The sequence below is a fragment of the Protopterus annectens genome, chromosome 4.part1, assembly GCF_019279795.1.
Source record: "Protopterus annectens isolate FY-2018-M chromosome 4.part1, PAN1.0, whole genome shotgun sequence".
NCBI classification, from domain to species: domain Eukaryota; kingdom Metazoa; phylum Chordata; order Ceratodontiformes; family Protopteridae; genus Protopterus; species Protopterus annectens.
Window position 1 is genome coordinate 29,178,591 of NC_056734.1, and position 72,089 is coordinate 29,250,679.

Here is a 72,089-nt window from a genome sequence, read left to right on the forward strand (position 1 = left end):
AAATGCTCAAGCTAGGCAGCTATGCAGAAAAACTTAGCAAATAAACAGAGAAAAAATACTTAAAATCTCAAAAGTGGCTCCCTTCTTCTCTCAGCGTTTTTTCCTCTTGGAGGGTGCTTCACCAACAGCCAACAAGCCTGAAAAGACGCTCAAACCACGAGGCAACTAGGTTTTAAGAGAGGAAGATGAAGGAGTTATGGAAATGAGGCCAATAAAACTACAGTTTCAAGTCAGTAACCACCTCTCCGGGGGGCAGGGAAGCTGCTCAATGTTAGTCACTCCCACTGATAAACACAGAGACCCTCCTTCAGCCCAAGCAAAAATGGCCTCACAGAAACTTTCAAACAGTTCAGGAACAGCAAGCCTGTAACTGAACTTTTTTAACTCTCAGAAAAGTGGGAAAAAAGCAAGATTTTTTTTTTGTTTTTTGTTTTTTACAGAGATAGCAGAGGTTCACAAGTAATATCAAGTTATAACAGTGCAGTAAATGACCCCACACAAGAGTGCTAGGTCAAGGACAGAAAATATGCAAGTTTTAAGAAAAAAACGATTTAAAATTAAGTGCAAACAGGAAATTCAGCAAACAGCTTTTATCCTGCGAAATATTTGTGAACATAGCAAATGTCCTGCGACTTTAGGACAAACATTCCCTACAGTTTATGTCATAGTTGCATGACACACTTATTCTGTATCTGACCCACCTACATGTTACAGGACACGGAATACGTACCTGCGACCATTACTAGACTATAAGCTTTTTATCTATGCAAAACATTGTCGTTCTGGTTTTCATCCTGGCTGGGTGTATGTCATCCTACTGACATCTGGCGTATGTCCCACATTGACCATTTGAACTGTGGCAACCCTACCGTACGTACATCTTGCCTAGCAATAGTGTTGGGTGATTGTGTACATGACTGCCTGTTCCACTCCTAGCAGTGGTCATTTTACCCTTCAGAGCAGGCGCTATTTGTTCAGGGGTGACTAATGCTGGTGTCATCTGTTCTGTACATCATTGACTGTAATCTGCACAGTGGTCGGTGACACTTAGCCCTGTTTCACGCATATCCATATAGTTGTATTTAAACATCGCTTACCAGCTGTGGGCAACGCTTATTCCCGCTAACTTGTGCTACACATATTCTGATGACCTGCATCCAGACTGCATTACCCGTGCCATCGGGATTATGTTACATCCCTTGCAGGACGTGGGACCGGGAACATGCATGACAGTCATTGCATGTACCACTTGGACATCTGGGGGTTGTACACAAATTATGTCAATTTGTATGTGCAGTACACTACAGCAGTTACTCCACACTACACTCACATGGATGACTCCGTTAGTTTACAACTTGATGGGTCCAGTTAATGGTATGTCCATGTGATGTTTACTGGCTGTACTCCAGCACTGGGTATGTATATCACAATTAAGTACACCCGATAATTTGCTACACCTTCATACGACCATGGATGCAGCATGCCGGGGTGACTACTGCCTGTCATGGGTACATCCCCTGCCTTGACACTACATCCATGATTACATTTTGTGGAGCCCCTCAGTAACTTGGTGGGTAATCCGTGATGACTGTGTGTAGGACAGTGCTTCCACACATGTGCTCCCGCGATTGCCTCTGCTCCAGTATGTGACAGTTGCTTACTTGATGCTGTGGCGACGGGTGTCACTGTTTGCCCCATTTGGTGGTGTTTTACCTCTGACAATTGGGCGTGTACCTACCGATGTACCTGGGAACCTATACACACAGCACCGACAGATGCTGATGGGCGCATCTACTGTTCAGGTGTTGACAGTTCCGTGTTCCCATGGCTGTTGTGTGTACAATGCTTGAGGGCTGCCTACATAGGATTCCACAGTGGGCCACCTATACATCACAATTTACAGGTAGTCGTGTTTGTGTGCCATCCATGTTACTGTGTGCAGGTGGGGAGGGGTGTCAATCCGTGGGAGCCTACACTGTCAAGGTATGTGCTATACGTTCCCACTTTGCCAAGGCGTAGGCATATTGGGCACGCCTCCGTCTGCCTCCTGGGGCTGGCACAGTGTGTCCATGGTCTGGATCCCTCTGTGCCTGTGTTGGCCTTGGCTCTTGCGGTGGGCCGTGAGGCCCTCCCCTATTATGACCCTGCTGCAGCTGTTTCCGCAGGATCATATTATGTAGCATGGCACATACTATGAAGATGTGGGCACACATGCCTGGAGAGTACTGCAAGGCTCCACCAGATGTGTCCAAGCACTGGAACTATGATTTCAGCATCCCGAACACACGCTCTATGATGATTCTGGTTTGTGCATGTGCCTCATTATGGCATTCTTGCATTGGTGTGTGTGCATTTCTGATGGGGGTCATCATCCATGGCTCCAGTGCATAGCCAGCATCCCCCACAAGGTGACTTTGTGGGATGTCCCCCCTGACAAATACCTGATACAGCTGTGAGGCATGCCAGATATGGGAGACGTGGTAGCTTCCAGGGCTGTCAGCACACACATCCATGATAATTCCCTGGGCATTGCACATGACCTGCCAGTTGATGGAGTGGAATCCCTTGCGGTTTATGTAGCGCCTACCATACTCACCGGGTGGTGACTTAATTTGTATGTGCATGCAGTCTATCACACCCAGTACCTCCGGGTAATTTGCCACATGGTGGAAGTGACGCATATTGCTGGCCAACTCCTCCTGAGTTCAGGGGAAGTGTATATTCTCATTGGCATGTGGTAACATGGCATCCAGGAAATGGTGTAGTACCCTGGATGCCGATGCCTGTGAGATCCCCATTATATCTCCAGTTGGCCTTTGAAAGGTACCTGTGGCTAATATTCGCAAGCTTACACATACCTTCGTGTCCACTGGGATGGATTCCCCTCTGTTGTTTCTGGTTCTCAGGCGTGTCTGGCACAGCTCTACTATTTGCTGTAAGATGTCCCTATCCACCCTGTAACGCTCTACGATCTCGAGATCATGTAGCCCCTGGTAGGTTACTCTTGGTCTGAACACTCTTTTCCTCCTCCAAGGCCTACAGCGGTTGTTGGCATCATCCTCCACAACATCGTCAGTCTGTAACACATGCTGATGAATCACAGCTATGGCAGCTCCCAACATGTACATTTTAAAAGTTCCCCGTCTGTTTACACCTATGGTGCGGTGTTTGGGAATACACAGGTGTGTGTTGGGTGCTTTCACACTTTATACTGTTCTGCTGTGAACACTGATGATGTCATAGGGTGTGTATGTACGATCGTGGCTACAGGGTATCTTCTGTGTTTTATTTACGAAACCGCTATTGTGCTGCCTTTGGTGTTGCATTACATTTGGATGCTGTGAATTACCTCCTGCCCTTCCATTTGCATTTGTGCACGTTACACCTACCATTTGCTAAAAGAAAGTTCAACAACTCCAATGCTGAAAAGAACAGGAACTTCCCAAAGAAACTCGTGCACGAAAGGATGTAAATTCTTTTCTTTTATTCCACAATCCTATAGCAGTTAAGCGCTTTCAACTGGAACCCAGTCTTCTTCAGAACAGTCAACAAGCACCATAACTTCCTTTTTATACATAAACCAATCCAATCATTTTAAAAATTGCGCCAAAACACTTAAAGGTATAGTGCACATTCAGCAGCAATGACCATAAAAAATCAAAATTTATAATCTTCCTAGATATTTGAATAAACCCATATCTAGTGTATACAATAATTATACTGTCAGACTGTATAAAATATTTATAAAACATTTACATATTTAAAATTATTTTTACACATGTATGTGAAACTATATATAGTATATAAAAAAACTAAAAGCTCTATTTCATATTCATACTACTATCAATATTGAAAGACTTGAGACTTTTTAATGAATCAATGCTATAATAACTCAATGATTCAATGATTTATACTAGGAGAGGACCAAAAAAGGTTTAATACTGATGGACTCGTTTAGTCCTGGGAGTCTAGTGGCGTCTAATAAAATCTGCCATCTGCTTTCCAAGGCAGCTAGTTTCATCTTCCAGTTTCCCCCAAATATTGAATAACTAATGGTATCTATAATAGCAAACTGAAAAGTGTGCTCTTTACCATATTCATGGATATGTTTAGACAATGCATTCTTCATGTCCTTCCTCTGAATGCGGTAAAGGTGTTCATATATACGCTTTTTGAAAACTCTTTCAGTCTTGCCTATGTAATACATAGGACAAGTACAACATGTAGCAATATATATCACCCTACTTGTGTTACAATTTCCAGTTCTAGTTCTAATACATGTGGAGTTGAAGTTTTAAGTCTAATGTATCTGGATTCATTAATAAACTTACACTGTTTACATCTGCATTTTGTTGTACCTTTGTACATATCCTTTGTGGCATTATCATAATTGGCCTTCTCTAATAATCTTTTAAATTAATGCCTGTCTTATATACAAATTCAGGAGAATTTCCCACATTACGCTCCAAATTGAACTAACAAGTATATTCCAATGTTGTCGTAATATGTCCTTAATAAAACATATGTGGAGTATAAGTCAATATACATGCTCGACTAGAATAACTGGATGGCAGCCCTTCATGTTTTCATTAACTATATATTTACCTAATAAAGGGGTACTTACCCCATTCTTTACCCACATATTCAATTGTATCCATCAGCATGTGATCCGGATATCCACGGTTACTAAATAATGTCCTAATGATATCAAGTTCCGTTCTCATCACAGCTTCTGTCGAAGACATCCTCGCTGCACGGATACACTGTCCCTTTACGATGTTTTTAAAAATGTGTGGAGGATGGTTACTTGTGAAATGTAGGTAATCATTGGAAAAAGTTGGTTTTGAATATTCTAGAAGTGAATGTATGTTGATCGAGACCAACCAAGACATCCAAATAAGCAATGTCCACAGTACTAGTTTGATGAGTAAATTTTAAAAATGTAGAGGATAAATTGATGAAAGACATAAATTCTTGTAATTCCTCTATAGAGGCCTTCCACAAAATAAAAATGTCATCCAAAAATCTGGCATAGAATGAGATGTGAGTATAAAAATGACTCTTAAATAACACTTCCTCTTCCCATTCCAACATCACCATGTTGGCAAAGATAGGGGCACACGACGCACCCATAGCAACACCTTTTGTTTGCTTGAAATATTCCCCTTGGAACACAATATAATTGTGATCTAACACCAGTCCCATCATGTCACACAACAACACTACCTTATCCCAACTAACCCCTGCATGTTTCCTGAGGCTATTTGAGAAATGTTCGATTCTAGTTCTCTGGGTATACTGAGAAAAGATCGACCACATCGATGGTGACTAAGATGAGGTCTGGTCTCCAATATTCATGTTGTAATTTGCCCAAAAACTCCTAATCTTTCATGATGTGTGGGATATTACCATAAATGTGTTTTAGTTGATGATCAATCCATTTCCCTATGTTATAAGTCTTGGAATGGGAGCCGGAAATGATGGGTCTGAAGGGTGGTTGCTCCAAGGATTTATGAAGTTTGGGTATGCCAACAATGGTTGCCAAAATGGGGTGGTCATTCTTCAAAAACATGTAAGTGTCATTTGTAATCCTGTTATCTATTAAATATTCTTCTATGGCCAGATCTATACGATGGTGTCCGATGTTAATCTGATTTAAGGAGACATTTTCATAAGTGTCTGCCTGATTTAAGATGTCATAAATACAAGACTTGTATGCTTCAACATAAAAAAGTACTAACCCACCACCCTTGTCGGGTTTCATGATGCACTTTATTCTGCATCACTTGGTTAAGACATTCCTTTACAGATTGAGTAAGATTTTGTGGTGGACCGTGGTACAACAAATTCCTATGTCTAATGTCCCTGTGTAGTCTATAAATATCTTGACTAACCAATTTCTCAAAATTTGTTATACTGGGATGAGATACAGGAACATAGGAACTCTTTTTGCGCAACTGTATGTTTTCCGTACCAACTGCCTGGTCCGTTGAGCCATCAAAAATCACAGCCAATATATATATATATATATATGTGTGTGTGTGTGTGTGTGTGTGTGTGTGTGTGTGTGTGTGTGTGTGTGTGTGTGTGTATTTATTTATTTATTTATTTATTTATTTATTTATTACAGTTTGATGACTGGGAAAGTCCACTGGGCTTTGAAAGGCCCATTTTCAGTGAAGTCCTGCGGATATAAGCTCCATGACACAGTTACAGTAACAAAACAAATTACAATTCAAAAATGTCAAAATATTATAAATAGCAAGTTAGAGCCATCATTTACAGGAGAATTTGTTCAAAACAATAGACATATAGTACATGTTACAGTGCAACTTAGTGAATTTAGCTGTTCAAAACAACAGACATACAGTACATATTACATTACAACTTAGTGAATTTAGCATAAGTCAATAGTAGTATAGGTCTAGTGGTAGTGAAAATTTGTTCTGTAGACAGAGTGAACATAGTATAGTCTATGCAGCGAATATGTTAGTGGAATAGAGGATGCAAGAGAAGAGTGGTGTGTTAAGTGTGAATCATCAATTAAAAAGTGGGAACTCATGTGGGTGAAGAGCAGGGGCAAATCCACTTGCAGGATAGATGTGAGTGAAGGAGGGATTTGAAGTTGATGGGATTTGCAGTACTTCGAAGGGAGGGTGGGAGGAAGTTCCAAAGTCTGGCTATGGAGTAAGATAACTGGAGGTGGCCAGAGGGCTTAGAGGGTTTGTGAATTTGTAATAGCTTTTGGTTTTCTGACCGTAGTGAGTGATTTGGAATATAGGGGGATAAGGTGGAGGAGAGAGCTGGACAGCTAGAAGGTTTGAAGATGAGTTTATGAGCTTTGGAGAGTTTTAGCAGGTTTAGGTAGTTTGGTAACTCAAGCCATTGCAGAGATTGACGAGAGAGGCAGTGATTGGATGAATATTTGGAATTGGTGGCAAATTTGCTGATTTTATTGTAGCAGGATTCTAACTTGGATTGTAAACTGAGTTGGAGATTGTTTAGCAGGGGGGCACCATATGTGACAGAGGGGAGAAGGTAGGTGGAGGCTAATGTCTTTCTGGTAGCTGGAGTAAGGAAGTGATTCTGTCAATACAAGAGACCTAATTTCTGATGAGTTTTTTAATAGCGGTATTGATATGGATGTCATATTTTAGACGATTGTCGTTGATAACACCAAGGAACTTTGTGTGATATATGATTTCAGTGGGGGTGTTTTTTTGGGTTAGTATAGTGAAGGCGGAATTATCAATGGTGGAAGTTCTGAAAGGAGTAAATATCATTAGTTTGGTTTTGGTCGTGTTTAGGGCAAGGTGGCTGTTCTGCATCCAAGTTTCAGTTTTTGCAAAGGCTACTTGAGTTTTTAATAGTAAGTCAGAGGGGGTGTCAGCAGTACAGATGATAGTGGAGTCATCTGCATACTGAATTACAGAGGAATTTGGAATGGAGAGATGAAAGTTGTTAATGAAAATGTTGAAAAGAAGGGGTCCTAGTATAGATCCTTGGGGTACACCGGTGGGGGTATGTAGGAAGGATGATATAGAGGATTTCCATTTCACAGCTTGGACTCTTTCAGAGAAGTAATTAGAAAACCAAAACAGTGCTGAGGGAGAAAGCTTGAGAGAGGAAAGTTGTGATAAGAGTATGGGATGAGAGACAGTGTTGAAGGCTTTGGATAGGTCTAGAAATAAGGAAGATACTAGTTTGCCATTGTCACGGGTCTGGTTGATGGATTCAAGGAAGGATAGAAGAGCTGTAGTGGTACTATGGCAAGGGCGGAAACCATGTTGGGTGGGGATGAGGAGGTTATTATGGGTGAGGTGTGACATTAGTTGGGTATGAATATATTTTTTTTTGTATTTTGGAGAGGGGAGAGAGTATAGCAATTGGCCTAAAATTGTTGGTTTCATAGTTTTTACCACCCCTGTGGAGTGGAATGATGAATGCCTGTTTCCAGATAGATGGGACGTGGGATTCTTGGATGGACCAGTTTATTAAAATGGAGATAGATATGGCTGTGCTGTTTGCTGCAAGTGTGATGAAATAAGGGGGTAAGTAGTCAGGTGCAGAAGAGCAAGGTTTTAGTTTGGATAGGAGTTTATTATGATGCTTGTTGGAACAGGGTTGAGTTTGAAGGAGGGTGGATTTTGTATGCTGTCAGAAGGACGTGATGAGGGTGGGGCGATAGAGCAAGGAGGAAGATTGGGGAAGGATGAGGTTAATGTAAATATGCAGTCCACAAATAAGGGGTTGAATAAAGTGGTGGTATCAAGTTCAGAGAGATTTGGGTTAGGGCAGGGGTTGTGTTTGTTTCCGGGATAGAGGATAGAGGCGATAGTATTCCAGAATTGTTTAGGGTTGGAGGGGTGTGCAGATTGGAGTTTGGTGTACTAGGATTTACGGTCTCTAGTTATTAATTTTTTTACAGAATTTTGGAGCTGTTGTATTCTACTAGGGTGGTGGGTATTTTGTTGATGTGGAACTGCTTCCACTTTTTATCCCTTAGTATCATGACTTGTTTAGTTTCTTTGGATAACCAAGGAGATATTTTAGATTTGACTCATTTGGTTCTAAGAAGAGCATGGTAGTTGAGTAGATTTCGAAAGGCTTCATTGAAGTAGGTGATAGTATTGTTGAGGGGCAGTATTTCTAAGGGGTTCCAGTTGATTAGGCTTAAGCAGTCATTAAATATTTGAGGGTTGAACTTAGAAAGGTTGCAGGTTTGGATGCAATGGTGTTGCTTAAGGAGTAGAGATGATTGCCGATCTGTGAAGGCAGGTAGGTGGTCACTGATAGGGTCAGGGAGGGTGCCAGAGGATGCTATTAGATTGGGGTGGGATACTAGTATCCAGTCAAGGGTTGTGCCTGATGATCCATTTTTGTTAGGCCTAGTGGGGGCATTAATTAAAATGAAAGAGATTGATTGCATGGGATGGAGGTTGAGAGGTGATGTTAGCCCAGTTAATGTTTACATTACCTAGGATATAGGTTTCTTTTTTGAAGGTGGAAGAGAACCAGGAGAGGATATCTTTAAGTATTGGAATGTTATTTTGGCCTGGGTGAATGTAGATGGCGGCTACGCATATTGTTTTGTGATTATTAATCTTTAGAGATGCTATGGTTAATTCTGGTTTAGAGAAAGTAGGGATAGGGTTGATGTAAGGAGTTACTGTGTAGGTGGAGAAGTAAACTAAGGCTACACCACCTCCTTTCTTAATGGGTCTATCATTGCATATTATTTGGTATCCAGGTGGAAGTATTTCACTATCAGTTATATGCGGTTTTAGCCAGGTTTCTGTAATAGCGACAATATCTGGGTGATTATGTAAGAGCCAGGCATGTAAAGTAGGGACTTTTTTGTGAAGGCTTTGCACAGTGATTGTTGTGAAGCAAATTGATTTAGAAGAGAGGGGGTGTGTGGGGGTGGAAATATGGTTGGAAGGAGAGTTGATGGGGCCTGGGTTAGGATGGATATCACCTGATACAGAGAGTGGATGTAAGATGTAGTAATTGTATTAAGAGGTTGATAGTAGATTGGGGCTGCCTGTAGGGATCTTGGGCTGATTTGTTTGGGTGTAATTGGTAGGGAAATGTGGGTGTTGGTATGATAGGAAATATTCTGGGTTTGTAGAGATGGGTGGTGTGATAGGCATAGAGTTCTGGAGTTATTGAGGAGTAAGATGATTGGGATTTGAGATGGAAATTGATTGTATAGTGTGTTAGTGTGATATAATGGGGGTGAGGAAGTTGTGTCAGATAGGAGAGGGTTATTAAGAATGTTAGTAATATTAAAGTCAGAATAAGAGATGTGGGAGGGGACATAGTGCAGGTGGGTAGGAGTTAGTAATTTAGAGTGATGGCGAGGATGATTTATGATTGGGAGAAGGATGGAAATGGGAGGGGATAGGGATGGTTAAATGTAGAGATGGTGAGGGTGGGTGGAAATAGGGGGCAGGGAAGGGAGAAGAGTGAGCCTGTAGGGTGAACGAAGCGGGTTCAGACCCACAACAGAGGTGAGTGCCAGGAAGAATAAAAAGTAGCAGTGAGTACAAGTAAGGGCAGGACACTTGTGGAACATCTGTGCTGTCTGGTATACTGCAATGTGAGTAAGTGGATAGGCAAGAACTAAAAGGATAACACCAAGGGTCGACTACTTTACTTTTATTTAATAAGGGGAATTGCTAGATCTGGGAAAGGCTACTGAATCAGTAGTGAGCAGCAAGGTACCATTAGGAAAGCTTAGATGGAGAAGATCATGTGGAGCTTTGCTGTCACTTAGTGGAGAAGATGGGGTTCTACAGCTAGATCAGGAGAAAAAGGGGGTATCCCTGCGAGTGTGCACGCTATCGGGGCTCAAGTATACATAGACTGGGCTGCTGCAATTATATAAATGATGTAGCACATGAAGGAGTTTGAAAGAACCCTCAGGCTTACATGCACTTTTAGGTAGACAACACACTTCCCCCTGTGATGTGGGCCACTGGGTTGCTGTTTCACTCTAGGTCAGATATTGTCCTGGGTAGAGGGATGTTTAGATGAGATAGACTATAAAAGAGCAGAAGGAATAGTTAGCATTAGTGACTAATAGTGGAGGTAGCAGGTAACAGTACGGGGAATACAGGAGGAGAGTGCGAGTGAATGTAGGTGAAGGAGAAGGTGAGCAGTAGTTGGGGTGGAAGGGCTAGAGAGTGGAGATAAACTTAAAGAATAAGGTGACTGTGTGTGTGTGTGTGTGTGTGTGTGAGTGTGTGTGTGTGTGTGTATATATATATATATATATATATATATATATATATATCGAGATATCTAGATAATATATATATATATATATATATATATATATATATATATATATATATATAGATAGATAGATAGATATAGATACACACATATATAGATTGATAAATACAGATATACATAGATTATTTCAAGAGGTGATAATGTAACCAAGTAACAATATGGTGTAGTATTACTTCATGATTTTAAAAGCTTGAGGGTTGCTTGAACTTATTTTTGGAAGATGAAAAACATGCCATATAAGAGTAAGATGGAATAAGCTATATATAAACATCTATTAATTGACATAAATACTAATGTAGTCACACTATATCTTGAATTATTCAGTTAATTTATGCATTCATTTCCAAAAAATATGAAATATACTTGCTAAAAAAGGCAGGGAAGAAGAAGAGGCAAGAAGCAAAAAACATAACAGAAACATCAAAAGGATATAAATTAAAAAAGGTATATGCTCATGTATATTTATTGTTATATTGTTCAATGAGTTATGCAAAAAATACAAAATTGAATCCAAGATTTGTGTTTTATAAGATAATTGATTACAGAATTAATACATGCAGTTAAATATCCAAAAGGGTAGCAAAATTTGTAGGAACTTAGCAAATTAGTAATAGATAATAGATAATAGAAAAAGGTTAAAAAGTATTCTCGACAGTAAATTACAAGTTTTATTCAGATTAGGGATGCTAAAAGAATAGTCTTATTAAAATAGATTGTTACAAAATTAAATTGATAAAGATTTAGAAGAAATTTACTAAATAGTTTGAATTATTTACACTGATTATAATTAATTAATTTAAGTAACAGTAACTAATGTGCAGGAATGGTACTGAGAGTGGATTAGAAGTCCAGATAATCTGTCAATTGGCTTAGATAGGTTAGCAACTTTGCATTTATAGACTGTAGGATTGTAAATATGTTTGCTTGTATATTGCAATGTTACTATTAAAGTTTTGTAAAGGCATTGATTTAAAATATGAAGGGAAGGATTTATCATTAGTAGCAAAAAAGGGATAATTGCTTTTTAATTAATATGCTATGTTTTTCATTAATAAGATACATAATACTATGAACAATCTTCAATTTGTTCAAGGCATAAAAATATTGAAATTAAAAAATGAATAATTTAAAGTTAATAACTAATCTTATACATCAGTTAGTGGCAGTAAAGAAGGGTGTTATCAAAGTATTTAAAATTAAACAAAAAGCAATGTTATATATATATATATTTTATATATATATATATATATATACACACACACACACACACACACACACACACACACACACACACACACACACACACACACAAAACACATTTTATAAAAAAGGATACACACTTGCAAAGTAGCCTAAATAGCCCAGGCAAGTAAGTCCTTGTTTTATGTTATTAAAAATAAATAAATAAATAAATAAATAAAGGAGAAAAGAGGAATAGCTATCTTATGGAAAAATCAGAAGATATGCCAAATATTTTTGATACATGCATTAATTTATTAATCTTAAAAGAATGTTTACAGTCATAGTCTTTATAACAATAGAGTATATACTCTGGCTATTTTTATTGGATTCCTGTGTAATTATGGTTAGAAATGATCTGGAAATTTTGCAAGGTAAATTGAAAGGCAGTATTATTATGGCAGGGGAGTTTCAGATGAAAAAGACAGTCATGAGAACAAATATTAGAATCCCTGCTTTGGCCAATGTTTTAAACAAATTGGGAATTAATAATAATCTAAAAGATTTAGCTTTATCTGTGGAGAAAATTCTCTATTCTTTACTTATTAATCATACAGACATGATGCTCTAACTCATATTGACATCATCTCTATATCTCTAGATATTAGCAATAAACTAGACATCTTTGTAACTATATCATGCCCACTTTCAATATATATATATATATATATATATATATATATATATATATATATATATATATATATATATATATATATATATATATATATATTTAATAATCAAATCTAGAAATGTTCATTTGGCAGGTAAGATTCCAGTCTATATCATGAAGTTAAAATAATTTAGAAAACACCATTTGGAGTAAATTGATGATTTTCTTCTGTATAATGATAATAAAAATAATAAAGCAACTTTATGGAATATTTTAAAAATTCACATTCGAAAAAAGATGAGAAATGGTCTTATAATAAAATTAAAGAATGGGATAAATAATTAGCTAATATTACAAAATGAATTACTTAAACCTATGTTAGATCAGAAAAAATAAAAAATATAATAAAGAAACAATAACGTTATTAACTTCACAATACCAAATATTTTATATCATAAAGCTGCAATAGATTTAGTATTATTAATGATGCACATAGTCAGATTGTATAATGTTCTTCAAATCTGGTGCAATATGCCAATATCAGCAGAAGATTGCCAGTAACCAAGTAATAGTTAAATATGCCACAGTGAACTTAGAATATCTTGGCACATAACAGAGTATCTCAGTATTAATGGCACACTTTATATCAGTCACATTTAGTCCATGCATCATGAAAAATCACTGTCAAGGTGTGATGTGTAGTCACAATGTTAAGGAAAGAATCTTACTACCTAATTAGCCTGACATTTATAAATACATATCTACAACAGAATCTCTCCCATTAAGCTTTCAGACAACTGTGGAATAGCTATGTAAGTCAATTTTTATTAAAATATGCTAGCTATCACTTATAGATTTGAATGGAATCCATAAAGTTTCTAATAAAAAAAATAATAAATGCAAAGGGCAATCACAGTCACCTCACTACTGATAACATTGTCTAACCCTGGGTGGGAGACATGTAACACAGGTAATGCACACAACCAATGAAACAGGGTAATAGAAAAGCAGACAATGGTTGTGGGTGAAAAAGAGGGACACATAAGAGATATGTTGGAAATGGAAAATCTGAAGGTCATTCAGAGGGGATGAACAATTTTGTTTTGGGTGTTAATAGACACTTATTTATATATATTTTTTTCTAAGAATAGAAGGAAATGAAAAGAGGAGAAGAAGACCATCGCAGCGGGTATAAACATATAATAAATATCACAACATATGATAGACAAAGGTTGGAAGTAAAAGTAAGGACATGTAAGTTACACAGATGGACTGGCAAGCAAGGTGGGGATGCATACCACCATGGTGAAATGCATAAATACACACACACACACATATACATATATATATATATATATATATATATATATATATATATATATATAGTTACACTTAACTGACTGCTGTTTAAGTTGTGACATCCATTTCAAGACCTATCTTCAGAAAACAGGGCTTGCTGATAAACAATATTTAAAATATATTTTTAATTAAATTAGACTTCTAAGCACAGGTATTGTTTGTGTAATGCATTTAACGTACTGATGCATCATGGGTATTCCTACATTATAAACAATATACAAGGTAATATCAGTGGTACAACCCTGTAACAAGGATCAGTTTTATTTACATATATGGATCATGGCTTAGGTTTTACAAAAAGGAAAATGTGCTTTGCATTTAGGAAAATACATTGCAAGCACGAATGCATGTCAGAACAGTGGTCACAACTGAATACCCCAAATGAAATTTTTTATTCCTGACAGAGTAGAACACTGTCATGTAACACGTAGCTGCTGTTAACAGACAACTACATTGCACTGTACTTCATGAACACTGTAATGTATTTTATAGGGAGGACATAAAGTATGCGCAGATATTAACTGACAAAGTACATTTCATATACATTGTACATATATATATATACATTGGTATGTACCTCACGAGACATCTGCAACAGCTGGAAAGTCCATAGAAATACCTCACTAAAAGAATCACAGGCCTAAAGCAGATGCCATATGCTGACTGTCTAAAAAAACTCCAGCTATACTCTGTGGCATATCATCTACTCAGAGGCGATCTCTGCTTAACATACAAGACCATGTCAAGCCATGAGCTGTTGGACATGCTCTACTTAAAGAAATCCCAATCCCTCAGAGCCACATGCTCCAGGGATCTAAACCTTGTCATCACAATGAACAAAACATGCTGGAGGGATAGGTTCCTGACCCAGAGACTCCCCATACTCTGGAATAGACTGCCCATACATGTCAAGCAGAGTGCCTCATTGGCCCTCTTCAAAAGGAACCTTGATGATTGGATGGGAGATAGGAAATTCACCCCGGGGATCATGTCAGTCACCCTGCTAGACAGGGGCCCAGAGAAGTAAATATTGTGGGAAGAAATATCCAGGGAATTGGGAATTGTTATGGCTAGGCTTGCATAAGCCCTAGGGCCGATAGCCTAGTACCAACCTATGAACCTATGAACCTATAAATCAAATTCATACATGATACCACTACATTTCCCTGTTTTGCATCCCAGCTGTATGTCTGACCATCTGACTCCCTTCAGACATAAGGATGAAAAGTTTATTGAAATTAATAAAAAAAAATTGCACAGTTATATGTGAAATTCATTTTGCAAATGTTAATATATCCCACAAGACTTTTGGCAGAAATATGCCAGTCTGTTCCAAGCTTTACACATAATGCTATAGTAAAACAGGTGCTATTGGCAGAAAATTATGGATTACAGAAATTCTCATAGAAATCCAGTGAAGAATGGAGTTATTCATAAGCATGTGCAAAATAACCATCAATATCAATAAGTACATATGCAGAGCAGTACTTTCAACAATGTGTGAAAAACACAATGATAAGAATATAATGAAAGCTTTCCTCTATATGGAAATGAACCCCCACCTTGCCAAGATGTACACATGCTGGCCTCTTTATTTACAGGCTGAGTTAACAGCCAACACACATTTTTTTTTTCTGAACAAATTAGTATTGCACGTGTATTCATATTCTCGTAGATAATGGATGAATATGGAAACATCAGATACTTAAATGCTATAAGCTATCATTATCCACACAAATACCTACTATCGTTAAATATTACAACTGAAAAGATATATGTAGCCAGTCAAACATGCATTCCTGTTGTGTTAAACAAACAGGACTGTAAGAATATTCACACTGTTAAAACTAACAAAGTTATTTTTGAGTTATTATTCAGACATACACAGGTAGACTAGGTGATACTGTTGATGTATTATGGATAAATAGGCCTAGGCATTATAAGTGTCAGTGACATATATGACAACAGTGGATGTGCATAGGCATCAGTGATATATGACAATGGTGGATGTGTGAAATTATCTCATTATATTTTGGTAAACAGATATACGTTTATGGTATTCAGTATTATGTCCATATATAAGCATTACTGAATAAGTAAACTCCATTGGAATAGAAGCTATACCTACAAGAAAAAATAATCACCAAGTCTTCTTAATTATCCAGATAAGCTAATTTTCAGAATAGCAACTTAATGGTTTTAAAAGGCATGTATCACATATATCTGGGGCACAGCTATATCTCTGAATTCAGTATGAATGTTCAAATATACATAGGACTGTGAAACTTATTTTAGGCATCCACTGGCTGTCAATGCAGCTCAATGACCCTCCGATGAAGCTCTTCTGTGTCCCTCCAAATCAGGTCATCAAAGCAATTATGAACCTGCAATACAGTCCATCTGATCCCCATATGTCATTAATGCTCTTTCGCAATCCACTTCCAAATGTCAATCATTGCAAAGCACCATGGTCTGGCTCTCATGCAATGTTCTACTTCAGTATAGATTTTCAACATCTGGATAGTCTCCACCTCAGTCTAATTGGGTGCCCAGACACATCAAATCCTCCTGGAAGTAGCCATCTCAATAATGTTGATAATATCTGATTCAGAAAAACACAATTCAGAAAATTGCTCACTAAGTTACCACTCAGTTCACATTTTGCAGTTGCTTCATTTGTAAGTGTATCAACATCAGTATTTAAAAGTAGCATCTTATATCATGTTATCAGATCATTGGAAGATAACAGGCACATGCTGCACTCGGTCCTATTTAACATTACCTATTGGGTTTTTGTGCGGACCAACTTCCTGTTACACTGAGCTATTGGTTAATGCACCGAATTTTGAGAACTTATGCAGATGTGCACAAATGGGATTCAAAACCTTGAATTTTAATGAACCTCATTAATTATGTATGGCACAAATGGAAATAAAAAGATTTATGCACATAGCTAGTCTTACTTTCAGTTATACCTGACTCATAGATAGTTGTAAAGGTAATTTGGCACCTGCTAGGATTACTGCTTTGTGAACTATTTAGATCCTTATAGTCCTACATTAACATTACTCCTTATTAGATGTATATCTCTTTAGACTGATGCATTTATGGGAAAGGTTTTTACTATGAAAAATGTCTATAATTTACTATAGGGGTGTGAGATTTACCTGTATGTATACAGGTGTTGTCATCTGCATCAATAAAATGCAGTACTTTCCTTTTTGCAATTGTACAGGCAGATGTCTATAGTACAAGTGAACAGTACATAATGATGGATTTATGGATCTTCTGTATATCTTCTGGGTGACTTGATACACTCTGTGGTATATGTACAATAAACTATGGATTCAGACATTATCCTTATGTTGCTATGCAATATGTATTCATATTGCTGTTATAGATATTTATTGATTTAAGATTTTTAAAGCAGGTCTTACAGCTGTTGACTCAATACAAAAGGATCAGTACTGTATTTGACCTACTTACAGATTCTGAGGCTTTCCAACACTTATAGGTTCATAGGTATTTACTAGGCTAGCGACCACAAGGGCCTTTTAAAGCCTAGCTATGCATCCAAAATCTCTGATGAGTTTTGATTCCCTTGATAAGTGTAAGCATGGGCCTGGGAAATTAACCATTTACAGGTTACCTGTTTGCATCAGAGACATAGATGCTGAACCAGGGATGAATTTTCAGTGCCCTAGCCAATTTTCCAAGTTGCACTTGAATTGGCTTAGGAAGGAACTCTGCTTCACATGGATGGGGAGACTGCTCCATAGACAGCGTAGTCTCTGTGATACATACCTATCTGTCCAGCAGGTCATATTTATATCACAGGCAAGGTTTAAGTCTTTAGAGCAGGTACTTCTGGTACTCTTTGTTTTGTGGATATGCAGGAGGTCCATCAGAGTGGGGTCTGTCAATGCACTGTATGCCAGACATAGATCTCCCCTCAAAAGCCTGTAGGAGTCAGAATACAGGGAAAGGGCCTTGAGGCAGTCTGCATAGGACATATTACTTATGCCCTGTATTCATTTAGTGAGGAACCTCTGTGGACGTTCCAGTTGTTGGATATGCCTGGTTAGGTACATACCAAAAGGGGCATTGTACTCATTGATAGGTCTGATGAATGCCGAATACAGTGGAACAATGACTTCCTTGGACTTAGATGGTATACCTTTCTTTATAAGTTGTGCAACATAGAATGATTTCCTCATCACTGTAGACATGTGATGATCAAGGGCTAGATTACTATGTATGTGTGTCCCTAAGTCCTTGACTACTGGATCATCTCTAAGGGTTGTGTTGTCAATATAATAGTTACCAGGGATGGATGACGTCCCAAAGGATACTATTATGCATTTCTTAGCATTTAGCTTTAGTCCATGACTCTGACACCAGTTGTTTGTCTGTGTCAGCCCCTCCTGGAGAACATTTATGTCAGTATGAGATTCAATGATAGCTCCAAATTTGCAATCATCTGCAAATGTAGTCAGCCAGAGACCCCTGACATTGACCTTGACTTCTAAGAAGTAAATGCCAAAGAGGAGCAGTCCAAGGACTGACCCTGAGGGACTTCAATTGTGACTGGCCTCTTTGTAGAGGTGGACTCCACATTCCTAACTTCCTGGGTCCTGTCTGTGAGCCATTTGGCTATTCACTGGGTGACATACGGGTTTGTACCTAACCTCATGAGTTTGTCAACAATGCCCGAGTACCAACTTTCCATAAGTTGTTCAATTGACAATTTACAGATATTCTCTGCTAATGTAGATGCCCTTCTCTGCTCAGTAATGATTGTGTTGATAGAAGATCATCGTGTATAACATATATTGTTTTACACTGTCTGTTTAAGCTGCAATTGCATTACAGCTACAGCCATCACACAACTATTTTGTACATGTATATATGTGTAGTATGTTAATGTGAAATGCGTACAGACTGTGTGCATCCTGTGGATCAATGCTGCTGTTATCCTGCTTTTCCAAGTGTTATATATGCAGGCACTGTTTTATGGTTTCATATGTCATAGTACTATATTGCACATGGGCTATTTCTTAGAATTTTGCATTGCATAAAACTGCATAGGGTTTACAGTGGCATAAGCTGTCCACATAATCATCTCCCTATGTCGGAAGGAATGAAGTCTGGACCAACCTCACCAACATGATGTGGAAGGTCACAATAGATCCTGTGAGGCCTGTGCAGCCATCAGGATACACCAGTATGACAGCCTGAGGGATGCTACCAGTGTTGGCTCACTATTAACACCATCTGATGAGATCACTCTGTTTCTTAAATCACTGCATATGGTGAGTGGTGAGTGGGGAGCGACACATACTCAAGGGTGGAATAGATGCAGATATTCCAGGTCACACATGTATGTGTTACTTTGTATAACATTAATGCATATAGAATAAATCAATGCATATTCATGTATTGCATTTTTGTGTTGCAGCAGCAGAATTGCATCACAGTCCGCGCAGGGTGTTGATGATCAGTGTAAGTGCAACGACATGTAGCTGTACAACTGCAGTAGAGACACAACAGTGAAACCAACAGATGTAATGCTGTCTGCATTCATTTTTTTAGGTCCATCCATGTCTACATGACAGCAGGAAATGTGTCTCCATATACTGTTACTGTAACTATTACTTGTTATTCCCTCAGCCATATATCATGCTACTGCTGTTTACTGTCCTAATAATATTTACCTCACATCTGGGGGCACCTGCCATAGAGGTGCAACTACAGACAGATCAGGTATGATGCCACAATATGTTCATAGGTTCCAACAATGTGTAGCAGAGCTGTGTTGCATGAAATTAATGTTGCTGTTTTTCTGCACAGGGGCATCTGGATAGCAGGTGCACTGCATGCCATGTATCAGCATACTCTTTTACTGTGCTGTGTATATCATCATGTGACTATGTTTGGCACGCTGTTGTATATGAAATGTGTAATCAGGTGGGGAATACTGATAGCCTTCCTTTAGTGCTGTATCTTTACACAATGTGCTCCCACATATGTAATCCTGACATGTGTTCTCATTTTTTTGTAATTCAAGTGATATCATGCATGCCAGATGGCATCCACCTATCAATGAGGCTGAAAATGACCTCATAATTGGGCGTTATGACAACACTACCAAGTGCTGCTGTCTAGAGGGAGGGACAGTAGGCAAGAGCAACAAACTTTGTGGGACAAACTGGTGCACAACATAAATACTGTAGGGCACCAGAATCACACTTATGAGCAGGTGTGACACTGTGCCATGCAGTGGCGGCTGGTGACTTCAAATCAAAGGGGGGCTGCAGGAGACAGCTGAATGGGCGGGGTCAATGGGAAGGGGTGCGGCCAACTAGAAAGGGGAGGAGCTATGCTCAAAACCACAAAAACTAAATATATTGCCCTGAGTGCCAAACTGTCATTATGAGAGTCCAATCAAGACAAAATGAAGTGTAGAAGAATACAAATATTTCAATGCATTGGCTGCATGACAGCTTAATATCTAGATGGAAAAAAAAGGTTGTGAGGCATGAAAAAAATTACTTTTTTTTAAATACATTAATGGAATGCCAGTCAAAATCAAGTATAAGAAAAACAAGCAGCACTCAACTCAAACCACTTCTTGCACTGCAGTTCTAATTATAATTTATATTCAGCTTTATTAAAGTACCAAGTAGCATGCTGAAAGTAGAAATCTCTGATGTCCCCACTTGTAAAAATGTTCCTTATCCAAAAAAAAGACCTGCTGCCTGACATCTACTTGTTTCATGGGGAAAACATGATCAAAGTAAAAAATGAAAAGCAAACAAGAAATAAGCTCAAGATACATTGCTTAAAAGGATTACTGTACAGGTTATGGACCACACTAAAAGGATTACTGTACAGGTTATGGACCACATGATTGGCATTCTGTTTACGGGTAAAGCCTGCAGAGATGACTGGAAGTCTCCAAGTGTAATGAGACTCTTAAAATAATGTAATCCTGTCCTTTATTACAAATACTGGCGCATGCATTTCAATACCCAAGGCTTATACATTATCTAGTTAAGTATTCTCTACATGGCAACAGAAAGACTTTCAATGTTGGCAATTCTTTAACAGTATGCTTATTAAAGCTTACTTGCATCTTGCAGTCTCAGCCAAGCTTACCTAATGGTCATTAAAGTATTGCTACTTAAACACAGAGCAACAGGCACTTTGAGTAATAAGCATAAATCAACAGTACAAAAAATATGACAGAAACCAGACCATTCTGTAAAAATCAAGGACAGATGAAAAGCCACTCTAGTACCTGTGTCTACCTTGAATGGGGGGGGGGATACTCTGCAGATTTACACTGCATAACTACTCTTTGCCTTGCTTCGACACATCCAGAGTCACTACATGGGGGAGTGGGGTGCAACAAGTATGTCACAGTTTGAAATGTCTCTGGCTGACTTGTGATGGCCCTGACACATTTGTCATACCTCTCAACCTCAGAGCAAGAAATCTGGACAAAGCCATACAAAGAAATGGGACAAAGGCCCAAAAATAAGGACAATGTTTAAAATATTGCTCTTATAAACTTAGAAAGATAATAGAGGTCTTGCATTAGTATGCATTTTCTGAATGGTATGAAATCCGAAACTCAAATGTCTGTCATTATTTTCTAACTTCAGTCTTTAATGATTTGTCACTAATTTGTCAAAAAAAACACAATTTTATGAAAAATGGACCAAAAATGTGATGTAAAAATATAAAATAGCAACACAATACAGCTGGGAACCTGTCAAAGAAGGGATACTTTAATATTAGTACTTCTAACTTGAACAGCTGACAAAATAAAAGAATCTACATGCATTTCTGAAATAAAAGTAATCTAACTGATTATTACAGTTATTTCTTAATTATAAACCCTCCATGTTTTCTTCCAAAATTGCTATTTTGCGGAGGGATCATTAGGGGAAGAGCAACATTTTAAGCCAAAATCAGAGACAGTTGAGAGGTTTGGCTATGCCTAATTCTATAAAGCAATTTATTTGCATGTACCTCTCAACCTGTTAGTGCAATAAATCTGGACAAGGCCAAATATATTGGGGGAACATATAAACAGTACTAAAAATTGCTCTTGTATAAACTGAGACAGTTGATAGAACAGGTCTTACTTTAGCATGCATTTTTCTGAAGATTATGAAGTCTGAAACTCAGTTTGTCATTATTTAGTGACTTAATTCCTAAATGATTTGCCAGAAAACCACAAATTTTATGAGGAACAAATCAAAAATAAGAAGCAAAAAATCTATTCATTCTTTGAAAATCTGGACAGTTGGGAGGTATAGTTCAGCTGGGGCTGTCTTTGAGTTTGCCGCCCTTCCCCCTCACAAAACCATGGTCAAATGGAGCCTCCCCCTGCAGCCATTCCATTTACCATAAACACTAATGTGCATACTGATTTACTTCTATGATGATTTGAACTTCATTTGAAAGTTTTATTTTGCATTTTACAGCACAAACACTAAGACATCTGCTAAACAAACTTGGAATTAAAACTTCTCTGCCATTGAAACTCACATCCATTGAAACAACATTGAAACCCACATTCAAAGAAAATACATTTTACCCGTGGCAGATAAAGATTAATTCTGGGCTGTTTTCAAATCATAGGCCCCTTGCATATGAAACATACATGTGCTCTTTGATACACCTTCCTATTGCTTTGAACATTTTTCCAGTAAACAATGAAACAAAACACATGCACCAATGACAAAACTGCCCAATTCAGAACATTTCCATCATAAAAGTCTACTCAAACTTCTACAGTCCACTATTATCAGTAAATATGCACAATTCTACAGTCCACCATTATCAGTAAATATGCACAATCTCTGAAGTAGTAAAAAAGTCATCTGAATAATTCCACGTTAAATAAATCTGTAATGTAGAGGTTGCTGCTAGCAATCACCTTCATAGTTCATGGTTTCATCGAAAAATAAAGTGTCTGATGCCCCTGAGGGATAAATTGCCTAAATTACATTAAAAATAAGCTAGTAATATTGCAATAGGAAATGGATGGCAAACTGATAACAGGCGCATAGTTAGTATCTTAACTTTCAGTACGGCAGCATTCACCCCTTATGGGAGTAGAACCAACAACCTTCTGCATCAAAAGCAAGTACACAACCTGTTGTGCTATTAGCAATGCAAGCTGACTTAGCAATATCAGCACTAAACTTATTTTCCCCTGCAGCTCTCAGCTCCTTGTAAAATCTACTCAATACTCAACTGCATTTCAACTTCACAGCACAAGAAATCTGGAAAAAGCCAAATTTATTGGGGTGGGTCAAAAGGGCAAAAACCAGGGACACATTAAACATTACTTGTATAATCTTGGAAAGCTGCTAGAATAAAATGCTGTGTTACCACCATACATTTTACTGCCAAGGTCCCTGTGCAAAAGAGTCAGAACAACATACCACTATGCCAAATCACCTGCTTTGTGAAAGAAAAATGCTGTGTTACCACCATACATTTTACTGCCAAGGTCCCTGTGCAAAACAGTCAGAGCAACATACCACTATGCCAAATCAGCTGCTTTGAGAAAGAGAGGAAGACTGAAACTTAAATGGCTATCATTTAATAAATTCAGTTCTCACCATAGTTGTCAACCTCTTAGCACAAAACACCTGGACAAACCCAGTAATGAGGGACTACAGACCTCAAACATATTCAGTGAATTCAGTTCTTGCCATAGCTGTCAACCTTAGCACAAAAAACCTGGACAAAGCCAATAACAGGGTAATACAGTCCCAAAAATAAGGACTAATTTCAAATAGTCATCTTATAAACTTAGAAAATTGCTATAAAGGTTGTGTTATTATATATTTATTGCTAGAATAAAAAGTTGTTTTACTATGTATTTTCTGAATAATATGAAGTCTGAAATTCAAATGCCTGTCAATTTTACTTCTGATGGAACAAAAACAATTTTCAGCAGAGGCACAGGGAGAAATACTGTAGACACATGTCTTTGTAAAATGGCAGGACCCCAGAGCAAATCCACACAAACACAGAGATAAGATTCAGACTCCACACAGAAAGCACCCCAGCCAAGAATCAAACCAGAAAACCTATAGCTGTGAAGCAACAATACTGCCACTGCACCATCAAATATGTAAGGAACTTAACATTCAGAAACCTGAAGTCTGAAATGCCTGCCAATTTTATTTAACATTTGTTAATCAGGACAGTCTGACTTGGAACAAAAAAACAATTTTCAGCAGAGGCCCAGGAAGAAATAATGCAGACATGTATTTGTAACATGGGAGGACACAAAAGCAAACCCACACAAACACAGGGAGAAGATACAAACCCCACAAAGATGGCACCCCAGCCAAGAATCAAGCCTGATAACCTGCAGCTATGAGGCAACAATGCTACCACTGCACCATCAAATATCAAGCATTGCAGCATTTACAAACCACAGATATTATGAGGAACAGATCAGATCAAATATGAGGCAAAAATCTGCAATTTTTTTACAAATGGTGGTAAGTAGGGAATTCAGGTCTTTAACACCTGCATACAAGGTACAGGGTTCAAGCCTGAGGTATTCCCTACCACACCACCATGAGTCTAACCACCAGTATATTGCACCTGGGGTGTTTTCTCGAACACACACACACACACACACACACACACACACACACACACACACACCTCCACCAAATCCCTGTCCACACACACACCTCCTCTACCAAATCCCTGTCCACACACACACCTCCTCTACCAAATCCCTGTCCACACACTTACCTGCAGTAGATCTTCTAAATCCCTGTAGCAAACCACCATAAATCCTGAGTAAGCTATGAAACCCATGCAAATCCACACCAGACCCCGCCCGACGAGACTGCAGCAAACTCCAATCCAGACCCTGCCCATCGTGAGATCTTCCCCTGACGATCCAGACTGCTGACGTTGCAGTCTGACCCCGATGCATTTTCCCAGCGAGTTCCAGGACAGTCTATGCAGTTTAAAACTGCATAGACTTCTGGGAGCTGTTCTTCATGTTTCCCAGTCAGGACTGCCGCTGAGACAATCTGCACATGCTCCAGACTGTCTCAGCAGCAGTCCGGACTATTTTTTTTTTCTTTTTATTTCTTTATTTTATAGTTAAGGGGGCTGCAATCCGGCAGTCCAATAGCACGGGCCGCCCCTGGTGCCATGGACATGATCAACTCTGCATGCAGACGAGCTGTGGATGTGACTAGTGATTGTCAGATCACTGGTGGTGGACCTGCAGCAGAACAACCTCTATTAGCCACAGAGGAATTCCTGGTGAATTTTGCAACACAGGACAGCTCCCAGGCATTCATCACAAAATATTTTATGGATGCGGGTGCCACCATGTCCACTCAAGAGGATTATCCAGGTATGCTTAGTTGCATCAGCATTGGAATACTGTAGCATTTAGCATATCAGGGTGTACATAGTTTTAGATGGGTGTCAACTGTTTCATGCAGTGGGGGAAGAAAGTTAACTGCAGTTTTAAGCTTATGCGGATATTGTGACCCACATACCTGTTAACATAGGAGCTACTGTAAATGGGAGATATTTTAATGCAGCATATACTGTAACATGTGGTGCCCCTTACATTACTTCTTCCTCAAATGTTTTTCAGGACCATCATGAATAGGAAGAGGTCATGCTCCTGCTGTTGGTAAGCACAAAACAGTTTTGCAGAAATGGCGATTTAGTTCAAGATATTAGCTAGGCCAGCTGGCTGGATTGATGTACTTTCTGCATGATTGACAAATGTACAGATATGTTCTGACTGTGCACACTTTAGGGTTATACCTCTACCTTGTAGGTATGACAACATTAATCAAATTCACAGTATTATCAGGCTTTACAGATAGCCATACCTGTAAACTGTGTAGAGTTTTGCAGAATGTCAACAGTGTTCATAATTTGTCTTGAAATAAGAGTCTAGTTTAAATAACTAGCATTTTGAAATAATTACAGATTTGGGTAGAAAATAATGTCCTCATGTCCTGCAATATCAGATTGTGGGTTATACAAGTCTGTAGTAGTGACAGCAGTGCATACAGCTTAACATAGATTGCAACATAGTACTGCATAGTAGAGTAGTGCAGGTACTAATGTGATGTTTTTTCCTTTGTATCACAGGTGACCTGGGAGGTTGGTCTTTGTCCCCTTTACAACCTGATGTCAGTGTTTCTTCAGACTCTGATGATGATGTTGACCAAAGTGAGGCATAGGTGAGGGTTTCAGGGGCTGATTCTGTCACAGAAATTTACATCATTCATCAGTCCTCATTATCACCATACACAATCATTATGCATACACATACCCAGTCCTCTGAGGCCACAGATATTGGACAGTCAGAGGTTGGGCTCATTGAACACAGAAATATGGATACTATGGATGCAGTGAGTGTCAACACTGGCCATAGCCAAAGAGCTCACGAAGTTCCGCACAGGTGGATTTATTAGGGGTGCTCGTAGGAGACCTGTTGTCCCTCCGCCACCTGTTGCAGATGTCTTATCACATGTCACTCTGTGTATGTTTAGGGCCATCATGGAGGCACAGGCACATTCCAAAAAGGAACTCCAGATGAATGCTCAGGATTATGGATGTAGGCACAGTGTGACATCTGTGACTGCCTCCACTGTGTTGCTGATATTGTGGATGGGTTGACAGATACAGTGGGAAGACTGAGACAGATCACACACTATCTGTCTTAGAACGCACATTCTCTGTGATGGAACATCTGGTTAGAGTTCAGTGTCGGACTCATGGAATTAGGTCAGCAACTACATCTGTAGAGAATCCACGTGGCCACGCACAATAACACTCCTGTAGTGGCAGTACATACAGCTCTGCAGAGAGGAGTGTGCTGTCCGCACCAAGATGTGGCAGGCCATGAGCTTGTGGTCCTGGACATTCCTGTGGAGGACATGGTCCCAGCAGACAGTAGTCACCCTCAGGTAGAAGCCCAGCATCTGACACTGGGCATGGAGGTGCCAGTGCAACTCCTGGCAGAGCTAGTTCTCATGTTCGGGGGTGGAGAATATAAACTGTCAGCTCTACTATGCATGGCTCAAAGCTGTCCAACACACAAAAAGAGAAAGAGCCTGTGCATTACATGGATGAGGAGGCTGGCCTGTGCATTACATGGATGAGGAGGCTGTTACATACAGGGTGTAGTCTCTGAGTTACATAGCTGTTCCAGCATGTCCTATTTATACCACAGACAAGGTGTAGGTGTGTAGAACAAGTAATTCTCATGCTAGTCCTTTCTTGGATATGCAGGAGGTACAGAGTGGGATCTGACACCTCCCTGTATGGCACCCATACACCTCCCCTCCAAAACATGTCAGAGACAGAATACACAGTTATGGTCTTGATGCAGTCTGCATAGGACATGTTACGTACAATATGTATTGGTTTACTTTGGAACCTCTGTGCATATTACAGTTGTCGGATATGTCTGTGTAGTTACATGTCAAAGGTGGCATTGCACTCAGCAATGACTTGCTGGGATTTACATGCCATAACTTTCTCTGTAGATTGTGCAACATTGAATGAATCCCCACATCCTACTGACCCATGACAGTCAAAGGTTAGATCACTCTGTGTCCATAAGTCCCTGACTACTGGTTCAACCGTTGGAGGTGTGCGGACAATACAATATTTACCAGGGGTGGATGACTTCCCAAAGGATAGTGTTGTGCATTCTTTGAAATTTAATATTAGTCCATGGCTCTGCCAACAAATGAATGTGTGTGTCAGCCCACCCAGGATAACTGTTGAGTGAGTATGGGATTCAATGAAGCTCCTAATTTGCAATCATCTGCAAATGTCAGTCAGAGGCCACTGACAGTGGCTGTGACTGCAGACAAGGAAATGCCTAGAGCGGGATAGTCCCAAGAATGATTTATGAGGGAAGTCCATTGGTGACTGGCCTCATTGTAGTGGTGGACTCCCCAATACTATTATCTCGGATAATGTCTGTCAGACACTTGGCTATCCACTGGCTGACATACTAGTTTGTAAATGACCTCTAGCATTTGTCAACAGTGCCTGAGGGCCTGATAGTGTCAAATGCCTTGTCAGGCCAAGGTAGGTGGAGTGAGTCATTTTCCCCCTCATCCATTCCACTTAATGAGGTCCACTGTTTAGGGTAGGCATGATCTACCCTTGAAAAACTAAACTGGGTTTGTTCCAGTATCTGTAGGTACACTACATTTTTATCGATCATTTTCATGATAATTCTTTTCATGGCTTTAATATCAGACTACTGATACTGCTGGAGACAGTGCTTCAACGTGCATGCTAGTTGTCCTATGCTCAACTTAGTATTGCAGTTAATTCCATCAGGGTTTCAAAAATATTGTCATCCAAGGTGTCTGAATCTCTACAGAGCACAGGCAAACACTGGAGGGGAAATACATACACCCTGTGAAGGCAAAGAGGGAGTATTTATGCAGTTATTCTGCAGTTAGACACTAATCAAGCAGTGTGTGCTGAAATAACACAATTACCTTGTGAAGAGTGCTGAAAAGAGGGGAGTCCCTGCATTGTTGTTACCTGGCTACTATTACTGTTGCTGGTCTCACCAAAGTCACTGTCTCCTGGAATACCATTCTCCTATATTTTTCTCTCACCAGAAGCAAAATGTTAGTACCAACATCAGGATGAGAAGCAGATCACAGTCTGTTTGTTCATCCACACACTTGTCCCACATCTTGCAAGGCGCTGTAGGCTTGATGTACCCTTTTCCAAGTAGATGCCTTGATTAGCAACCAGAGCAATGATTTGAGTTTTGCATGCATTATGCCTTCTGCTCTGAGGTTGTTATGATTTGACTAGGGTACTGACCTGATGGTGACTAGGAGCACAGCTGCAGCATGACAATATTATGTTCAATGTCAGGTGACACAGACATCCAGGGTTGCTCAAACAACCACAACAGTAGCAGTGATCCTTGTTAGGTGACAGTTTCAGAGCAATTCATGCAGCCTGCCCTTCAACAGCATAATGATGATATGGATCTGAGGACTATTGCAGAGGAGTGGCCACTTTTGGCCAAAGCATTTCTTCCTCCCACATGCCCTAGCTATGTCTCAGTGTACATTTCTGGTACTAGAACACATTTCTGTGTTCCCAGATCATGTCACACAACATCCAGTTTGCTGTCTGATTGCTTGACATTCATTGTAGATTTGCAAGGCCAAAGTAATGCCTGCAAAGTTGAACAAGTTCTCTGTGCATGCACGGGCGTCAACATTTTCAGTGCAAGGAGCTCCTACAGACAGTTTGTTTGAGGCTGTCACCCTCAAGAGTGTAGTAGCATGACCCTAACTTTGCTGGAGTTGTACACTGTCACATTTGTAGGTATGCTATTGTAATCAAGCCTAATAATAGGATTATGGTTAGTGTAAGGGGCACATGCCTGACAAAGCAAAAATGAACTGGCACCCCACCTAAGTACCATGTTCAATCATAGCCTCGCTTTGTGCCTACTGAATGGCGGACAGCGACAGTTATCCCACTCCACAAAGTGAGTGTCATCACAGACCCCAGGAAATACCACCCCATTAGCCTGATAAGCCTGGTCTGCAAGGCAATGGAACATATCATCTTGGAGCTTATAAACAAGATAATCCACACTAGTACTACTGTCAGGTGAAGCAATAAAGTCACGGATAGATTCCTGTGTAAACGCTCGTTTATTGAATAAAGTCCAAGCAGTTGCGGAACCACATGCAGTAACACATAAACATTTTAACCTCTCTGTTTCCATTTAATACACTTCATCAGATGTGGGCCATCTTTAACTAACTCACTTTATATAGCTTAAAATGATGACATCACCAATGAAACTATCCAATAATAAAAATGCATAAACTTTTTAAAAATTATTAAATTACTTTAAAATAAATGACTTGTCATGTTCAAGCCATATCCCTATTATATAAATATTACTTTAAACATATAAATGTTATATAAAAATGTTATAAAAGTGTTTTGAATAATGTTTTTAAAAAACCATAAAGGTATATATAAAATGAATCCATTCATGCTTTACATCCACTTTAATTTGATGGAATTCTATCGCCATCTACTGGCACAAAATATATAGCATCCCTTAAACGAAATAAAACATAGTAAAACATATATACATGACTTTTTTATATGGACAACAAGGGTATTACTAAATCATGATGAATGTTAAAAGATACGATTTTATGAAAAAATTAAGTAAAAAACATTTTATAAAAAATATTTTATAAAACTCCATGGAATAAAACCTTATTTCTCCTTATTACTAATTGCATTTTTCACTTAGACAGGGCCATGCTGGAACGTTATATAACTGTATAAATTTACAGTTTAGCTGCTCTTAATTTAAGTAAAGGGGCAAGTGATATATACTCATTCAGACCTGGCCTTTTGTTGGCCTGTAGAGTCACTTGCCACCACAATTCTCTATATTCAATTGTTTCTTTCCACATGCCACCACGTCTATCCATATTTATTTTTTTTCTATCACAAAAAATAAAAAATATGCTTCAGAACATTCCAATGTATGTTTATAAAGGGCGTTATTATCTTTCTTAGTCTGTATGTCATACATGTGTTCATAAATTCTTTTCTTAAGCTTTCATTCTGTTTTCCCTATATAGAAAGCCTGACATGACTAACACACAGCTAGGTATACTAGACCATCAGTATCACAATTACTATAATCTTTGTTCCTTAACATTGTATTCCTACTTTCCAAGGTAACAGTTTCCTTATTAAATATATATTCACATTGTGAACAACAACCACATTTTAAAGTTCCTTGTCTCTTCTTGTTGGTCCCCACTTTCTGGTTATTATTACTTTGTAGGAAATTTTTCAAATTTCTTGCATTTTTATACACTACCTTTAAAATATTTATTAATCATTTCTAAATCAGTGAATGCAAGGAATTTGTTCCATTCATTAGTAAGAATGTTTCTAAGTTCGAACTACCATTATATTTGATAATTAATTCCCTGTCAAAAATTTCCCCCTTACTAGGATTATCCATTAAAATTTCCTCAGATTCTAACCGTAAGATAGGTTTATATCTTCCAGTTCTCCCTTTGAGAACCTCTTCCTGTACTTTCCTAAGGAGGTCCTCTGGGTAATTCCTTTCCTTAAACATCTAGTTGAGGAGCAACTTCTCTTTACCAAAATCATCACTACTAGAGGTCATTCTACTAGATCTAATAAATTGACCTTCGACAATATTTTGTTTGTAATAAAAAGGGTGTGCACTATTAAAGTACAAATATTAATTACAATATGAAGTTTTCCTATATACCTTAGAAATGAATACATTATTTTTCTTATAAACGTCTACGTCCAAGTATTCTAACTTATCTGGGGAATATTTATAAGTAAATTTAAAAAAATTAGTACTCTTATTTAAAAAAATTTTTAAAACTTGTTCTTCTGAAGCAACCCATAAAACACAGATATCATCCAAAAATCTTTTATAAAGAATCCAACAGTGTTTGTAAACAGAATCTAGCACATATTTTTCTTCCCACTTTGCTAAAACCAAGTTTGCATATGTGGGTGCGCATATTGCGCCCATTGCTACCCCTTTAGATTGATGAAAAAATTCACCATTAAAATAAATGTAATTATATTTTAACGCTAATTCCACCAAATGTAAAATTAATATACATATATCATTTGTTAGTGTACCATCTTCATACATTACTTCTTCAAGTAAAGCAAGGCCTTCCTGATGGGGAATACTCAAAAATAAATCTATAACATCTATGGTTAGAAAACCCAGGTTTTCCTTAAACAATTCCTGTTTGAGACTATGTAACAAGTCCCAAGAATCCCTTAAAATACTTTGTTTCTTCAACCACAAACACTTAAGTTTGGTATCTATAAATTTGGCCAAAGGTAGTGTTTTCGATCCCTCTGTCGATACTATTGGCCTTAAGGGTGGGTCCATTTCATTTTTATGTATCTTCGGGATCCCAAAAATAGTTGGGATCCTAAGTTTCTCAACAGTTAAAGTTTTTTTTTGTCTTCTGATCTATTAGGCCTTCAATCAATAAATCCTCTAAGACCATATCTATCCTTCAGTATGATATATATATATATATATATATATTTATCTAATTTCTGGAGACACATGTATACTTATCTGTGTCTCTTAATAATTCATTCATTTTGGCTTCATAGATAAGAATATCCATAAAAACAACCCCCCTCACCTTTATCAGGTTCATTACTCTTAGCCTTGCATCATCTCTGAGTTCTTGCAGTACTTTACTTTCGTCTTATGCATATTTTGTTTGTATTTCACTTTACTGAAATAATTTCTAATTTCCTTTTTTCCAAATTCTTAATTTGGGGGTGAAGGGGTGGATTAAAAGTACTTTTTCTAGTCAAGTCTGAGGATGTCTGTGTTTTGCTCTGGTTATAAAATACCTGAAAATTAAGTTTTCTCATAAACATCTTAACATCCAACAATATTCTAGCTAAATCACCCCTTTTATTAGGGATATATTTGATACTTTATTCAATAGGAATCTAACCGTGGCTTTATTACTTCGCCTGACAGTGGTACTAGTGTGGAATATCAGTTTCTAAAGCTTTTGGTACCTATTTGCTTTCTTTTTTTGTGATTGAGCTTATAAACAAAGACATAGGTAACCTCCAAGCTCTGGACTCCACTCAGTTTGGGTTTGTAAAAGGTAGGTCATGTCTCCTAAACCTGATTGACTTCTTTGAAGCAGTTAACAGAGCCATGGACGAGGGTAATGTGTGGTGCACACAGCCAATCTTGACCTCACCAAGGCTTTCAACTCCATCCCCCACTCTGGAATTATAGATAAACTTGCCAGACTCGGCATAAATCTCTATGTCACAAGATGGGTAGCCAACTGGCTCACTGACAGAACCCACACAGTGAAAGTATCCAACTCCAAATTCAATTTCAGACCAGTGACAAGTGGAGTACCACAGGGCTCAGTCTTGGGTCCTCTCCTGTTTGGCATCTACTTCTCAGAAGTCCAGGCTAGTACAGCAGGTCTTTGGCTAATGAAGTTCACAGATGACTGCAAACTAGGTGCCATAATAGAATTGCCTAATGATGTAGATATTCTACAAAGGTGCCTCACTGAGACTGATGCTTGGTGTCAAAGTCATGGCCACACAGGTGGACAGTAGTCTCTCCTTTGATAATCACATCACCACAGTAGTCAAGAAATTCTTCTACGTGGCACACCTGATCACAAAGGGGTTCACCTCCAGAAAAAAAAGAGGTCATTGTTCCTCTCTACTCATCCCTCGTCAGACCCATTATAGAGTACAATGCCCCATTTAGCATGTACCTCACAAGACATCTACAACAACTAGAAATGTCACAGAAATACCTCACTAAGAGGATTACTGGCCTTAAACAGATGCCATGTGCAGACCGTCTCAAAAAACTCCAGCTCTACTCCATTGCTTATTGCCTACTTAGAGGTGACCTCTGCCTAACATACAAAGCCATGTCAAACCCAGATCTGTTGGACATGTTACACTTAAAAAAAACCCAATCCCTCCAAGCCACATGCTCCAGGGACCGACACCTTGCCACCACAATAAACAGAACATGCTGGTGGGATAGATTCCTGTCCCAGAGACTTCCTGTGCTCTGAAACAGACTACCCATTCATGTCAAGCAAAGCTCCTTATTAGCCCTCTTTAAGAAAAATCTTGACAATTGGATAGTAAATAGGAAATTCATCCCAGCGATCACTTCTGTGGCTCTGCTAGACAGGGGTGCAGAAAAATAACTTTCTTGGGGGGGGGGGTGAAATCCAGGGACCTTTTTGGCTAGGCTTATATAGGCCCCAGGGCCAATAGCCTAGTACCTATCTATGAACCTATGAACCTAAGCATCATACTCAACCATGTAATGGCACACTGTCAGGTGCTGTTTTTCCTTAAGAGAACAACATAAAGGTGATAACATGTTACATTTCAGCATCTGTCAGGCCACTGCCTAATGATGGCCTGCTGTGATTTACACACAAGCAAGACTCTGTTGTTAATGGCATTATCAATGACCGCTGATGAGATGTGAAAAGCATCCCCACCTCCCTACTCTTACTCCATAAAAACACAACTTGTGAGAAAAGTCACTATATTAAAAACCTTGATTCCATGCTGTCTGACACATCAGTCAGTGCATATGACAATGAGCAGTTTGCCAACATGCACACCTCACCTCCTACTCTGCCCACACCCACATCACACATACAGTACTTACATTTCCAGAGCTCCTTACCAGACACATATGCAAACAGCAGACACCTCAGAAGCCCAAATGCAAGCTCAGTACATGTACTCATACCTCTGCAGAACACAGTATACATAATAGCTCATGCACCACTGTCTCACCAGTTAAAGACCTAAGGCAAAACTCAAAATCAAACCTATTACTTATAGGTGATTACATCATGAGACACATTGATGTCTATCTCACCAGGCTACATAAGGGAATGACCACAGTCAGCTGTCTGTCAGGTGCCAGGACACACCATACCACACATGCACATATGTCTTTTAACATCAGGTACCTTATAACTACATCATAGTTTCTGTTGTTCTGTACAAATTGAGACATACCTCTATGGACTGTATGCAAAGACATGACTGAACTTACAGACACTGTGTCTCCAGATGGTTTGCTTATGGCCCTCAGCTGTGTTTGACCTTCATCTAGGATGATAGCTCAATACACATGGGAATGATTGAATTCAATAATTGCCTCAGCATGTGGTGTCATTGTATGGGGATCCACTACATGTCATCCTGGGATGACTTGCTCAACAGACCTTGATTCTTTGCCATAGATGGTCTTTATCTGTCACCCCTGGGATTTTGTCTACTGGCCAAGGCTGTTGACATACCCATAGTGCATCTTTTAGGTGGTGTATCAAGGGAAAACTTTTCAATGAGAAAACATCATCTACAAACAACATCACAGTTATACTGCTACACGCTAGGAATGCCAGCATGAATCTCCACTAACTGGAAGGTGTCCCCACCTTGGAAGATGCAGACATTTGGGCAGTCATAGACACCTGGTTCAAGGCTGTTGACACCAACAAAGCCATATCAGGCAACACTTCCTTCCACATGTTCATACCTCAAACTTAAAGTGTGCAAGGTGGTGTATGCATATTCATTAAAGATAGATACATATCCAGATTGGTTAAACAGTGTGATTCCCTGGAGAAACTGCAGGTGTTATTCACTGCTGGAAAGGCACCTAACCAAGCCATTGCCAGTGACAGGAGCAACTCCATGAATCAGGACAGCCATTGTGCTTATTTGAACCTACTTGTCTCTGTCAAGATACATCACAACAACATGGTTTGAGGTGACTTTAACTACCTATAAACTGGGTTGATTACTCGTGCTCACTGGGTTGATTACTCATGCTCAAACTCACCTGCCCAAAGGTTAGTTGACTTCCTTAACTACAATGCCCTGGACCAGTGGTAAGAAATCCCCACATGGAGAGCCAATGTGGGTGACCATTGTAGCACCTCCTCTGTGAGGTCCTCCCTGGTGAGATCTGATCAGACATTAGTCTCATGAAAAGTAAATATCATACCTGACCTCCACCCTTTGCAGCAAGTACAGTAATAAACTTCAACAGACCAAATTATAACCTCCAATGGGATGGTATAAATAGCTTGACTGCACCACCCCCTCAGATGGAACAGGTAACTATGCAGAACTCTACACCAGTGCTTTATGCAAGCACCTGTACAACTGCATATACTCGGCTGTACCTAACAGGAGCAAAACAAGCTCCTCATGGCACAGCAAACCTGCCTGGTGGACAGCTGCCATTTGTAGGCTTTACAATAAGAGGTGAACATTGCTGTGAAACAGTAGGAGGGAGGGAGCCCCCCTTAAATGGAAGCACACCCTCCTCAGCTTAAACATGCAAATAGTGTTGTTAGGAAGTCCTGCAAAAGAAGGTGTGTGACAAAATTAGAATCCTTCACAAAGGACAACCACAAGGCATTGTGTACTTACATGTCTAACATAAAAGGAAAGACCCATATTGTTGGTGAACTCATAGTTAATGATACCACATATAATGAGCCTGTAGACATAGCTAACCTGTTGGATGACAGGTTCTGTGCCAAATTCACTCCCCTGTCCCCACCACACATACGACATGACATCAGTACAACCTGTCCCATACCTTTTATATCCAAGTAAACACTGGTTCCAAAACAGCAAAAGCACAAACCAGTCACACAGAGCTCCTATAAAGGCTGTCTCTCCTCAACAGTTGACTGCACGATAGTGTCAGCAGAAACACCAGTTCATATGGATAAAAACTGAAGTTTAATTCCTCCAGCAAGTAGACACTAGAGTAAGGCAAACAATAAAAACAATACAAATAGTTATAATATTAAACAAACAGATTAAGCGCTTTCATCTTCTTACAGAAGACTTCATCAGAATAAACAGAACCCTTCTGTACACCCATTTTTATAGTACATTACTCATCTTCCATTGGATAAAACATTAATTAAGTAATTAATTCATTATGCAAATGGTGCCAGTGAATTAGAATTTAAAAAACAGTATTATTAGTAAAGTTATTTAAACAGTACTCACTGTATGACAGTTTAAAAAAAAAAGTTTCTGTACTTTTAGTACTTTTGTTTTTAGTGTATATCAAGATATAAATAAAGTCCAATAACATAAAAACAAAAGAAGCAAAAGGCCATGGCTATATATAAATTAAAACAATTTAATCCACAACAGACAACAAAAGGTGAGCGCTTTCATGGACCAAGCCACTTCATCAGACAATGAAATGAAACAAAAAATTTCTTTATATACCGTCCCATGCTCATTGATTAAAACTCCACCTTCATTTAAAGTTACACGTCATTTTATATTCAAATACACCATATAAAACAACTCATTTAAAAATTAAGTAACAAAACCATGTATAAACCATAATGCAACATTACATATTAAAATGTTATACATTAAAATGTCACTTTAACAGGTCTCTCCCTTAGAGAATGGGCTTAATATTCATTTTGTCATTGAGGCCCTTCCCCATACTAGCTCTGAGTCTCACAATCCATTCAAGGTCTTTCATCTCAACTTTTAATTTCACATCTCCCCCTGTGAGGTTGTCTACGACTTTATCAATCACCATAAAGGTAAACCTATGTGTATCCCCATGGGTTCCTACATGCCTGGCTAAGGCATTTCTCTCTGCCTTCCTCCCTATATCATAGAGGTGCTCCCGCATGCAGTCCCTGAACCTCCTGGTTGTCATCCCTACATAGAATGACGCACAGACCACACAATGAGCCAAATACATAATATTTGTACTATTGCAGTTCGCAGATAGTTTAAACTTAAAAACTCTATCCATGTCAGGGTGTTTAAACTCTCCACTAGAGTCTACATACATACAAAAATTGCAGACTTTACAGGGTATAGTACCATCTTCACCCCCAGCGGCACAAACCTGTGCCACTCCTTGTTGTAACCTGGGTCCACATAAAATCCTTTTCAGATTATTTTTGTTTTTAAAAATGAACTTTGGAGTATCACCCACTAATTCTTTAATCGCATCATCAGCACACAGGATATTCCCACTAATTCTTTAATCGCATCATCAGCACACAGGATATTCCAATTCCTATAGAAGATTTCTTGTAAAACCTTAATATAATTTAAACTTCTGCTTTTAAAGATATAAATACATATGAAAGATCTTGTTCAAATCCTAAAACTACTCATAAAGGTAAAACAAACAAAACAGCATCCATTACAACATATAAGAAACAGCCATAAAAAGTTAACGTGGTTTTACAATAGGCGTAGTAATGAATGTGTATACATAATTTAGTTTTTAGCCCTTCTAGGCTTAGACGCCTTCATTTTTAAAGCAAGAAGAAAGTGAAATATGATCATTCATACCAGGTGGGGTACAGGCATCCATTTTTAACTGCCATATCATTTCTCTATATTCTGACATATTCTCCCAATCCCCACCCCTATCACTGGGAACCACCTTTTCCAGGACCCAAAACTTAAAATCTGCCTGTGTGCACACCAGACTGTGCCTATACAGAGCATTGATTTCTCTTTTTCTATTGCTGTCATAATTATGTTCGTATACACGTTGTCTCAAAGTAAGTTCGGTTTTACCAACGTAATATGCCCAGCAATATTTGCAGTAAGCGAGATAGACCACCCCTTTTGAATAACAGCTGTTATACATCAAAGTCTTAAGGCTAGAAGGTATATTTGATATTTCTAAACTCTTACAGTTAGCCATAAAGGTGCATTGGGAACCCCTTCCACACTTATGTGTCCCCATTTTAGCTATTGCCCCATTAACGGTACTTCTCTTCTTCTTTTCCAATATTTCCTTAAGACTATCATTTCTCTTATAGCTGTACTTCAATTGTCTGTTAAATATGTCTAACCTACTGGGCATTCTTTGAAACATACCCCATACTCTATGGTTTTCTTTGTCCACCATGTATCTTGGTCAAAGGTCATTACTAGATAGGGTATAACAGATGATGTCCCTGTATCCAAACCCTGTTCTTTTATTAAAGGTTCCCCATAGAGTAAGGGCATATACAAATTTCCCCATCCTTGTAGCACTTGTTCTTTGATCGGACTAATCATTTCATCCGGGTACCCTCTTTCTAAAAAAAGAGAATGAACATAATTTAACTCCTGTATAAAATCATCCCTGTCGGACGTCATCCTTGCAACTCTTACCATCTGTCCCTTCACAATATTACATTTCTGAAAATAGGGATGACTACTTTGGTAGTGTAGGTAGGAGTTGGAGAAACACCTTTTCCTATAAACCTTAGATGTAAATCTGTTGTTATTCAAGTCTTTTTCTATGCAGATGTCCAAGTAATTAATTTTATTCAATCCTATTTCATGGGTAAAACTTAGAAATTCTGTGGTGGAATTCAAGAATTCAATAAAATTGGTAATCATCTCAAGGAGTCCCTTCCACACAATAAAAATATCGTCCAAAAAACAAAAGTACCTAGAAATATAATCTTTATACATGGAATCAAATACATGATGGATTTCCCAATAGAACATAACAATATTAGCAAATATGGGGGCATAGGATGAACCCATGGCAACCCCATCTGGTTGGTGGTACAGCTCCCCTTGAAAAATCAAAAAATTATTTTTGAACACCAGCTCCATATTTTCAAGTACCAGCCTAAAATCAGCTGAAGATAGAAATCCAAACTCTAGCAACATGTGTTCAAACTATTCTAGGCCTTTTTGGTGTGGAATAATATAGCAATAACCCACGCCTGGGTGTGGGTAATGCTGGATTTACCCACGGTTGGTGTGGTTTAGTCCCGAGGGGCCCGAGGACCAAACAAAGACAACCGTGGGTAAATCCAGCATTACCACCCAGAAGTGGTTATTGCTATATTAATGACATTATTTAAGAAAAGAAATAATTACTTTTCTTAAATAATGGCATTGTATAATGCCTCTTTGCTGCCCTTCGCAGCTGTCTGGTGTTCATAGTTCTGATGTACTGCGCTACGCAGTACATCAGAGTTGTGGGCAAAAGCAACGGAGAACGCAAGATCTCCGTTGCTTTTCTGTCTCGCTATGTTAAATGGGTTTAACATGGCGAGACAGCTTTAAAATAAGCAACGGAGATCTCCGTTGCTTATTTTAAGCTGTCTCTATGTTAAACTCATTTAACATAGCGATTCGAAAAAGCAACGGAGATCGCAAGATCTCCATTGCTTACACAATGTCGCTATGTTAAAGGAGTTTAACATAGCGAGACAGCTTTAAAAAAAAGCAACGGAGATCTGCGTTGCTTTTTAAACCTGTCGCTATGTTAAACTCTTTTAACATAGCGAGACAGTGTTTTATACTAATGGAAAAGTCGGTGACGGACCTTTTTCCGTTAGTATATTGAGGGATTTACAACGGGCACGCTGGTTGGGCTGGCCAATCAGCGTGCACGTTTTAGAGGAGGCATTGTATAACATAAAATAAATCCTTGACATCCACTGTCACAAAAATAAATTCAGATTTAAACTCTAAACGTCCTATCTTATGTAAAAAATCCCACAAATCTATAAGAATATGTGGGTATTTGCATTTGTACTGTTTTAATTTTGTGTCCACAAATATTGCCAGGGGCTGTGTTTTTTAACCCTCAGAGGTGACAATAAGGGGTGGGATTCTGACATCCTTATAGACCTTGGGGATCCCAAACATACTGGGTATGAAGGGTTTTGTAACCTTCAAAAAATGGTGTAGTTGTTTGTTAACAAGACCTTGGCTTACATTATTACCCAAAATCCAATCAATGATGTTATAAGCTATATTCAACTCATTTCTAGACACCACAGCATACCTACTGTCGACGTTTAGGATCTCTGCAATTTTGGTAGTGTAGTCCATATTATCCATCAACACTCCCCACCCCCCCTTGTCATGTTTCATCACTCTCAAATTAACTGTGTTAGTCAGTTCTGTCAACACCCTTCTTTCTTCTCTGGTTAAGTTATTTCTAAACCATCTTTGTTTGTTGAACTCTTTTCTAAGTTCATAAATAACAAGTGTTTCAAAATTGAATAGTTCGTGGTTAAGGGGTAGATTAAAAGTACTCCTTCTAACCAGTATGTAGGTAAACTGCCATACTGGCTGGTTGTGGTACAGGTGTTCCAAATTTAATTTTCTCATGGTTACTAAAAGGAATTTTGTACTTCACCTATTACACCTAAACATATAGTTTGTTACCCATTAAATATTATTATTAGTTATCGTAACTTTATATTCATGCACCCTAAGTATAGGGAATGGAATTTTATTGTATTTCCTATAATGTATACTCAGGGTATGCTTTTGTCATCTACATCTGAAGGAACTCATTTAGCTATAGATAATGATCTAAAATACTGGTATCAGTTGATATCTGATAATAAAGTTAAAAATCTAGATTTCTTAAAACAAGAATTTGATCTAAGAGAAACTTGCTGGTTAGAGGTTCAGACCTTTAGACAACATCTCATTAATAAAATAGATTTAATGTCTATAACTGTTAAAGAATCTATTCCAACACTGATTGATTACTTGATATTAAATTTACAACATAAAGTTTCTGATAAAGGTAAACTTTCATACATACATAAAGTTATCAGACAAGAAACTTTTACAGTGTAGATTCATACTGGAATTATTTCACTTCTATTAATGGGGACCCACCAAATCAACAAGATAAACAATATATATTGGAATCTGCTTATAGAACTACGTCTTCCATTGTCTGGAGACTTTATACATGGAAATTTTACATAGATCTTTTTATACACCTTTGATGATGAATAAAATAAATAATAAAGATAATCTATGTAAGAGATGTAATGTAGAAATTAATGCTGACTGGGCTCATATGTTTTATGACTGTATAAAATTGAAAGAATACTGGAAGTCAATTAATGAATTTTTGCAGGCTCTTTTTATAGATAATTTCATTATTTCTAAATCTCTTATATTATTCAACACACCTGTACCTCAAAGTGTTAAAAAGGTTAAGCTTCCCTTGTTATGGTCTATTTTAGCAGTGGCTTGGAAAATAATAACTAGAAATTGGATTTCAGATACACCTCCTTCGTTCAATGAATTTAAAAATGTTATGAATATAGTGTGCCATATGGAAATAAACACAATTAGGACTAGAACAAATAGAAAAACATCTTATTTTATTGTATGGGATAATTTACAAAATTTGTTTAAAAAATTTTAATTTCAATAGCATGGTATTTTAGTTTAATTAATTGATCTGATTGTAGTGGATGTCTTTGTAAATACTTTAGTTGTTTTGTTGAATATTATAATAATACCTATTTTTAATTACTTGTATACAATTGTTATGATAGTTCTCTTATATGTTAAAACAATAAACCTGTTTTGAAAAAAAAGAAATGAATACATTATTTTTCTTATAAACATCTACGTCCAAGTATTCTAACTTATCTGGGGAATATTTATAAGTACATTTTAAAAAATTAGTACTCTTATTTAAAAAAATCTATAAAACTTAAAATTTGTTCTTCTGAAGCAACCCATAAAACACAGATATCATCCAAAAATCTTTTATAAAGAATCCAACAGTGTTTGTAAACAGAATCTAGCACATATTTTTCTTCCCACTTTGCTAAAACCAAGTTTGCATATGTGGGTGCGCATATTGCGCCCATTGCTACCCCTTTAGATTGATAAAAAAATTCACCATTAAAATAAATGTAATTATATTTTAATGCTAATTCCACCAAATGTAAAATTAATATACATATATCATTTGTTCGTGTACCATCTTCATACATTACTTCTTCAAGTAAAGCAAGGCCTTCCTGATGGGGAATACTCAAAAATAAATCTATAACATCTATGGTTAGAAAACCCAGGTTTTCCTTAAACAATTTCTGTTTGAGACTCTGTAACAAGCCCCAAGAATCCCTTAAAATACTTTGTTTCTTCAACCACAATCACTTAAATTTGGTATCTATAAATTTGGCCAAAGGTAGTGTTTTCAATCCCTCTGTCGATACTATTGGCCTTAAGGGTGGGTCCATTTCATTTTTATGAATCTTCGGGATCCCAAAAATAGTTGGGATCCTACGTTTCTCAACAGTTAAAGTTTTTTTTTTTTGTCTTCTGATCTATTAGGCCTTCAAACAATAAATCCTCTAAGACCATATCTATCCTTTAGTATGATATATACATATTTACCTCATTCCTGGAGACACATGTATACTTATCTGTGTCTCTTAATAATTCATTCATTTTGGCTTCATAGATAAGAATATCCATAAAAACAACCCCCCACACACCTTTATCAGGTTTCATTACTCTTAGCCTTGCATCATCTCTGAGTTCTTGCAGTACTTTACTTTCGTCTATATGCATATTTTGTTTGTATTTCACTTTACTGAAATGATTTCTAATTTCCTTTTTTTCCAAATTCTTAATTTGGGGGTGAAGGGTTAGATTAAAAGTACTTTTTCTAGTCAAGTTTGAGGATGTCTGTGTTTTGCTCTGGTTATAAAATACCTGAAAATTAAGTTTTCTCATAAACATCTTAACATCCAACAATATTCTAGCTAAATCACCCCTTTTATTAGGGATATATTTGATAATTTATTCAATAGGAATCTATCCGTGGCTTTATTACTTCGCCTGACAGTGGTACTAGTGTGGAATATCAGTTTCTAAAGCTTTTGGTACCTATTTGCTTTCTTTTTTTGTGATTGGGCTTATAAACAAGGACATAGGTAACCTCCAAACTCTGGACTCCACTCAGTTTGGGTTTGTAAAAGGTAGGTCATGTCTCCTAAACCTGATTGACTTCTTTGAAGCAGTTAACAGAGCCATGGACGAGGGTAATGTGTGGTGCACACAGCCAATCTTGACCTCACCAAGGCTTTCAACTCCATCCCCCACTCTGGAATTATAGATAAACTTGCTAGACTGGGCATAAATCTCTATGTCACAAGATGTGTAGCCAACTGGCTCACTGACAGAACCCACACAGTGAAAGTATCCAACTCCAAATTCAGTTTCAGACCAGTGACAAGTGGAGTACCACAGGGCTCAGTCTTGGGTCCTCTCCTGTTTGGCATCTACTTCTCAGAAGTCCAGGCTAATACAGCAGGTCTTTGGCTAATGAAGTTCACAGATGACTGCAAACTAGGTACCATAATAGAATTGCCTAATGATGTAGACATTCTACAAAGGTGCCTCACTGAGACTGATGCTTGGTGTCAAAGTCATGGCCACACAGGACAACCACAAGGCATTGTGTACTTACATGTCTAACATAAAAGGAAAGACCCATATTGTTGGTGAACTCATAGTTAATGATACCAAATATAATGAGCCTGTAGACATAGCTAACCTGTTGGATGACAGGTTCTGTGCCAAATTCACTCCCCTGTCCCCACCACACATACGACATGACATTACTACAACCTGTCCCATACCTTTTATATCCAAGAAAACACTGGTTCCAAAACAGCAAAAGCACAAACCAGTCACACAGAGCTCCTATAAAGGCTGTCTCTCCTCAACAGTTGACTGCACGATAGTGTCAGCAGAAACACCAGTTCATATGGATAAAAACTGAAGTTTAATTCCTCCAGCAAGTAGACACTAGAGTAAGGCAAACAATAAAAACAATACAAATAGTTCTAATATTAAACAAACAGATTAAGCGCTTTCATCTTCTTACAGAAGACTTCATCAGAATAAACAGAACCCTTCTGTACACCCATTTTTATAGTACATTACTCATCTTCCATTGGATACAACATTAATTAAGTAATTAATTAATTATGCAAATGGTGCCAGTGAATTAGAATTTAAAAAACAGTATTATTAGTAAAGTTATTTAAACAGTACTCGCTGTATGACAGTTAAAAAAAAACAGTTTCTGTACTTTTAGTACTTTTGTTTTTAGTGTATATCAAGATATAAATAAAGTCCAATAACATAAAAACAAAGGAAGCAAAAGGCCATGGCTATATATAAATTAAAACAATTTAATCCACAACAGACAACAAAAGGTGAGCGCTTTCATGGACCAAGCCACTTCATCAGACAATGAAATGAAACAAAAAATTTCTTTATATACCGTCCCATGCTCATTGATTAAAACTCCACCTTCATTTAAAGTTACACGTCATTTTATATTCAAATACACCATATAAAACAACTAATTTAAAAATTAAGTAACAAAACCATGTATAAACCATAATGCAACATTACATATTAAAATGTTATACATTAAAATGTCACTTTAACAGGTCTCTCCCTTAGAGAATGGGCTTAATATTCATTTTGTCATTGAGGCCCTTCCCCATACTAGCTCTGAGTCTCACAATCCATTCAAGGTCTTTCATCTCAACTTTTAATTTCACATCTCCCCCCGTGAGGTTGTCTATGACTTTATCAATCACCATAAAGGTAAACCTATGTGTATCCCCATGGGTTCCTACATGCCTGGCTAAGGCATTTGTCTCTGCATTCCTCCCTATATCATAGAGGTGCTCCCGCATGCAGTCCCTGAACCTCCTGGTTGTCATCCCTACATAGAATGACACACAGATGACACAATGAGCCAAATACATAATATTTGTACTATTGCAGCTCGCAGATAGTTTAAACTTAAAAACTCTATCCATGTCAGGGTGTTTAAACTCTCCACTAGAGTCTACATACATACAAAAATTGCAGACTTTACAGGGTATAGTACCATCTTCACCCCCAGTGGCACAAACCTGTGCCACCCCTTATTGTAACCTGGGTCCACATAAAATCCTTTTCAGATTATTTTTGTTTTTAAAAATGAACTTTGGAGTATCACCCACTAATTCTTTAATCGCATCATCAGCACACAGGATATTCCCACTAATTCTTTAATCGCATCATCAGCACACAGGATATTCCAATTCCTGTAAAAGATGTCTTGTAAAACCTTAATATAATTTAAACTTCTGCTTTTAAAGATATAAATACATATGAAAGATCTTGTTCAAATCCTAAAACTACTCATAAAGGTAAAACAAACAAAACAGCATCCAATACAACATATAAGAAACAGCCATAAAAAGTTAACATGGTTTTACAATAGGTGTAGTAATGAATGTGTATACATAATTTAGTTTTTAGCCCTTCTAGGCTTAGACGCCTTCATTTCTAAAGCAAGAAGAAAGTGAAATATGATCATTCATACCAGGTGGGGTACAGGCATCCATTTTTAACTGCCATATCATTTCTCTATATTCTGACATATTCTCCCAATCCCCACCCCTATCACTGGGAACCACCTTTTCCAGAACCCAAAACTTAAAATCTGCCTGTGTGCACACCAGACTGTGCCTATACAGAGCATTGATTTCTCTTTTTCTATTGCTGTCATAATTATGTTCGTATACACGTTGTCTCAAAGTAAGTTCGGTTTTACCAATGTAATATGCCCGGCAATATTTGCAGTAAGCGAGATAGACCACCCCTTTTGAATAACAGCTGTTCTACATCAAAGTCTTAAGGCTAGAAGGTATATTTGATATTTCTAAACTCTTACAGTTAGCCATAAAGGGGCATTGGGAACCCCTTCCACACTTATGTGTCCCCATTTTAGCTATTGCCCCATTAACGGTACTTCTCTTCTTCTTTTCCAATATTTCCTTAAGACTATAATTTCTCTTATAGCTGTACTTCAATTGTCTGTTAAATATGTCTAACCTACTGGGCATTCTTTGAAACATACCTCATACTCTATGGTTTTCTTTGTCCACCATGTATCTTGGTCAAAGGTCATTACTAGAGAGGGTATAACAGATGATGTCCCTGTATCCAAACCCTGTTCTTTTATTAAAGGTTCCCCATAGAGTAAGGGTATATACACATTTCCCCATCCTTGTAGCACTTGTTCTTTAATCGGTCTAATCATTTCATCCGGGTACCCTCTTTCTAAAAAAAGAGAATGAACATAATTTAACTCCTGTATAAAATCATCCCTGTCGGACATCATCCTTGCAACTCTTACCATCTGTCCCTTCACAATATTACGTTTCTGAAAATAGGGATGACTACTTTGGTAGTGTAGGTAAGAGTTGGAAAAACACCTTTTCCTATAAACCTTAGATGTAAATCTGTCTTTTTCTATGCAGATGTCCAAGTAAATAATTTTATTCAGTCCTATTTCATGGGTAAAACTTAGAAATTCTGTGGTGGAATTCAATAAAATTGGTAATCATCTCAAGGAGTCCCTTCCACAGAATAAAAATATCGTCCAAAAAACAAAAGTACCTAGAAATATAATCTTTATACATGGAATCAAATACATGATGAATTTCCCAATAGAACATAACAATATTAGCAAATATGGGGGCACAGGATGAACCCATGGCAACCCCATCTGGTTGGTGGTACAGCTCCCCTTGAAAAATCAAAAAATTATTTTTGAACACCAGCTCCATATTTTCAAGTACCAGCCTAAAATCAGCTGAAGATAGAAATCCAAACTCTAGCAACATGTGTTCAAACTATTCTAGGCCTTTTTGGTGTGGAATAACATAAAATAAATCCTTGACATCCACTGTCACAAAAATAAATTCAGATTTAAACTCTAAACGTCCTATCTTATGTAAAAAATCCCACAAATCTATTAGAATATGTGGGTATTTGCATTTGTACTGTTTTAATTTTGTGTCCACAAATATTGCCAGGGGCTGTGTTTTTTAACCCTCAGAGGTGACAATAAGGGGTGGGATTCTGACATCCTTATAGACCTTGGGGATCCCAAACATACTCGGTATGAAGGGTTTTGTAACCTTCAAAAATGGTGTAGTTGTTTGTTAACAAGACCTTGGCTTACATTATCACCCACAATCCAATCAATGTTGTTATAAGCTATATTCAACTAATTTCTAGACACCACAGCATACCTACTATCGACATTTAGGATCTCTGCAATTTTGGTAGTGTAGTCCATATTATCCATCAACACTCCCCACTCCCCCTTGTCATGTTTCATCACTCTCAAATTAACTGTGTTAGTCAGTTCTGTCAACACCCTTCTTTCTTCTCTGGTTAAGTTATTTCTAAACCATCTTTGTTTGTTGAACTCTTTTCTAAGTTCATAAATAACAAGTGTTTCAAAATTGAATAGTTCGTGGTTAAGGGGGGATTAAAAGTACTCCTTCTAACCAGTATGTAGGTAAACTGCCATTCTGGCTGGTTGTGGTACAGGTGTTCCAAATTTAATTTTCTCATGAATAATTTTATATCAAGAATAGTATTAGCTACTTGTCCACCTTTACTTGGTACAAATGTTAAACCTTTCTTAAAAAGGGAAAATAAATTATCATCCACCCTCAAATCCGTGTAGTTATAAATGTGAAAGTTGTCCTTTGTAATCACAATATTACACCCAGAATCACTGTTAATAGAATATTCTCAAAACTCCTGTATTGGGTCCAATAGCCTCTCACCTGCATTTGAATATAACTCATTGGACAAAAAAGTTTGATCACTACTCACACTGCCACACAATAACCCATGATTTAATTGTAGTACTGTCTCCACCGATGTTCGTGATAATTCCTTGTAACCTCTGCATAAGCTGGCTGGGATGTCAAGTTCCGAATCCTTTCAGACCTCCTCGGATCATCCATCCCTAAAGGGACATTGTTAACATTATCATTTTCATCATAATGGGTGTCATATCGAATACCCCCCCCCCCATGGTTCACCCCATTATGAGAATTCACAAATTGTCTACTTTGGTTAAACCTACCAGGATTTTTTCCTTCCTCTCTAGCCCTTTTATAATTTCCCCCATGGGATAGGCCCACCCTTGGGAATACTCTCTATTGTCCCTTTATAACTTAGATAGTTTCCTTTTGTAGTTCTTGGAAATGATTTTATCAGTGTCTTGTAGTACAATCATGTAATCACATTTGTATTTATCAACAGTAAAAAGTAATTCATCAGTAATTTCTTTATACAGTCTATCAATGTCTGTTTTTAAACTAACAATGATACTGTTGTTATTATTTATAATAGCCTTCACAAGAGCTAACCCACAACCATTTAAAATCCTCACAATTTCTTTATGAAAGGCTGTACCAGGTTCTAAATTATTGGGAAACTTCGGAATACATAAACCTTTAGTCATCTGATTTTTTTAAGATACTCAGTCAGGTACCAATTATTTTAACATAAGGTTCCTGTACTTTGTAAGTTTAGATTTTACGTTCTTATATTTTTCTGTGTATGTCGAATGATTCTCTTCTGGTTTGTTGGATACATGCTCTGGTAAAACAAACCCCTTGTTGAGCCATGAGTTAAAGTCCAAATCTTGATAATGTTGTAAATTGCCCATGATAGGCCGGTTGACTCTAAAATTACATCCAAGTTGATGATTCCCGATGTCCAGATGCAGTATTTGTCTGTTCAGACCCAATAAATAGTAATTCTGTATATCTAAAGAGCAGGTCGTACATGATTTCTCTAACAAGGAAAAAACAGCATCTATTGGACCTGCTAACATACCAGGCTGCATCCTACATGGGATCCAACAAGGATTACTAACACCAGTGGGAGCTCCTTGCAATCATAGTTTAACTCTCAGATGCATCCCAGCTGACTGGAAAATCACCACTGTTGTTCTCTTGCACAGAGGTGGTGCATTCACTGACCATAGGAATTATAGACCTATTTGCCTGAGTAGCCATATCTGTATGCCCATGGGGCAAATCATCATGGATCTTATCAGCAAAGATATATGTAATCTACAAATGCTTGAACTTACAAAGTTTGGATTTCTGAAAAGAAGAGCATGCCTGTTAAACCTTGTGGACATGTATGAAGCAGTCACTAAGGACCTGGATGAGGATAAATCTGTGCATATAAACACCTTTAATTAGCCAAGCCATTTAACATTACTCCCCACTCAGGCATGATTGACAAACTCACCCAACTAGACATCAACAGTAATATCATTAGAAGGGTCACTAAGTGGCTCACAGATAGAACTCATATAGTCAGAATAGGGGAGTCCATCTCCTATAGCATATCTGTAACCAGTGGTGTTCTGCTGGGTTCAGTCCTGTGTCTTCTACTGTTCGGGTTCAGTCCTGTGTCATCTACTGTTTGGCATCCATTTATCCAAAATACAAGCACAAAGTAAATGTCTGTGGCTGACAAGGTTTAATAATGCCTGCAAATTGGGAGTGGTCATAGATTCTCTGAATGATGTCAACATCTTACAAGAGGATCTTCATGAACAAATGATTGTTGCCATACTCCTGGCCATAAACTCCATGCAAATATATGTAGTATAATTTCTATCAGTAACACCGATATTCCGGGTAAGTAGCACATCTGTTGCAACACCTGATGTATATACTCAGGGGTAAGAGATCTGGGCACACAGGCCTGACCACACAGGTTTACACCTACCTTACCTTTGATCATCATGTCTCCATAGTGGTAAGAAGGGCATTATATCTCGCTCATGTCATAATTGAGGGCACAGTAACCCAAAAATTAAGTAGTTATAACTGCCATGTACTCTTCTCTCAGCAGGCCAATGTTTGAGTGCAATGGCTATTTTCTCATGTACCTTTCCAAGCATCAGTGGCAATTGCACATGACACAAAGGTTCCTCACAAGGGAAATTCAAGTCTTCAGCATCTGCCCTATGGGAATCGTCTGAAGTCACTGTCACTTTAGCATGTCTTATATAGACTACTCACAGGTGATATCTGCCTTGCATACAGGACAATGTCTGATCCTGCTTTATTGGAAATGTTGCATATCTGTAAGTCAAATGGTACATAGATAATTCATTGTAAGGACCTTAACCTGGTATGCAACATTAATAATACATGCTGTTTGGAGAGATATGTCTACCAGACTTTAACAAACCTTTGAAACAGACTCACAACTAATGGCAAACAGAGCACCTCACTGGCCCTCTTCAGATGTAATCTGTGCGACTGGTTGGGTGACCATCATTTCACCACAGGGGTTCTGCCCATGTCCTCTTGGACAGGGCCAATATGTAATAAAAAGGAAAGGAAGAAGTCTTCAGAGTTGAGTGTTGCAAAAGGCTTTATTTACAATAACACATGTTGAGCACTATCGTCCACAGGCAACAGGACTTCTTTAGAACAATACAAGTTACAACAAACTGAATTGTTATACCTGTGGGTGGCAGCCTCAAAGAATTAAAGACATAGGTTCATAGGTTCATAGGTAAGTACTAGGCTATCTGCCCAAGAACATCTATAAGCCTAGCCAGAATGTGTTGGCTTTTGCCACCCCCTTGGATTAGTTACCCGTGCCTCAGTCCAGCAGAGCCATTAGTTCCCTGTGCCTCTGTCCAGCATAGCAAGTGCAGTGATCCCCGGGGTAAATTTTCTGCTTCCCATCCACTCATCAAGGTTTCTCTTGAAGAGTGTTAGTGAGGGTCTCTGCCTAATATAGAATGGAATCCTGTTCCAAAGCATGGGGAGTCTCTAGGACAGGAATCTATCCCTCCAGCACATCCTATTTATCGTTGTGGTGAGGTTTAGATCCCTAGAGCGTGTAGCTTTTGGGGATTTGTTTTTTTTTTTAGGAGGAGCATGTCCATCAATTCTGGGTTGGACATGGCTTTGCATGTCAGGCAGAGATCCCCTCTGAGTAAGTGGTATGCAACTGAGTACAGCTGGAGTTTCTTCAGTCGGGCTGCACAGGGCATATGTTTGAGACCAGTAATTCTCTTGGTGAGGTACTTCTGTGGTCTTTTCAGCTGTTGCAGGTGTCTTGTAAGGTACATCTCAAATGGGGTGTTGTACTCTATGATGGGTCTGATTAGTGATGAGTAGAGGGGCACAATAACCTCTTTTGTTCTAGATGCGAACCCTCTTGTGATTAGGTGGGCCACATAGAAGGATTTTCTAGCCACCTTGACAATATGATTATCAAAGGAGAGATTGCTATCTACTTGGGTCCCCAGATCCCTTATTACATTTTCTGTATTTAGGGGACTACCACATATGTGGTAGTTTGCGGATACTTTGTTTTTTCCAAAGGGGATGACTATGCACTTTTTGGCATTTAGCTTGAGGCCATGATTTTGACACCAGGTATCCGTCTCAGTGAGATCCTTCTGGAGGATGTCTGTATCAGCTGGAGAGTCAATTATGGCCCCCAGTTTGCAGTCATCTGCAAACTTGGTCAGCCATAGTCCTTCTGTGCTTGCCTGTACCTCCAAGAAGTATATACTGAACAGGAGGGGTCCCAGGACTGAGCTCTGGGGGATGCCACTTGTAACTGGTTTAGAGTCGGACCTAGACCCTGCAACTCTCCCAGTGTGGGTTCTATCCAGGAGCCAATTGGCAACCCATCTCATGATGTAGGGTGAGCTTGTGTATAATACAAGAATGGGGAATGGTGTTGAAAGTCTTTGCGAGGTCTAGGTAGGATGTGTGGACCTCCTTTCCCTCGTCTAAAGCCTTGGTAACTGTCTCAAAGACATCCACCAGGTTTAGGAGGCATGATCTTCCCTTAACAAAGCCAAATTGGATAGGGTTCCATGTTTAAATGTTCCCAATGTCTCTGTTAATATATTCCATGATGATGCACTCCATAGCCTTGCAGACCAGGCTAGTCAGGCTTATAGGGCGATAGTTCCCGAGGTCCGTTGTGGCGCCATCTTTGTGGAGTGGGATAACTGTTGCTGTGCACCACTCTATGGGTATGTATCCTGTAGAGAGGCTGAGTTTGAACAGTGTACGGGGTTAGTTCATTTTGGAGCTCATGTAGGACACAGCTTGAGACACTGTCTGGTCCCATGAAGCTGTATTTTTGGCTTTGGATAGGGCTGTTTTAACCTGTGTGTCAGTGATTGCTGGGGCACTACATTCTTCCGGTATGATTATGGGCCCTTTAGGGGGTGAGAGGGGGGTGAAGTTTGCACTAAACCTGTCTGCCAGAATGTTGGCAATATCAGTTGGTTCAGTGTATTTTGTGCCATGCTGCACCAACTCGGAGCAGATCAGAGAGTTTCCCAGTTAGGTTCTTGACATAGCTAAAGAACGCTTTGTGGTTATCTTTGGAATCCTTGGCAATTTTTCTTTCAAAGCTAGCCTTGGATGATTTTATGAGGGATCATAGTTTCTTGCTGATACTGATCAGGGATGTCTTTCCTTCTTGGGATTTTACTTTTTTCTGCACGAGTTTCCTCCTATTGTATAGCTTGTTTGTGGCAGGGGTCCACCAGACCGATTTCCTTTTCCTGGAGGAGTGAGTCTTGGTTTTGCTTGGGATAGCACAATCTATGCATTCTTGCAGATGCTCATAGAGTACCTCTGTAAGGGATTCAGCAGCTTGGACAGCATTGTCCTTTAGCATGGGGGCTGCGAACCTTTCCACCTTGGTCTTAAGTAATGTGAAGTTTGCTTCTGAAAAGTTTTTCAAAGTGGTTTCCTTGATTGGGGGTGGGGAAGGAATGTGGATATCCAGAGTGATTAGTCTATGGTCTGATCTAACCAGCGAGGGATTGACCTCTGGTGTAGAACACCAGTCTAGAACACCGGTCACCCATTTTGGTGAACACCAGGTCCAATATGTTGTCACCTCTGGTAGGGGTGTTGGCCAGTTGATCCAGGGTGTTCGAGTTTATAAATTCTAGGAAGCGATGGGCACGGGAGTTAATACTTGAGTTGTTCTCCCAGTTAATGTTTGGTTAATTGAAATCACCCAATATTAGGGCATTTGGTAGGACCCTCATATTTTCCAGTGTCTCCAGAAATGCGGAATGGGGGCCCTGAGTCACAGTGGGTGATCTGTAGCAAGCTACAATTTGAATTGCAGTTTTGCCCATTGTTATTTGCACATGGATGATCTCTGAGGTATTGTGCTGTGCCACTAACCTGGAGGTGTGGGTATCCTTGATGAATATGGATACACTCCTACTTTTGTGTTTCGGTCTGGGTTCTGTGGCTGAAAATGGTATGAGTTATAGCCTGGTAGTGCTTGGGTGCTCTCTAGAGCCTTAAACCAGGTTTCTGTTACTGCACAGATATAAATGTTCTCCATACTGAGGAGTGCCTCGAGTGCATGCATTTTGAGGTTTAGACTTCTGGTGTTGAGTAGCATTACCCTCAGTTTTTGGTTACTTGTGCTATTTATGGTGGTGAGTTTGTCTTTTGAGCCTTGCCTAAAAAAGGCACTATGGGGGCAGCAAAAGCCTTGGCCAGTATTCGAAAGCCTAAGAGTGGCAAGTGCAAGCCATCTCTTGTGAAGCAATGTGGCTTATCAAGCATGTCAGCCCAGGTGGACAAATACTGGATCCCCTTTGAATGACACCAGAAACTTAGCCAATTGTTGAAATTGATCATTTTTTCTTTATACTGAGGTAAGATTCTTGCTGACGGGAGGATGCTACTCAGGGTCAGGGTCATGCCGGCCTGGGCTACATGATCAGAGAGCTCTTCCATGTCTCTTTTCATGTAGTCCAGGGAGGTACGTCTCAGGTCATTCACACCAACATGGACAATGACACAGTCATTATTTGTACTTGTTCTGGAGTGACCTGAGTGCTTGTGTTATGTGGCGGATCCTGGCACCCGACAGGCAGCTAACTGTAACCTTCTCCTTGTCCAGCCTAGTTAGCGGGACATCAGTGTGTCTGACTATAGAATCACCTATTACAAGTGTGTTGGGTATGTTATTTTGCCTTAAGGGCTGTGATTGTGTGGCACACTGATTATGTGAACTATGTGTTTCATGGTTTGTGATGGGGTGTGGAGGTTGTTTGGGTGTCTGCTTTGGAGGTCTCTGTTGCTTTTGCAGATTTTTATTTAGAGCCTCAGAGTATGTTTTCGTGTATTTATGTGTGCTATTTGCCAGTGTTGGTTTAGTTGGTCTATATGAGACTGGTGGTGTGTTGCAAGTATTTTCCTTCTCCTCTTCACTGTCAGTTCCAGTCTTGGGTTGAGAGAGCTTTGCCTCCAGTTTGGCTGTATAATTGCATCTCTCGCATATATTAGTGTTTGGTGGTAGAAGGAGAGGGTTGTCTGTGTACATGAGGCAATTGTAGCATTGCCTCAAAATTCCCAGATTCACCAGTTGGACTGGAGAGTACAACTGAAACTGCCCTTTGGACATGCCTGAATAGGTAAAGTGAGCTATTTTACTGATTAGCTGGTAGGGACGAATAGAGAGCCTTGTTCTTCTGGAGAGTATAGGAGGTCTAGTGCTAGGGTTAATTAGTGCTTGCTATGAGTTTTGAGCAAGTGCTGGGCTGTGAAATGAATGGTTTGAGTGCTTAAGTTGAAAGTTTGTCTAGCTCCAAGGGAAAAATTAAAGAGCAGACTTCGTGGAGCCGGGAATAGTTTAACACTAGCTAACCGGCACTGCCCGGCGTGCAAAACTGCGCAAATGCGGTTTTTATAGCAGGGAAATGAAAGAGAGAAAATTAGCCCAAAATGGCCGATAAACTACTAACTTCTGGGCTACAGCAAACAAGGTGCACAAATTTCAGAAAGAAGTAGATCAAATAAGCAGGCACAATAAGCCTTTAACCAGAAATTCCCAGCTCAGAAGGGCAGAATCTAGCCTCTCCTCCCACAAGAGTGCAAACTACAAACCTTCTTAATGTAAAATAACTGGCCTGAATCCCAAGTGCTTAAACCAGAACTAATGCGCTTTTAGAATAACAAAGCCTTCAATCAGCAATTCCCAACTTAGAAGGATGGTAAGCTGCCTGTCCTGCCAGAACAATGCAGTCCACACCACAAATCTTCTTAATGTAAAACAACTGGTTTGAAGCCCAAGTGCTTCAACCAAAAGGCTTAGAATAACAGTTATAATTTAATCAGGCTACCACCAAGCATTAATAATTGCAGCAGAATAATACAACTGAGTACTTTTAAGAAGAAGCACAAGCAAAATAACGTAATAAAGTGGGAAGAAACACAATTACAGTAAAAGCAGATGAATAAAGTGCAATTTTTTTATATACATATAACAATAGAAAATGAGCAAACTGATTTAAACAAATTACCCAATTAACCAGTAAAAAAATTCAAAACTGAGCCCTGTTCCAGCAGTCTTCAATCAGACAAGTTCTAACCGCATACTCTTGCCACTAGGGTGCAGGGGAACCTTCTCAAAAAAAGATGGCCTGGATTAGTGCTCAAGTTATACAAACAAAGCTAAATTCAGCAGACCTGAATCTAGTCTCTTCTACAGCAGGCAAGGTGCACCAATATCAGAAAAACAGTTCACATAAGCAGGCACAGTAAGCCTTTAACCTGAAATTCCCAACTCAGGAGGGTAGAATCTAGCCACTCTTCCCACAAGAGTGCAGACCACAAACCTTCTTAATGTAAAATAACTGGCCTGGAGCCCAAGTGCTTAAACCAGAACTAATACACTTTTAGAATAACAGACAATGAGCCTTCAATCAGCAATTCCCAACTTAGAAGGATGTAAGCTACCTGTCCTGCCACAACAGTGCAGACCACAAACCGTCTTAATGTAAAACAACCGGTCTGAAGCCCAAGAGCAATAACCAAAAGACTTAGAATAACAGTTACAATTTAATCAGGCTGCTACCAAGCAGTAATAAATGCAGTAGAATAAACACAATTGAGTACTTTTAAGAAGAGGCAAAAGCAAAATAAGGTAATAAAGTATAAAGAAACACAAATACAGTAAAAGCAGATAAAGTGCAAATTGTTTTTTATATATATATAACAATAGAAAACAAGCAAACTGATTTGAACAAATTACCCAATTAACCAGCAAAACCCCTCAGCACAGAGCCCTGGTCCAGCAGTCTTCAATCAGACAAGTTCAGGGCCTAAGTGGGTATGCATACTCAAATGTTCTCTCTGTATTAGGCAGGATGAGATAATGAGACTAGACTAGGATAGAGCTGGGATAGGGCTGAACAGATGGGAATGGTAGGAGTGTCTGAAATCAAAATATGATCTCACTGTACTCGGCTGAGTGAGCAAATGAGATGGGCCCAGGAGGAGTGTTCAAACACAAATTTACAGGAGGGGCAGTCAGTTCCAAAGCCACCAAGATTAATACCACAACAAGAGCAGGGAAGGTGGGTGCGGCAAACTAACTGTAGTGTAGACAGGGAGAGAACAGAACTAACTGCAGACAGGGAGAGAACAGAGAGAGAGAGAGCTCACAATTTTCATAAATAAGCAGATAAATGCAGTACTGTTTTTAACACAATATTCAATGAAACAATAAGCAGAAAAAATAAAATTCAGTGCCATCTTATAACACTGCAACTTTGTACTTATCTCAACTTGTAATAAAGTTGATGTAGGGTATGCAAAAGCTAACCAAACAGCTCAAGTATGCAACTGTTCTGCAGAAATAATTTCAGAGATAAGGGACTAAGACTTTAAGGCACAGAAAATTCCTTTAGGCTAAGACTTCTACACTGCATAACAATGACGTGAGAAGAATAAACTAACTGCAGACAGGGAGAGAACTCACAATTTTCAGTAAAAAAATAAATAAGCAGATAAATGCAGTACTATTTTTAACACAATATTCAATGAAACAATAAACAGAAAAAATAAAATTCAGTACTATCTTATAACACTGCAAGTTTGTACTTATCTCAGTTTGTAATATAGTTGATGTAGGGTATGCAAAAGCTAACTAAACAGCTCAAGTATGCAACTATTCCTCATCATCACCTAATTAACTATTACAACCCCTCTCTATCACAAACAAGTGTCAGCTTTTAAAACCTTTAAAAAACTAGTCACGGCAACATAAACAAACATTTGAATTTAAAATAATATGTTGGCAGTTCACAGTTTAAAACATATTGTAACTGTAAAAACTCTCTAAAACAAAATGTGTCTTTCAGCTGTTTAAGCACTGTGAACAGATGAAATAGTTTCAGACTCTTGGTGACTATCTCATTCAAAATAATAAGATGCCTTCAATCTGAGTAAGCTGGAGATGAAAACACAGTCATTAAGTCCTGGGGGTTGAGTGGCATTCGTTTTAAGTTGCCACTTCAGTTCTAGGAATTTGAGGTAGTCATCCACAGGACCACCTCATTCCCCTAGTTGTACCTGGTCAATAACATTAAATTTAAATATGTGGCCCAGGTTTCCTTTAACATGTTTGGCCAAGGCATTATATTCATCCCCCTTTCTAATGTCATATTGATGCTCAAACATTCTCTGCCTGAAAGTTCTCTTAGTGTTCCCAATATAGAATGCAGAGCAATGAGAGCAGAGAGCTAAATAAATCATTCCCCTACTATTACACGTAAATCTGTTTTGGAAATAAATCTTTCCAAAACTGGGCACTGTGACAAAAGGCCCTTCCATCATGAACCTACAATAATTTCAGCTCTCACATCTAACCATCTTCCCCATTTGTTTAGTGAAATTCAGTCCTTCCAGTAACATCTTGAAACAACTATTTCTTTCAAGCCGTCAAATTGATTGGTAAAGGGCAGTGCCAACCCAAGCTGGAAGTCCCCCAATACACCCAAATCACTACTTTCTCCATTTCCAACCATGGGATTGGTCCTTTGCCCCTTCCCTAAAAGTGGAAAAAGTTGTCCAGATGTCCTTTTCCTGGTTACCTTTTTGAACATGTTGTTTAAAACCCATCTGGGTATCCCCTTCTTTGGAACATAGATCTCAGGGTAGACATTGTTCCTGGACACTATCCTGGCAATCCTAACACACACTGTCCTTTGACTACTGATTTATTCTGGTGTATAGGGAGTATGCTGTCAAAATGTTAATAAAAGTTGGAATAGCTGGGCTTTCAATAAATATTAGAGTCAAATCCTTTCTTCAAAGCATTCTTTTTAAGGATAGCATCAAGAAAATGCACCGTGTCCTCCTGCACATCCATACTAAAAATAAGAAAATTGGTGGTACAGTGTAAGTAATCAAATAATTTGTGCAATTTAGACTCAGTGTCAACCCAAAATAGGATCATATCATCCATAAAATGGCCATACAATGTCCAGCAATCTTTGAATTCGGAATTTAACACATATGTATTTTCACATTGTGACAAGACTGTGTTGGCAAAAATGGGGGTGCAAGCTGCCCCCATGGCCACATCTGTCTTCTGTCTAAAAATCTGCCCCTCAAATATTAAATAATTGTTAGTTAATACTATGTCCATCAAATCTCTAAGAATGTCTACCCTCTTATTTCCTAGATTCATGTTGGTTCTAATATATTTGTGAAACCATTCTAATCCAGTCTCATGAGGTATAACTGAGAAAAGGTCTTGGATGTCTATAGGTACAAATATCAGTTCTTCCCAATATAAGTCATCAGTGACTAGTTAAAAAAATCCCCCACGAGTTTTTAATTACACCTGGGTTCACAACCAGTACCCTATTGGTGTAAAAATCAATGTACTTGACTATACTGAAAGTTTTAGAAGCTTGAGCATCAAAAATGGGACACAAGGGGGGATCTTGTAAGGACTTGTGGACTTTTGGGATTCAAAAAATCGTAGATAACTTTGTGTTTTCCATGTGTAAAAATGTATGGTCCTGTTTGGTAATCTAATTGTTCAGGAACATTTCCTCTAAAGCTAGGTCTATTGTTCGATATGCAATATTCACCTCATTAATTGAGCCTTCATCATAGGTATCTGAATATAACAGATTGAACATCTTGTTACTGTATTCGTTTCTATCCATGATTACCAGCCCTCCCCTTTGTCAGGTTTCATTAATCTAATTTCTTTGTTTTTTAATAATTTCCTTGAGGAGGGTGGATTCTGTTTCACTTAAGTTTCCTTCTCCTATGTTGCCCCTTTTGTTTCTTATAAATTCTCTAAAATTGAATTCACATAGTTTTTCAAACAAAAGTACTGTGGGGTGAAGTGGTGGATTGAATGTGCTGGGTCTGTTCAAAAGAATAGTTTCATTATTACTTCTAGTGTCATTATTCTTAAAAAAGAAAGCTAACACACACACACACACCAAGTTGGCTGCAATTAGATTAGAAACCTTACCTATCTAATGGTAGATACTATAAATCACTGTACTTAATGCACATTCCAAGACTCAAGTGTGGCATGAAAATCTCTTTAGGTATTCTTATGATAGATGACATCAGCAGACCTTGTGATAGGTGTTGTGGTGGTCAGGAATTTGAAACCCTGCATCAGCTGCTAAGACCAAAATACTACAAAACCCTACGTCTTTCTAAGTCAGTGTGGTGATCATATACCGCAAAACCCTACCTCTTTCTATGTCAGTGTGGTGATCATATTTATTTTGTGAGAAATGTACATACACACACAAATGCGCCAAGTGGGCTGGAGTAAGATTAGAATCCTTACCTATTTAGTCTTACATGCTACAGATCACAGTACTTATATCCACCACATCTTAAGTCTAACTTTAAAATGGCAGTCGGTAGTCTTAGATTAGATGACATCAGCAGGCCTTGTGGAAGACAGGAGTTTGAAGGCATGTATCAACTGCAAGGGCCAAAAAGTACAGAACCAATGCAGTTTGATAGTCAATAGAGATTCTCAGTTGTTTTGTAGGGGAAATACACATACCCACCTAGTGGGCTGGAGTAAGATTATAACCCCTACCTATGTAGTCTTACACACTACAGACCACACTACATATCATGCATGCCATGGCTGAAGTCTGTTTTATAAATCACTGCAGGCAAACTACTTGTGGAGGACACATACTATGCCTGTGTTGAATAGCGCGTGTGGCCTGCAGAGTGAGACTGCTTTGCACTGTCATCTACATCTAGCAGCCCAGCAGGCAGATAACTGTTTTTTATCCTAGCTGTGTGGCAACAATAGCAATTTTGGCCATATGAGGCTGTTTGCATTTGGATGGGTAAGGCTGTGAGCAAATGCAATTTGCCCTGTCAATGTGTGAGTAGACAACATTATACATTACACAACCTGTTCAATTGTTGATGTATGTGTGTTGACTGTAAGTAAGCACATTATCTACTGTTGAGCCCTTACTTTTGGTCCTTTGAGTAACATTATACATGTGTCATAGTGCAGCTTTACTCACCATTATCAAGGTATGTAGGGCAACACTGACATACACATACATATAAACATATATATTAATGTATATAACAGGAACACACAGTATATAATACGATGAGAACACTGGCACTGGAAGATCAACGGAGAAGATCAACAGTTGAGAATCTTGATGCTGAGAACACCGACATGTTAAGGTAAGTGTGTGATAGGGACGGACGTTAGGTCAAGGTGAGGGTAAGGTAAGTGTGTGATAGTGACAGACGTTAGGGTAGGGTGCGGGTCAGATAAGTGTGTGATAGTGACGGACTTTAGGTTTAGGGGCTGGATAAGTGAGTTATGGTTAGGTTGCAGGTAAGGTAAGTGTGCAATAGTGACAGAGTTAAGGGTTAGGGGTGGATTAAGTGAGTTAGGGTTGGGGTGCGGGTAAGGTAAGTGTGCGATAATGATGGACCTTAGGTTTAGGGTTTGGGTTAAGGTTAGTGCATAGATCATTGTGTATGTAAGATTTAGTGTAGGTTTGTAAGGTTTTTGGAGTGCTTGTGTTTTGTGTGTGTTTTTCGGGAATGGTATTTGTTTTGTTGATTGTCGGGATTTTGGTTTGTCGAGCATGTGAAGTTTCATGTTTTTGAACTTTCTTTTTTTGTCGTTTTTTTTCATGTCGGTTATTTCATTGTCGGTGTTTTGGCATGTCGGTGTTATCAGGTAGACCCATATATATATATATATATATATATATGTGTATATGTGTGTGTGTGTGTGTGTGTGTGTGTAGTTATTATGTAGATATATGGGGAGAGACAGAGATGTATGTGTGTGCATGTGCGTGTGTGTGTGTATGTGTGTGCGTGTGTGTGTGTGTGTGTGTGCGTGTGTGTGTGCGCATATATATATATATATATATATATATATATATATATATATATATATATATATATATATCACTTCACTTCACCTAAAACTCATTACACTGACTGATTTCAGTGAGACCAAATCACCTAAAGTTCACTTCACCTAAAACTCATTTCACTGACAACTGGTACTGGCAGTGTGTAGAGTACTGTAAGGCAAGTAAAACGTATGTGTCCTTTTCTCCACTGTAGTGTGATCCTGGAGTTAGTATATATAGTTGGGGGTGTGTGGAGGGCACAGCCCCCCACCTAGTTTGGTTTTATATTGTCCACTTTGGTTTTATATTGTCCGGTAAAACCAAACTAGGTGGGGGGTGGGGCTATGCCCCCACACCCCCAGTATGGGAGGCCCTAACTATATATACTAACTCCAGGATCACACTGCAGTAGGAAAAGGACATATACCTTTTACTTGCAGTACAGTACTCTACACACTGCCAGTACTAATTGTCAGTGAAATGAGGTTTAGGTGAAGTGAACTTTTGGTGCGTGAACTTTACGTAATTTGATGTCAGTGAAAAGAGTTTTAGGTGAAGTGAAGTAGAGCTTATATATATATATATATATATATATATATATATATATATATATATATATATATATATATATATATATATATATATATGCGTATAGGTTTACTATCAAAATTTGGAATGGGAATTGTGCGTTTATGCACAATGCTGACCCAAAATTATGAAAATGTACTCACTGATGCCTTCATAAAGTCGGGAATCATCACCGCAAGGGTTCTAGTTACAATACCTAACTTTAGGGATCGAAAGTCAGTATTATCATCAATGTTTTCACCCCCAGTGTGTGGGGAGCTGTGCACACCCCCTGCAACTTACATATATTAACTCATTGAGGAAAATGGGAAATTCCCCACTCCCCGTTGTACCAAGATCTACAGTCACAATGTTGAACTTATAATAATGAATGCAGCTCTACATTCATAGGTTCATAGATTAGTACTAAGCTAACTGCCCTTGCAAGCTATTTTAAGCTTAGCCAGTTATTCCTTGTGAGACATAAACCCTGCACCTTGTGTTTGTATGGCAAACACCTTAACCATTAGGCCACCCTCCCAACCCAATTGTTATTATGGTTCGTAATTATTGCAGTTTGGCATTGCAGACCTTTACTGCTGCGATTTTGAACAAGTGGCAGTTGTAAAATTGTATGCCACACACACACACACACACACACACACACATATACATATATATATATATATATATATATATATATATATATATATATATATATATAAACTTAAAACCTCAGCTTTGGCCGGCTAAGATCTAGCTGTATTCAACTGGATGTATAAGAGAATTGAAGTACCTTTTATCTGCACTTTTTTCAAATAATACAGTATTTAAATTGATTTAATTGTGTTGCATGAATATTAACTCAAGTGGAAGTTTTGACTCTGTTCTTCAGTTAGTGCTAGCTTTAGCTGGCTAAGATCTAGCTGTATTCAACTGCAAATAATAGAGTATTTAAATTGATTTAATTGTGTTGCATGAATATTAACTCAAGTGGAAGTTTTGACTCTGTTCTTCACAGTTTCCCACCCACCCTCCTTGATTTTGTTTTGGTGTTAATCTTAGTGGCTTTGAAACTGCCCGCCCCTCTTGTAAATTTGTGTTTGGATACTCCTTCTGGGCCCATCTCATTTGCTCACTCAACTGAGTGCAGTGAGATAATATTCTGATTTCAGGCACTCCTACTTTGTACAAAGAGAGCATCTGGGAAAGAGAACAAAAAAAAAAGTAAGCTTGTTTCCTGCCTTTCCTGTTAAGTGGTCTAGACTGTTTGTAGCCTTCTGAGCCCCCAAGCCCTTCTGTGTTGGGGGGAAGCCTTCTAGCTTAGTTTTGTCTCTTATAACTAGCCAGCTTTCTAGTTTCAGCGCTCAAATCTGTTTCTTTGAACTCAGCACTTGTTCACAACTCATTGTAAGCACTACATAAGCTGCAAATTACTACAGCACTCAACTTTTCGCACTTGTCCAGAGGAAAGCAGTTTTTAGTGCTTAATAAATAAGCACCTATCCAGGCATGTCTAAGGGTCAGCTCCCAGTGATTTCTCCTGTCTACCTGATGAATCTGGGCATATTTGGGCAATGCGGCAATTGCCTCATGTACACAGACAGCCCTCTCCTCCTACCACCCAACACTACAACCTGTGAGAGATGCACTTATAAAGCCAAACTGAAAGCAAAGCTCTCTTCACCAAAGACTGGAGTCGACAGTCTAGAGGAGAAGGTAAACACTTGCACCACACCACACTCATCACATAGTCCCTCAAAACCTACACCACCAAAACACACACATAGAAACACAAAACACACACCTACATTCACATAGGCTCTCAATAAAAACCTGCCCAAGCATCAACGACATCCACCCCGCAACACAACCCAAATGACACATAGCCCCCAAACTCAGTGTGCCACTCAACCACATCCCATAAGGCATAACAACGTACCCAACACTCTAGTCATAGGTGACTCTATAGTCAGGCACACTGATGTTCCACTCACTAGACTAAACAAGGAGAAAGTTACTGTCAGTTGCCTGTCAGGTGCCAGCATCCACCACATAATGCATGCACTCAGGTCACTCCACAACAAGTACAAATATGACACTGTCATTGTCCATGTTGGTGTGAATGACCTGAGACGTACCTCCCTGGACTACATGAAAAGAGACATGGAGGAGCTCTCCGATCTTGTATCCCAGGCAGGTATGACCTTAACCCTGAGTAGCATCCTGCCATCACCCAGAATGATACCACAGTACAAGGACAAAATGATTGACTTCAACAATTGGCTAAGCTTCTGGTGTCATTCTAAGGGGATCCAGTATTTGTCTGCCTGGGACGACATGATCGACAGACCACAATGCTTTGCTAGAGATGGCCTGCACCTGCCACCCTTAGGATTCTGGATACTGGCTAAGGCTCTTGCCACCCCTATAGTGCCTTTTTTAGGCAAGGTTCAAATGACAAATTCACCACTGTAACAGGTACAAGCAAGCAAAATCTGAGGGTAATGCTACTCAATGCTAGAAGTCTAAACCTCAAAATGCACTCACTAGAGGCACTCCTTAAAATGGAGAACATTGACATCTGTGCAGTGACAGAGACCTGGTTCAAAGCTCCAGAGAGCACCCCTGCATTACCAGGCTACAATTCATACCACACCTTTCAGCCACCTAACCCAGAACGAAGCACTAAAGGTGGAGGCGTGTCCATATTCATTAAGGATATCCACACCTCCAGGCTAGTTGCACAGCATAATGCATCCGAGATTATCCAAGTGCAACTAACTCTGGGCAAGACCGCAATCCAAATTGTAGCTTGCTACAGACACCCCACCATGCCCCAGGATTCACACTCCTCATTTCTTGATACACTGCAAAGTATTATGGTACAACCCAACACCCTAATAATGGGCAATTTTAACTACCCCACCATTAACTGGGAAAACTACTCATGTACCAACTCTTTTGCTCAATGTTTTATAGAATTCATAAATTCCAATGCCTTGGATCATCTTATTCACATCCCCACCAGGGGCAGCAATATCCTAGACCTGGTCATTACCAACATGGGAAACCAGTGTTCCACACCAGAGGTCATTTCCTTGTTGGTCAGATCCGACCACAAGCTAATCAGCCTAGACATCCACATCCCACCCCCAGTTAGGGAAACCATCATAAAAAACTTCTCCAAAGCCAACTTCACACTTCTTAAGACAGAAGTGGCAAACTTCATGACACCCATGCAGATGGACAATAGAGGTATGACTGCTGAATCCTACACAAATGCACTTTATAAGCACTTACACGACTGCATGGATCATGCTATCCCTAATAGAACCAAGATGTCATCTTCCAAAAAAAGGAAGCCAATCTGGTGGTCCTCTGCCATAACAAACTCTACAACAGAAGAAAGAAACTGTTGCAAAATAGAGTAAAATCCCATGACTGGAGGAACTCCCTGGTCAACCTCAGTAAGAAGCTGAGATCACTCATAAAATCCTCCAAAGCTAGTTATGAAAACAAAATTGCCACTGACTCTAAAGACAACCACAAAGCATTCTATAGCTATGTCAAGAATCTCAATGGGAAAGCTCAGATCTGCTCTGAGATACAGCACAATGGCACTAAATATACAGAACCAACTAATATTGCCAACATCCTAGCAGATAGATTCAGTGCTAACTTTACCCCCCTCTCACCCCCTAGAGAGCCCATCTCTATACCGGAAGAATGCAAAGTTCCTATAATCACGGCTGCACAGGTAAAAAACACACTCTCCAAAGCCAAGAACTCAGCATCCATGGGACCTGACAATATCCCAGGCTGCGTTCTACATGAACTACAGAATGAACTGGGACCCTACCTAAGTACCATGTTCAATCATAGCCTCACCTCAGGCTTTGTACCCACTGAATGGTGCACCGTGACGGTTATCCCACTCCATAAAGGGGGAGCCACAATGGACCCTGGGAACTACCACCCCATTAGCCTAATGAGCCTGGTCTGCAAGGCCATGGAATGTATCATTGTGGAACTCATAAACAAAGACATTGGTAATCTCCTAACTCTGGACCCTACCCAGTTTGGATTTGTAAAAGGCAGATCATGTCTCCTAAACCTGATTAACTTCTTTGAAGCAGTCACCAAAGCCATAGATGAGGGTAAAACAGTTCACACAGCTTATCTAGATCTCGCCAAGGCTTTTGACACCATCCTCCACTCTGGAATTATAGATAAGCATACTAAACTAGGTATAAATCCCTATGTCACAAGATGGGTTGCCAACTGGCTCACGGACAGAACCCCACTGTGAAAGTAGCTGATTCCAAATCCGACTTCAGACCAGTGACAAGTGGAGTACCACAGGGCTCAGTCCTGGGTCCTCTCCTGTTTAGTATCTACTTCTCTGAAGTGCAGGCTAACACAGAAGGCCTTTGGCTTACAAAGTTTGCAGATGACTGCAAACTAGGAGCCATAATCGAAACTTCTAACAATGTGGACAAACTACAAAAGGGCCTCACTGAGGCAGATACCTGGTGTCAAAGCCATGGCCTGAAGCTCAATGTCAAAAAGTGTATTATCATCCCCTTTGGTAAAAACTCTGTACCCATGAACTACCATATAGCTGGTAGTCTACTTAATGCTGAAAATGTGATAAGAGACCTTGGGACACAGGTGGACAGTAGTCTCTCCTTTGATAATCACATCACCACAGTGGTCAGAAAATCCTTCTACGTGGCTCATCTCATCACAAAAGGATTCTCATCCAGAAAAAAAGAGGTCATTGTTCCCCTCTACTTATCACTCATTAGACCCATTATAGAGTACAATACCCTTTTTGGTATGTACCTCACAAGACATCTACAACAACAGAAAGACCACAGAAATACCTCACAAAGATGATTACTGGAATCAAACAGATGCCCTACGCAGACTGTCTCAAAAAACTTCAGCTTTACTCCATCGCATATCGCCAACTCAGGGGCGATCTCTGCCTAACATACAAAGCTATGTCAAACCCAGAGCTGTTGGACAAGCTCCACGTAAAGAAATCCCAATCCCTCTGAGCTACACACTCTAGGGACCTAAACCTTGTCACCACAACAAAACAGAACATGCTGGAGGGATAGATTCCTGCCCCAGAGACTTCCCATACTCTGGAACAGACTACCAATCTATGTCAAACAGAGCTCCTCATTAGCACTCTTCAAGAAAAATCTTGATGATTGGATGGGAAATGGGAAATTCACCCCAGGGATCACTTCTGTGGCTCTGCTCGACAGGGGCACAGGAAAATAATTTTCTTGGGTGGCGAAAGCCAGGGTACATTTTTTGGCTAGGCTTATATAGGCCCTATAGCCTAGTACTTACCTATGAACGTATATATATATATATATATATATATATATATATCTATATATATATATATATATATATATATATATAAATATAAATATATATATATATATATATATATATATATATATATATATATATATATATATATATATATATATATATATATATATATATATATATATATATATATATATATATATATATATATATATATATATATATATATATATATATATATATATATATATATATATATATATATATATATATATATATATATATATATATATATATATATATATATATATGTGTGTGTGTGTGTGTGTGTGTGTATATATATATATATATATATATATATATATATATATATGCATCAATAGACATATCTATATATAAAAAGTCATCGTGCAAGGAGCAGCAGAATTGCGCTCTGCTTAACTACGTGTATGAGCATGCCAAGTGAGATTTAGGCTGGTTGTTAAAAGACTCCAGCCCACAATTAACTGTACTCCAGTCCATGATTTTGTATGTTACACAAAATGACATCTGTCTTTGTTTCTGCACTGCTGCACTTCATTCAAGTTGGTTAAGAATTTCTAAACTTGTCTGATGTAATTAATATGTGACAGAGGTTAATAATGTTACAGCACACACAGGCTGACAGTCTGTAAAACACAACTTACTAATACCTCACATCCAAAAGAAGTGGACATTTCTAGGTTAGAAACATGAACACCATCACACAAGCTAATTGCCCTAACCCTTAGAGCCATGCAAGATGCTTGACAGGCAGGTGTCATTCATCATGCAATCACCTGAATAAATATGTACATTGTTATTCCTACATTAGCTAAGACATACAATGTAAGATCAGTTTCTATGTTACTCTCCTGAGACTGACTGAAATGCTCATATACCCACTGATGAGTTATTGTTACAGCAGTTACAAAGGAACTCTGCTTTGTTGTGCATGGGGTATCAACACCACATGTACTGCTGGGGTATACAATAGTCTGACTATCATTTAACCCCACTATCTAACATCTACCTTGACTGATGTACCAATAATCTGTTTCAGTAGGACTGCATGAATATTCCATGCATGAGGCCTAGTGAATAGTAATGGATACATGATTGTGGAATGGGTATCTGTGGTCCCATGTGGATGCCATTTCTGTCCAACTAGCCCACTATATTTACTTGCATAATGTACCAAGTCCATACATACAATGACATATCATAATAATCCTTATGCATAATGTGCAGATTTACCTTGCAAATTCAGCAGTTGTCACAACTGTTGTTTAGGGCTGACTCTGTCTGATGAAAGCAGTACACAACCAATATATGGATAGGTACAGAATGTGTGAGCTGCCTGGCATCAATTTTAATATATGTATGTGAGTAGGAGTAAGGTGTCAGTCCCTAGGTCTCTTGGTTGTCAGTGAATGTGCTATGCATTGTGCCTGAGCAAAAGCCAGAACGTACTGAGCATCTGCCTACAGGCCTACTGGGACATCAGCAGGAGCTCCTGCAATGAATTCTCCTGTGACTGTGGCTGTGGTGACCTAGGCACTGGTGGTAGGCTGTGTATCCCTTCCCTTTGCTGATTTGCTGCAGCTGTTTCTGCAGGATCAGATTGCGTAGCATAGCACATACTGTGAATATATATGAACATATGGCCGTAGAATACTTCAGGGCTCCACCAGATATATCACTGCACTAGAACAGTGACTTCAGAAGGCCAAACACATGCTCTATGATGTTCCTAATTTGTGCATGTTCCTCATTATGGCATTCTTCCTTGGGTGTGTGTGCACTTCTGATGGGTGTCATTATCCATGCTTGTAAGGCATTGCCAGCATCCCTCAGTAAATGCCTCTGTGGGATGTCCCCCTTAGCAAACATCTGGTACAGCTGTGATGTATGCCAGATATGAGAGTCATAAAAACTACCAGGGCTGCCTGCACACACATGCAGGTTAATCCCCTGGGCATTGCACATGACCTTTAAGTTGATGGAGTGGTACCCCTTGCAGTTAATGTAGATTTTACCCTGCTCACCCAGTAGTGCCTTGATGTGTACATGAGTGCAATCTATGGCACCCAGTACTTCTGGGTATTGTTCTACATGCTAGAATTGTTGCATTATGCTGCCTCTTGCCACAGGGGAAAGGGGAAAAGATATGTGCTCACTGGCATGTGGGAGCATAGCATCCAGGAATTGGTAGAGTACCTGGATGCAGATGCCTGTGACACCCCATCAAGTCCCCAGTTGGTCTTTGAAAAGTACCTGTAGCTAGTATCCTAAGGGCTACACATACTTTTGTTTCCACTGGGATGGCATCCCTTCTGTTAGCTCTGAATCTGAGTTGAGGGCGGCAGATCTCAGTGAGTTCTTGTAATATGTCTCTGTCCACCCTGTAGTGCTCCAGAATCTCCAGCTCATTTAGCTCCTGGAAGGTTACCATGGGCCTGAACACTCTTCTCCTTCTTGCCTAGGCCTATTGTCAGCAACACTAGCAGCACTGAGTTCAGCATCTAGCACATATAGATGTAGCATAGCTGCAGCACCCCCTAGCATTATCTCAGTTAAAATTTCAAAGTATCTACTCCAATGGTGCAAAATTTTAGGTGAAATTAGAATGTGGGGTGTATGCATACTTTATACAGGCCTGCTGTAGGTCCACCATTTGTAATTTGCTAATTATGATGCAATTCACCTGCGTAGACTGTAATTAACATGATTTAAAGGTCCTACTTTAGTGCACAATGTGGCACAGCATAGCTTCTACACAATAATAAATATTCATTGAATATACCTGCTTTACATTGATTACTGCCTACATCATTACTGTCACATGGGTAGTGTGCTCATATAAACATGTTAAGCTATGCACCGCACAGCATAGCTTATACAGCAGTCCAAATTACTATTGAATATATCTGGTTTTAATTACTTGTTGCCTATGTCATCACTGTGACCCGAGTGGTCTGTCTGCACGAACACACTCAGCTATGCTGCATGCCACGCAAACACACACACACACACACACACACACACACACACACACACACACACACACACACACACACACACACCAGGAACTAAAAAATCCTAAAAGTAACAGGACACCCCCCCCCCAATGTGATCCACATCCAGTGGGAATATGAACATGGTATAGGAGCCTACATGAAGTGGCTATGCGGACATGCTTACTCCATTTTGCTATTCAGGAAACCCAGCTCATTTGCATACATATCATTGCTGTCATCCTGGAAACTACACAGTTCATAGCCATATGAGATAGGTAACAGCATCAGTGCACCATTGTACCATCCCAACACAAGGTCCTATAATACATTTGTGAAAAATACATTATGAAATGATTATCTTCCTCTTTTTTTTATATTAAGCATGTTTGTACACTGTGGTGCATAGTGCAAACATGCAGATATTATTAAAAAAATATTAATTTAACTTATTCCCTTCCTCTTTATGGCAGCCACAATATTACTTTTGCACATATCTTTACATGGCATAACATTTGCAGGGGAGGTATGTCCATATTTGTGGAGTTTTACATCTCCTTCGGTCTATGTAGATTCCTGTATGCAGAAAAATTATGTATACACTATGGACACTGACACGGTGTCTACCCAAATGCCTTTCTGCTTGTTGGATTGCTCAATCTGCCTCATTTGCATAAAATTTACCTGCTTATGAGGTAATTTTAATTCCATGGAATTTTCCCTGTTTGCAGATGCATGTGTGCTGCTAAGTGGCGCTTACTGAATTTAAAAATATTCGTGCTCATGTATGCATCGCAGTGTAAAGTATACACAAAAACAAAAAATCATGTAGGCTTTACTGAATTGCCCCTCAACATTAGGAAATCTCTGTGGTTAGATGGCTTCTCTTTGAAAATCTATAAATTATTGCTTAATAAAATAATTACATTATTGGTGATGCTTTTGAATTTATACAAAATCATATACAAAATTACTCTGTCATGGAAATTTACTTTAATGTCTCTAATTATTAAATAATGGAAAGACAAAGAGCTAGTCACTTCATATAAGCTCATTGCATTATTAAATATTGACTATAAGATTTTGCAACAATATTATCTAATAGACTGAGAGAAATTATAGTCATAATTATAAATAACGATCAAACTAGATTGATAACAGATAGATTAACATGACAATATTAGAAAAATAATAACAGTAATCAATTTAGCTAACAATCAGAAGAAAAATATCTTTAATTATTATAGATATTGAAAAGGCCTTTGATTTAGTTTACTGGAATTTTCTTTTATTTATAAATTAGCAGAATGTATTTCCAGAAAGTTTTTTTAGACATAATAAGGAGTATTTTTGTAGGCTCTAAAGCTCTGTAAAAAGAGGTATGTATATTTCCCACAAATGCAATCGTTTTAAGGAACAAGACAAGGTCGTTCACTATCACCACTGCTACTTGCCTTAGTAATAGAGTTTTTTTGCTAATGATACCTGACACAATACAAATATAAAAAGTTTTGAAGTTAATAAAGATTTTCAGTCTAAA